Here is a 71,816-nt window from a genome sequence, read left to right as displayed (position 1 = left end):
GTTTGGATGTATGAACAATTCATGAGTTGGTTCAGATACGTAGCTACATGCTGATGCTGGTGATAACTACACTTGAGTAAATGCGGAGCTTACCTAGTGAGAGCTGAAAGACATTTTTGGCAAGGCCAAATTGAAGAGAGATGGGGGGAGTTAAATGTACAAGTGGAAAACTTCCCTGTGTGAAATGTTAGCCACAGAGTCTAAGATACATCAACACACACACACATACACACGGCTGTAGATTTATAGCAAGTACTATGGAGTCTTGGGGCACATACAAAAAGCCTACACTCCAGACTTGCTGCAACTCCAATTCTGGGCAATGGGAGAAGTCTTGTAAGCACGCCTACTGTTCCAGCCGAGAGAGAACCTTCTAAGCAATTAAGAATTCAGTCCAACCTGTACAATGATGAAGACCATGGGTTTGACCTTCCAGATAGGTGACTGAATCTTGTGCCTCATTTTTATGACCTGGAAAAACAGAAATTACAACTCCCTTTTATAACTTGTTTCAAGAAATAATTTCTGACATGTGCACGAAGCATAAGACGCTTGGAAAAATGCAACAAGCAACTGTGGTGAAACAATGAGATAAACTTTTACAGTCTACCTTATATATTTCTATGCTGTATCTTCATAAATATATATAGTATGACAATAATTAGGGAAAAGTGATTGACAAATTACAAATACGTTTGTAACTCCATGAAGTTGCTTTATTTTTAAAGAACAAACGTAGGCAGCAACATAGAATGACCCAAATCCAACTTGCTCATACCACTCAACAAGACAGTCAGGACCTAGGTGGTCACAAAGTCAGCACCACTGATTCAAATGGAGTCCCATGTCTGCTAGAAAATAGATAGCACCCTGATATATATACCAGCACCCTCTGCACACAGAGCTGGTCAAGGCTAGATACTAAGAAGTGACTCCCAGGCCTGCCCCAGAGGGGCAGATGTGGATCCTCTGGAAAGCCAAACTGAAGAGCACATTTTACATTTTTGTAGTTTAGCAAGGACTGTCCCTCTTGCAGCAGGTGCATTACTAGGCCTTAGGGCAATGTCTGGCACATAAGAAGTAAAAGGGCTGTGGGAACCAGCTGCTCGAGCCAACTGGAACAGTGTACTTCCTGCAGCAGTCCACTCTGGTGGCACATTCAAGTTCTCCCAAATGCCATGTCTGGAGGTGAAAAGAGGAGAGCTTGGGGTCCCACAGGTGTGCCTCAAGTCCTCTTTCTACCGCTGGCTCATGTGAGGTCATCTGCTTGGGAGCATGCTTGCCTCCCTTGCCGCTATATAATCAACTTTACCAGTGATGATACTGAACTGGCCATGGTGGCACAGGATGGTAATCCTAGTACTGGGAAGGCTAAGGGAGGAGGATCACTGCAACTTTGAGGCTAGCCTACTCTACATAGTATTCCAAGGATAGCCTGGGCTACGTAGAAATATCTTGAATCATCAATCAACAAATAAACAAATAAATAAATTAGTAATGCCTTACAAATGTCTTATAAAAATGATTACGAATAAATAATAAAATTTCCTAACCTGAAGATGGAGAGGTGGCTCAGTCATGAAGAACAGATTCTGTACTTGACCATATTCTGTTGCTAACATTTATACAGAAGCTCACAACCATGTTTGACTCCAGTTCCAGGGGTTCTAAAATTCTCTTCTGACCATCATGGGAACCAGGCACATGACACATATGCATATGTACAGGCAAATATATGTACATATTAAATAAAAATTAATAAATGTTTTACTATCCTAATATAACTGCATTTACACAGTAACTTGTTTCTAAATGTTGCCCTTTGTAGCTGTGTACTTGAGAAGCTAAGTGTACTGAGTAAGTAAGCCTGGTCTTTCCTTAAGCTTCACTATGTGAACTGAATCAAAAGAGGAAAATATGAACATAATATCGGATGTGGACTTTTAGTTGGCTCTGAACAATAACAACTGACTATTTCTCAAGTGGTCATTTCTATATGGTCCTTATGTTTAGTTCTCTTCTCACAAATGAAAGTGATTAAATAAATAATTTAGCTCTCAAGTGTTTTCCAAACAGGGACCAATTTATTGTAAGTGATGAAATTTAAATGCCTTGACTGCTACCACTTCTCATTACCAGAAAATCCTCTTCTGAACAGAGTCCACTGTATATATAAAACTGATTCCCGTGAGTATAAATTAAAGAGCGGATAGGAGCCTATGCACAGGGAAGGAGTGCTCTCTTCACTGTGTATTGCTTAGGATCATAAGAATTACAAGGGTAAAATTGACAGAATCATGCTTTTTGAATGACTTAGGAATGGAGACATACATGTACACAATAAGTTGAAACAAAAGCCAGATGTTGAAAGTGTGTGTCCATAGCACACTTCACATTTTCACACATGTTAGCAGTGTGTGCCTTAGAAAGGATTCCTGACAGAAGCACACTCACCCAGCCCTCCACAGTTTCCTATTCTATATCTAAGCTTTCTGGTATTGTGAGATCTGCTATGCCCATTTTTTAGTCTTATTTACTATTCAAATAGTACCTATAAGTTGAAGCATACTCTCTGCGTTTTCTTCTAATGGTTTCTGGGTCTAGGACTGTTGTAGGCTTATAGTTTTCAAAACCTACTTTTAATAAGTGTTCTTAAATACTTTAACTTTCTAGCCCATCACCCATCAGAGGGAGTGGAAAGGAAAGGTTAATCAAGTAAAGGAGAATGTGGATCTGTTTGGAAAAAAATTATTTGGAGCAAAGCCGGTCTTTGTTGTCAAGATATCAAAAGTTCAGTTCACAGCAATCAGCAGCAGCAGCTTGATCCACTCACAAACACCATTCATGAATCCGCAACAGCTGTTCTATGCAGAAGAAACTATGAGGCTCTACCAAACAGCCCAAGCCCACGGAAGCAGCAAAAAGCCACCAGAACACCATCAGAAGTTTTTTGGTGGCATTTCTTTCTATGAAGTCATGACAAACAATGACCAGCAAAGAGTGGCAAGGTGAACCAGTACCATACAGAGCACCCACTGTCTATTGGTTTATATTTATATCCTCTCCAAATACCACATGCCCTCTCAAGCATCCAATCTGGCAAAACATTACCTGATCCTTTTCTAGAAAACACACGTGTCTGTTCTCAGCAAAATATCCTTCCAGGTATCTGTTTCAGCAACTCTTATAAGACAGTTTCCAGAAAAACATCACATGACACAACTAAGTCTTCAAAGAAACCAAAAATGTCCACTTCAGGTCTAATGTTGAGGTCTTTGATCCATTTGTAACTGAGTTTTGTACAGGGTCAAAGATAAAGATCTAGCTTCATTTTTCTGCATGTTAAAAGTCGTGTTTCTCAGCACCTTTTGTTGAAGATATGTCTTTATTCCAACATTTATTGTTGACATCTTTGTCAAAACTGTTCTTGTAGAACACTGAGGTTCCTAGTCTGAGTTCCCAGTACATAGCTGGTGTGGTGGTTTGAATGTGCTTGGCTCAGGGAGTGGCACTATTAGGAGGTGTGGCCTTATAGCGACATGGACATCTATCTGGATCTTCCATTCTGTTCTACTGGTCTATGTGTCTGTTTTTGTGCCAACACCATGCCATTTTTATTACTGTGGAGCTATGATATAACTTGAAGACAGGTGTGGTGCTATCTCCAACAGTGTCATTTTGTTCTGAGTTGCCTTAGCTATCCTAGCTCTTTCACATGGGTGTTTTTTGGTTTGGTTTGGTTTGGTTTGGTTTGGTTTGGTTTGGTTTGGTTTGGTTTGGTTTGGTTTTGAGTTTTTGTTTTTAGTTTATTGTTTTTGTTTTTGTTTTTCTGGTAGATTCTTCATTCTGGAGGGAGCACTTCACCACAGTTAAAGCCAATTGGCCAGACAATTATGCTGTGGCTATTTCAGGCAGTCTAGTCTCCTCTATGCCTATGCCCACAATGGCATAACTTCCTCTGACAAGGCCACACCCACTCCAACAAGGCCACACCTCCTAATAGTGCCACTCCCTGAGCCAAGCATATTCAAACCACCATCTGTGTACTGGGAACTCAGACTAGGAACCTCAGTGTTCTACAAAAACAGTCAGCAGTGCTCTTAACCACTGAGCTCTGAGTCTCTCTCTCTCTCTCTCTCTCTCTCTCTCTCTCTCTCTCTCTGAAATTTTTTCATGAACATCTCTTGACAGAAAATTACTTCTGCTTTGATTTATTTGAAAACATCTTCCAACACAATACACCTGACTTAATATAAGTTGCTATTCTAAACTGGTGGAAATAAGAAAATGTGTCTATATTTAGTTATATAATTAATTTAAGACTTGAGTGTTGTATAGAAAGATGATAAAGCCTTGTGAGGAAGTAAGGGGAACAATGACAAATTGTATTTTATAACGATAATGACAAAAGCTCTTTGAACTAGAGTAATGGAGCAGCAGTGAAGAAGCTAGCTCTGTAGTAGCCTAAAAGACAGTACAGTCATCACAGAGGCCAGGAGGGAGTAGGATTGGTGTTAGACACACCAACATGACTACAGGGAATCATACAAAAGTAGACTGTTAGGAGACATGTGAAAGGCTGCATGGAACTACCACAAAGGAACTACCACAAAAGTCCTATAGGAGAGTCTCAAGGAAAAAGGCTATGAATTAAATTGTATCCAACCATGAGTATGGTATCCACCAAACTTATATGCTAAAGTGCTAAATATTACTATTTGGAGATAGTACTTGAATGATATAATTACGAATAAGTGATATCAGAAAAAATGGGACCCTAGAGCTGGAGAGATGGCCCAGCCATTAAAGGCTAGCCTCACAACCAAAATTATAAGAATGGAACCCTAATCTTGTGTGACTACTGTACTCTGAAGAGAAAATGCATGAAATTTTCATGAACAAAGGAACATGCAAAGACAGAGTGGGAGCTAAGTACCAGCTATGGAGGGATGTCTCAGAAAATACCAGCAACACCAGTACCTTCCTTCTCCTTGGTCTTCTGATCTCCAAATATCCATTCAGCCACCCAGTCTGGGACATTTCATTTTAGCCCTAGAAAACAAAGCCAAGGAATCACATGATCAGACATCCATTGCTCCCTCCACTGCCATTTCCTCCCAGAGTCCCCTTTAACTCAGGTTATCTTATTACAGTTCTGCCAGTCTAAACCCTTGCAAAGATCTTGGAATCCTTGGGATGGTCAGACAGGAATTGGATCTTTGCTATCTCTTCTAGGACTAGGATTTAAAATCTTGCATTTCCCTGTCTCTGTCATAAGGAGACAAACTCCCTAGTCCTGGGTTCCTGCCTTTTGACCTTTTTATACCCAGCAAATGCAAAAGCAGCATCAGTGCAAAGATGTTGGCTTCCTTCAGCTCTCCTGGAAATCTCATGACCCTCCTCATTCAGTAAGTTTTGCCTATAGTCATAAATTTCTTAAAGGTTCTTAGTGCAGAAGGTTACAGATTTACCAGCCTTTCTAGTTTGTGAAAATCTTCTAAGCTACCTGGTAATGAAGCAGCAGACAAACAACATCTGGGCAGATATTTATCTTGTTACGTTAAACATGCACCTGGCCCCTTAATTATCAACTATAATTGACAACTTCATCATCACAGAGTATTTTTCTGTCCATGCCACAGTGGTGCAAGTAATTAGGTAATAATTAATGATTCTTAAAGTACACTATTTCCTGTGAGTTCAATTTTCACTGTACATATACTTAAAGAGCAGCATTTCTGTTTGCTTTACCCTACAGAGGAAGGTTCGATCGAGTGGAAATCTCTGTGCCTATTTAGGAATCTCAGAGGATGGTCTGCACTCATTTCTGACCATTCCTCAACTCTTCACAGTGTTTTGAACCTTACCAAATAATCACTGCATATTAGAGATAATTATATGAAGCAAATGTAGGAACATCCACAACAGTGTTTACAACTACATCAGACATTAAAACAGTGGTTCTCAACCTGTGAGTCATGACCCCTTTGGAAGATTGAACACCCTTTCTCAAGGGTTCACTTAAGACCATCGGAAAACACAGATACTTACATTATGATTCATAACAGTAGTAAAATGATAGTTATGTAGTAGCAATAATGTTATGGTTGGGGGTCAACCACAGCATGAGAAACTGTATTAAAAATTTGCAACATTAGGAAGGTTGAGAACCAGTGCAATAAAATAAAATAGCCAGCCAATGACTGCCCCAACTTGAGACCCATCCTATGTGAGAGAGCCAACCTCTGACACTATTAATGACACTCCACTATGCTCACAGACAAGAACCTAGCATAACTGTCTCCTGAGGGACTTCTTCCAGCAGTGGATGGAGGCAGATGCAGAGGCCCACAGCCAAACATCAGGGATAGAACTGAGAAATCTGGAGGGGCCAAGGACAACCATAAGAAGACTCAGAAAGCCAACTCACCTGGGACCATGGATCACCAACCAGGGAGCATATAGAAACTGGACCTAAACTCCCTACACATTTATAGCAAATGTACAGCTTGGTGTTCATGTGGGCTCCCTAATAAGTGTAACATGGAATAGTCTCAGTCTCTTTTCCCTGCCATTGGCCCCTCTTCCCCATACCTGGACTGCCTGATTGGGCCTCACTGGGAGAGGATATGCCTAGACCTGCTAGGACTAGAAGTCTCAAGGTGGGATGGTAACCAAGGAGGGGGGCTCCCTTCTCCTCAGAGAAGGGGAGGCAGCAATGGAGGGAGGTATTTGTAGGAGTGGGACTGGGAAGAGAAGAGGGAGGGGCTGTGATCAGGATGTAAAGTGAATAAAAATTAAAATAATAAATAATTAAATCTTTAAAATATAAGCAACTAACTCTGAAGGCAGAGTTAAGCGAATTATAGCACCTAGACAAAACAAAATGCCAACCAAAATGTTTAAGCAACAATTTCAAAGACCTTATGAAGATATGCGCAATGTTTGATGCCACCATGCTTTGGATCTTGAACGTTATACAAAGCTCCATGTACCTGGTCCTCAGAGTGAGTTGGGCTTCAATGTGATGATACTGGGAACTGTGGAGACAACCAGAAGTGGAGCTTGGCAGGGTTTCCGGGTCAGTAGGCAGGAACTCTTTCAGTGCAGTGCGGAAACCTATGGACTTTCTCCTCCCTTTTCATTTGCCCTTTGGCTCTGAGTGAGAGGTTCTGCTCCACCATATTATGTTCCCACCATGATTGCTACCTCAGCACAGGTCCAAAGCCATCAAGCCAACAGCTTGAACCTCCCAAAGTGTGGGCCTGAATGAACTGTCTCTCTTTATAAGCTGATTATCTCAGGCAGTTTAGTATAGCAACAAATAATTAACACATATCATACAAAATAAAAGTTTGCACTTAAAATTATATAAAATGTATATCTAATAAAACATAGTTCTTTTAAACAAAGCAAATAAACAGTTTAGCAATGCTCCAAGGACAAGTCGCTTCTCTAGAGGATGGCAACATTCCCATTTGATTTGCTTATTGGTCAACTGATTGATTTTGAGTTGAACACAGGGTGTTGTGCACTCTACCTCGGAGCTGTGTCTTCATTCTCATAATTTCTTTTAAAGTACATGTAACTTTAATTTTTTAAAAACCTATTTTAATGATAGCTCTTAAATGTTTTAATCTCTGTTTTAGCCCACCACCCACCAAAGGCAGTGGGAAAGAAAGGATATCAGGGAAGTGGGCTTGTTTTGAAAGGTTCTTTGGAGCAATTCCCATCTGTGTTGTCTGGAAATCAGCAGTTCAGTTCACAGGTTAGTAGCAGCAGCTTTATCTACTCGTAAATACTTCACAGATAAACCAGTAGAGTCAGGATAGCAAACACGAATCCTCAGCAGCAGAGCAACCTTGCAGAGACAGCCAGGCCTCAGCCTCAGCTCGAGTCAGTAGGAGGGACCAGAAGGAGGAATACCAGGAGTAGTTTTCTCTGCCTCAGTAAAGTAAAGATCAGCAAAGACCCACAAGCATTATACAGCTAGCTCTATAAGCAAGATATACATAGCCTCTGTCTTAGTCAGGGTCTCTATTCCTGCACAAGCATCATGACCAAGAAGCAAGTTGGGGAGGAAAGGTTTTATTCAGCTTACACTTCCATGACTTCAAAGGAAGTCAGGACTGGAACTCAAGCAGATCAGGAAGCAGGAGCTGATGCAGAGGCCATGGGGGGATGTTACTTACTGGCTTGCTTCCCTTGGCTTGCACAGCTTGCTTTCTTATAGAACCCAAGACTACCAGCCCTGAGATGGTACCACCCACAAGGGGTCCTCACCACCCCCCCATCACTAATTGAGAAAATGCTCCACAGCTGGATCTCATGGAGGTACTTCCCCACTGAAGCTCCTTTCTCAAGACAAATGTAGCTCATCTACGCGATGTAAGGCAAACCAATACATGTGTATTGTTAGTAAAGAATCCTTCATCATGTGTCCTCTCACATGTTTGCTTTAGCAGAACATTCTTTCACCTGTGTCTGCTTCAGCTAAACATTTCTTTAAGTGCTTGCCCCAGCAAAACACCATCCAACCGGCTTTCCATAGAACTCTTATGTTTGCACTTCAGGTACATCTTCTTTACACTTTTAAATGAGTAGCACACATCCAAAACAGGATATCCAAAGGATTCACAAGGTGAATACTGAGAGTTGCTTGGTCTTGGTCCTCAGAGAACTTACTGCATTCCTCAAAAGGGCCTATTCTAGACATTAGGAACTTTTACATATTTGTACATATTCTAAAAACACTTTTAGTGCTCATAAAAACATGCCCACGTTCTCTTTCTTCATGCAAACAACATCAGCAGTACCGTGCTTTCTCATTTCAACACCGTGCTTTTCTCTCTAACTCTTGGAATAGTTCCAAGTTAGCACACAGAAAGCTACCTAATTATTTTTAGTTGCTATGATGTTTTATTAAAGATGTGTCATAACTTATTTAACTGCTCTGTATTCATGTACATTTAGATTCATTCCAATCTTTTGCTATTTCAAATATGTTAGTCAGTTATGTTCATGTTAGTCAGAATTATATGGCAGAATTATGTGCAAATAAGACCATACTTCTGGTATGAAGACAGTCCTACAAGGTCAAGATTCCTATATTCATGCTCTTGTGCCTCCCTTTAAGGCAGAGATCAGAATGGTCAACGTAGACACAAGAATCATAAACACTTTGTAGCAATGGGAAAAAAATCACACAAGTGTCCATCCAGTTCATATAAAACAAAGTGTAGATGAATGTACATATCAGTCCCTGGGTCAAATAAATTTATCTGGGTCAGCAAGATAGCTCAGCAGGTAACTGTGCTTGCTGCACAGGCCAGAGTTCCCAAGTTCAACCTCAGAAGCCACATAAAGATGGAAAGAAGAACCAAATCCACCAAGTTGTCCTTTGACCTGCCTACACACACTGCCACACATGCCTGCATACGTCATATGTGCACACATACATCATATATTTTTAGCATTTACTTTTTCAAATTCTCCAATTACATACAAATTCCCCCTCACACTAGTCAGATTATCTGAGATCAAAACCTCAGGTGACAGCAGTTGCTGGTGAAGATGTAGAGAAAGGGGAACATTCCTCCATTGCTGATAAGATTGCAAGCTGGTACAACCACTCTGGTAATCAGTCTGGAGGCTCCTCAGAAAATAAGAAATAGTTCTACCTGAGGACCCAGCTATACAATTCCTGGGCATATACCCAAAAGATTCTCCAACATATAACAAGGACACATCCTCCACTATGTTCATAGTAGCCTTATTTATAATATCCAGAAGCTGGAAACAGCCCAGGTATCTGTCCCTCAACAGAGGAATGGATACAGAAAATGTAGTACATTTACACAATGGAGTATTACTGAGCTATTAAAAACAATAGCTTCATGAAATTTGCAGGCAAATAGATGGCACTTGAAAATATCCTGACTGAGGTAACCCAGTCATGAAAGAACACACATGGTATGTACTCACTGGTAAGTGGATATTAACTAAAAAGGAAGCCCAGAGTACCCACGATATAATTCATAGACCATATGAAACCCAAGAAGGAAGAAGATCATACCAAAGTGTGGATGCTACAGTCCTACTAAGTAGAGAGAAAAGAATAATCTCCAGGAAGTAGAGAAAGAAAGGGATCTGGAAGGGAGAGAGGAGGGGGAGGGGAAAAGGAGGCCAGTTCAGACACAGGAGAAGATGGGAGAGAAATACAGAGGGTCAGGAATTTGAAAGGAGGTGTGTGGCAGTGGGGGACGGGGAACTGGGGGTAGCCACTAAAAAGTCCCAGGTGCCTGAGACCCAAGAGATTCCCAGGACCCAACAGGAAGGTCTTTAGCCAAAATACCCAACAAAGGGAAGAGAGAACCTGTAGAGACCATATCCAGTGGATAGGCACTGCCCCCAGTTGAGGGATGGGGCCACCCACCTACCTCAAAAATATTAGTCCAGAATTCCTCCTGTCAAAAGAAAATTCAGGGACAAAGAGTGGAGCAGAATCTGAAGAAAATGCCATCCAGAGACTGCCCCACCTCGGGATCCATCGGATCTGCTGACACCAAACCCAGGCACTATTGCTGATGCCAAGAAGTGCTTATTGACAGGAGCCCAGTATGGCTGTTTCCTGAGAGGCTCTGCCAGAGCCGGACCAATACGGATGCGGGTGTACACAGACAAACATTGGGCTGAAAATGAGGAGCCCAATCGAGGAGTTAGGGCAAGGACTGTAGGAGCTGAAGGGGTTTGCAACCTCATAGGAAGAACAATATCAACCAACCAGACCCCCCAAAGTTCCCAGGGACTAAATCACCAACCAAAGAGTACACAGGGGCTACCCATGGCTCCAGCTACATATGTAGCAGAGGATTGCCTTATCTGGCATCACTGGGAGGGGAGGCCTTTGGTCCCGTGGAAGCTTGATGACCCAGTATAGAAAAAATGCTAGGTACTGAGGCAGGAGTGGGTGGGCAGGTGAGCCAACACCCTAATAGAGGCAGGGGGAGAGAGGAGGGGATGGGGGCTTGTGCAGGGGAAACTGGGAAGGGGGATAACATTTGAAATGTAAAGAAATAAAATAACCAATAAAAAGGAAAGAAAATGAAGAAAAATCAGAAGATAGAAAACCCTCCTGTGCTCATGAATTGGTAGGATTAATATTGAGAAAATGGCCATCCTACAGAAAACAATTACAAATTCAACACCATCGCCATCAACATTTCTGCATAGTCCTTTCCCAAAGTGAAAAAATAATTTTAAATTTTATATGGAACCACAAATAAATTCAAGACAATCAAACCAATCCTGAACAATAAAAGAGCTGCTGGGGCTATCACCATTTGTGATTGTAAGTTATACTACGCATCGTGGTAATAGTTATAAAAACAACATGCCGTTGACATGATTGTCACACTGATCAACACAACAGAGCTGAGTACCCACATATGTGTCCATGTACCGAAAAATGCCTGATTTTTGACAGAGAGGCCAAAATATACGTAAAGATAGTGTCTTCAGCAAGATGTCAGTAACACTGCATAGCTACACGTAGAAGAGTGAAACTAGATGTCTATTTCTTGTTCTACACGAAACTCAGCTGCAAATGAATCAAGGACTTCAACACAAGTAACAAAAAGAATGGACACACATGCACATGAAAGCACACACACACACGCACGCATGCACACACACGCACGCACACATGTATGTGCACCTACCTACAAGCTGCTTCTAGACCTTATGAAAAATGCTTAAAGAATTGTTTCATTTTCCTTACCCTGTCAGAAAGTCTGCGGCTCTGTGGGTTTGGTGGCTACTCAATTGGTGAAGCTTTGGTTCTGTCTTTCTTTGACTTTTCAGAGATTCTATGGGTCTGGTCCCATCTTATGATATTTCAGCAACATTAAGCCACATACATAAGAAACATTATGTACCCAAGAAAGAAATCTTAATTAAAAAATTAGAACTTCCATGGCAAACGTGTTGAATAAGACATAAACAATTAGTTTAAATGTGTTTCAAGTATCGAAAGGGGACGTGCACAGTTTCTTCAAAGAAGCCGTGAGAAACAGTTATTTCTGTTGAAAGTGGTGGAATCGTGAGTGCCACACATTAGCAAGAACATTCTAGAGTTGTGTCCTGACAAATGTTCTTGAAAGTTTTAAAAAGACACTTCAGACATTGAAAACTGGGGGAATTCCACAGAGGGGATTCACCACAAGTGAATTAACAAAGACAGCGGGAAATAAATCCAGAGTAGTCAGAAAAATACAGACGACTGTGTAAGAGTCAAAGAAACTTACAAGGAATTAATATGAGTACAGTTTGAAAACAGAATCATTAAGTTCTGGGACTGGCAGACCATGAGAACAATTCTAGAGACTCTGTATTGTTTTAACTATAATTTTCCATTTTGATAAATGATTATTTGCAGATGGCATGATTGTGTCAAGAAAAACATCTAAAAGTATAAGTAATTTTGTACATTTATGATGGCCATTTTCTGAAATTTTTTATTTTATTTCTTTAGAGCAGCATCAATTGGAATAGAAAATTATGAAATATAATAACATTTCAAAAACTACTAAAGATATAATATCAGTATTGAATCTCATAGAAGATGGTCACTTCTTAGAAGACTATAAGACATGGTAAAGAACTATTAAATGTGAAATCAGTGGATGAATTCTGCCAGGCTAATGAAAACTCTACTGTTAAAAAATTTCAGTAGCTGTTAAGTCAACGATAACCAAGCTACAATCCATGGAGCCACAGAAGTTAGTTACAGAGTTAGGAGTACCGATAGATTTCCCTAGGAAAGGGAATAGAATAGATAATTCGTGGATTTGGAGAGAACTAGAAAGGGGAGATCAAGTGGGGACTGGAACTCTGCTCACCACTTGGTAGCCAGGAAACCAGAGAACAAGAGCAACCCCGCCCTGCCAATCCAGGGAATCAAAGTTCTTCCACTGAATCCCAGTTCCTAGGGATTCTACCCCTGTCCAGCATGGCAGGCTGAGAAACAGCTCTTAATATATGGATGCCTTTGAGGGACACTACACAAACCACAGTACTGACCATGAAGAAAAGAACGATAACATTTCAGAATAGTCTTAAGATGTATATCCAACATATTTGTTTCATAAAATAAATAAATATGGTTAATCCCAGTTTATTTTGGAAGTATCATCACAGACCAGTATAGTCTCCATAGCGGTCCAGTCAATAACTGATTCAAGCCAGAGACTGATTGGAGTCATCCACTTATTATAAGGCTCCAACTCCCACTGATGGCATTCAGTGACCCCTAGAATAATGTCTGTTGTTCTAAGAGAGTGGCCCTTCAGCTTTCTGTATTGCATGTTGGCATAGAAAGTCTTGAGTAGACTCCATATGCCAGATTCTCCTGTCATTCTCCCTGCAGTGATGACTACCAGCCCCCCAGAAAGCCTCCGCACCCTCGGTATTTGAGGGCTGGACAATCTGTTGTTGCAGGATGTGCATCCTAAGATATGCAGCAGGAGCCTTTTCCTCTCTTCAGTAGGTACCAGGAGAAAAGTCCCTTCCTAACAACCCAAATGTCTATAGACATTGCTAAATGCCCCATGGGAAAAAAAATCACCATTTGAACACCATAGTTTCCATTTGTCTCACTAACTTTGAGCCATCTGTAAGGATTCAGCCGGAGTTGTCACCACTGGATCCCTGGTGTCAATATCAAGGGCTGTATAATCACACCATGGTCAAAGGCAGTGCCATTCAGCCATTGTGGAGAGGAGAGGAAGGCTGAGGGGAAAAGTTGAGGGAGATGTTGTCAATGGCAACAGGTATGTTGGGGGCTGAGAACTGGAAAAAAAGGAAGAAAGAAAGAAAGAGAGAGAGAGAGAGAAAGAAAGAAAGAAAGGAAGGAAGGAAGGAAGGAAGGAAGAAAGGAAGAAAGAAAGAAAGAAAGAAAGAAAGAAAGAAAGAAAGAAAGAAAGAAAGAAAGAAAGAAAGAAAGAAAGAAAGAAAGAAAGAAAGAAAGAAAGAAAGGAGGGAGGGAGGGAGGGAGCTTGAGAGAGTTTGGAGTGTGAAAGCGATGTGGGTAACAGATGTTATAGATGAGGATGTCACTACCCCATGTTTAAGAAGAAAAGAATAAAGAAAACACATAATTTGGGGTTGGAGAGGAGAAAGTGTTCAGCGTTTGACATAAAGAGAGATATAAGGAGAGCAGCCTACTATGAGCATTCAGGAGAGACTTCCTCTAGGGTTATAAGAGTGAAGGATTGCCCTTAAAGAGGCTCCCCCAAATCCTTGTGACCCCACAAACTCCTTCTCTTCTATCCCTACTGTGATAGCCTAAGAACAAACCTCTCTCTCTCTCTCTCTCTCTCTCTCTCTTCTCTCATCTCTCTCTACCTCTCTCTCTCTCTCTCTCTCTCTCTCTCTCTCTCCCTCCCTCCCTCCCTCCCTCCCTCCCCCCCCCTCTCTCTCTCTCTCTCTCTCTCTCTCTCTCTCCTCTCTCTCTGACACACCACACACACACACACACACACACACACACACACACATTTCCTCTAACTCCAAAATCATGCGAAAGTGCTTCTGGAAGGAATCTAATTTTTAATGGGTTGAGAAGAGGAAGAGAGCTGGTGGAAATTCCAGGAGAGGCCATCTTCTGCTCTTCTCCAAAAGATCTGTGCACGTCCGAGAGCGCTTTAGTGCAGAGTTGGTGCCATCTGGTGGCCAACTGTTACAAGTGCAGCATTAGCCCGCTGTGAGGACCTGTGAGCCAAGAGCAGTCCAAAAAAGAATGAAGGATTTGGAAGCTAGAAGGCAAATGGGCAACTTTATGAGCTCCTTTTTCCAGAACCCGGACCTTGAGTCCAGGGGCTGAACAGGACTCACACTCCTTCACCGACACTCTGCTCACCTCGGCCGCAGTGGACTTCTCAGGAGGGCTGGCTGTCTTGCCTGATCCCTTGTGTCTAGTTGTTGTTGTCCCATGGTGACATTTTCCTCCTAGTTATTAGCAGGCTTTATTACCAGTGCTTGGGTATATGATTTCTTCTTCGAAAATCCAACAAGCTTTTAATTAGATACACAACAGGAAGAGATATTAAGCTTATAATTATGCATCTGAAAGCCCAGCACAGCTAAAAGGAAGATCATCTCATAGATAAAGCACTGTTGAAAATTACGGGAGCGGCTTCCAGCAAGTACCCAAATGGAGAACTCCAGGGAGGGTCAATCGTTACTTAACACTTGTGGCAAAGCAAAGCCTATGAAAATATCGCGCCTGCTCCAATTTAGTGTGAATAACAGAAATTGGAAGTTACGCATCAAATCCTAAATCAGCCTCATTTTAAAGACCCTATATCATCTAAGGAGGAATTTAATAAAAGTTAGAGTCTCCAGTAATTACATCACTACAACTTGAAAGGAAGGGTCCTCTGGGATACTTCTCTTTCCAACCAATGTCACAAAATTGCCCGTGCCACAGATACATTTGTTGCCAAACAGACCAGGATGATCCCTCCCTCCACTTTGCTGCCTTTTGGACATATTTTTATTAATTTTGACAAAATTTTTGTTGATTTCTAATTGAGGCCTGGGCCTCCCTCAGGTTTGGCTGAAGATTTCTGACCTCCTAGATTCCCCCCAGCTTCTGAGGAAATGGTCTGGCTACCCTGGTAAAGCAGAGATGTGATACGCTCAGCCAAAATCGTCAAGCTACTCAAGAGGACCTGGCAAAATCCAGAGGAGGTCCCTGCTGATCCGAGTCCCAGAAGCCAATCTTGAGATTCACGAGCTAAGAAGTAAATAAACTATAATGGTTTTATCACCCTGGGCTTTGAAGTGGTTTGTGATAAAGTAACTGCTAATTGCATACATTTTTGAATAGTTCCCATCTCAACTAATATTTCAGGATTTAGAGTTCTTACATAAGCCTAATAACATAACAAGAATTGGGTCATAAGACCCAATTCTAACTTCAGAAGCAATGTGTCATTTCTTTATACACCCTTATACATAAAACCTGAAGGCAAATCTTCACTCCTTTTCTTGATTCTTTATTTTTATTTATTTATTTAATTTATATTTATTTATTTATTTATTTATTTATTTATTTATTTATTTGATGTCGGGAATGCTGGCATGAGAAAGACAGCTTGCTGGAACTGGTTCTCTCCTTCCACCATATGGATCCTGGGAATTGAACTCTGATCCTCGGGCTTGACAGCAGGAACCTTCCCACTGATCTCTCTCTCTAACACCCTTTAAACTTGTTTGGGGGTAGATAATTTTATGCAATTTAATAATTTGACATGAGTTTGGCATTTAGATTTTTTTTCAGATATGGGTGGGAACCATTTCTGATTTGGAATTTCTGCCCTAAGGATATTGATCTAGTATAATCATTACTGGAGGAATACATTGTAGAAAAATGTATTTCCTGACTCAGAAACTATAATTCACAAAAAAAGAAGTCCATTTGAAAGGGAGCTACATGGAATTGAGCAAACTGGATTGCCCTTGAGTCAGAGGTTTCTACAACTCCATTTGGAGTCTTCTTGCCTTGGACATAAAGAGCTCTACCATGGCATTCCACAACTAAGCAAAGAGGTGACATTTTAATGCATAAGGCCAATGCTTTCGAGACCTCCCTAAACCCTCATCTCACATCCAATTCATTTTAACAGCTGACTTTTCTAACTCAACCTTTCTTTCTACTCCAATTCTTTTATTATCTACAATTGAACCAATTTTAATTTTCTTCAATATGTTTCTGAATATTTTTCAAATCTTCCTATTTCCTACTGTATAAAAATACCTTCTGAAAAACAAAAATAGAAAAAAATCCTGGAAAAAACAATACACTCAATCTTTGTAAAAATGTAAAACTTGATTCTAAACAGACTGTTAGAGAATGAAGACAGACTGGGAGGAATATGTGTAAATCACATCTGATGAAGAAAGACTTTATGAATGAACACATGAATGCCACACCCTTCAACCCCTCTTCCCACCTTTCTCCCCAGTATCCTCTCCCCCTTCACACTACCTAGTGTTCTACTGTTTTCCATACCCTTAAGATCCCCTTTGCTGCCCACCAATGTCCTCTTTATAGTTTTGTGACTTCTACAGGTGCTCCAGGTTAAATACACAAATCTAAAGATTCAAGTGTTTTATTCACATATGAGTTAGACTTTGCATCTATGTTTTCTACTTCCACCTATTTACCTATAAAATTTCTTAATTTCATTTGTCTTTATAGCTGAGTAAAACTCCTTTGAGCATAGTCCACCACGCAGCTGTTACCATGAGTTGTTGGACATCTATGTTCTTCCCATGGGTTTATTACCAGTGCAACCCCAGGAATTTATAGTCTCATCCCAGGAATTTTATAGTCTCATCCCAGGAATTTGTAGTCCTCATCCCAGGAATTTATAGGCAGCAAAGATTGGGTTACAAAAAGAAAAAATAGGAAACCAAGTTTGGAGAAAATTTGGAGTCAGATGTGGTTCTGGGAAGAGCATTGTGGAATGAACAACTACTAGATTCTAGGACTTTCCATTGGTAGATAGCCATTCTTGGACTAGCTGAGCCACAGCCTATAAGCAACTCTAATATAAACCCTCTTTATTCATGCATACACACTCACCCACACACACACTTGAAGCACACCCTTAATGGCACAATGCCAGCAATGCCACCCTTCATAATTATTCTCAAATGATTCTACCAACTAAGGACAAAGTATTTGAATATATGAACCTATTGGTGTTACCTGCCCACAGGGACAAAGATTAGGCTGACTAGTGAAGGGGGCCGATGCTCTCCTGGCCTTGGAGACCATTTTACCTGAGACTTCTTTGCATGACCCAAGGTATAAAATCATACATACACCGTGGCAATCAGCATGGCAGTACATCAAAACGACAGGAATCAGTTGTCCTCAAGATTCAGTTACATCACTCTTGAACATATGCTCAGGTGAGGTGTCCTGCTAGCACAGGAGACCCTTGCTCAACCACGTTCATTGCTGCTCTGTTTCATAATAACTAGAAATTTATGACAACCTAGATCTAAATGTGGTACATTTACCCAATGAAATATTACTCGGTTTAAAAAATGAAACCACGAAGCTCACAAGTACATTGATATAACTAGAAAAAATCTCAGTGAGTGAGGTAAGTCATTCACAGAAAGACAAATACGAATTGTGGATGCTGGCTGTTAAGTCAATGATCATTGAAAAGCAAACTACAATCCGTAGAACCACAAACATTAGGTACAGAGTAAGGACTGGTGTGAGAGGTTGAATCTCACTACGAAAGGGAATAGAATAGACAGTTTTGTAGATGAATATGGTGGGGAACTGAAATAGAAGTATCAAACAAAGAGGACAAGGGAAGAGGGGACAAGGGAGGGGTGTGGAAAAGGGTGCTAAAACCTAGGTGCCGTTGAGGAGTCTTATGGGAACCTAATACAGCAGATGCTTCCTCTAATATATACATATATGAAGATGATCTAAACAAAATCAGCAAATAACAGGAGAGACAAAAGCTACAACTGGACATCTCTCCTTACCAAATAAAGCTTCCAATATCAGAATGGATTATGCTTAATCCAATTATTGGCTAAAGGAGTCCCATGGAAACCCCCAAACAACCCCAGACTATTGCCATGGCTAATTGTGATTCCTCAGCAAACAGATGGCAAGGCCCTATTGCTGAAGAAAATATGCACACAACTCATTGGGCAATAAAGAAGTCAAGCTGGCACCAACCTAAAGCCTTCACTCCCTACAGACTGGTATATATTCATGGTACTTGCAGATGCTTTCCATGTTACCAAAGGAGAAAGGTAAACCATATGTCCAGCTACAAAACCTTCAATCTACAAATGTGGACCCACCTGCAAGATGTGCCTGGTACAGGTACAATAGTGACCAACGCTCGTGGGCATAACTAATATCTAATTTGAGTTAAGACCCACTCCATGAGATAGAGCCCATATACAAAACTCCTTAGGATGCCCAGATCCTGAGACAAGATAGCACAATGACCTAGGGGAAAGCCAAACACTGTTTACTGAAAGAACTACAATAAAATGACTCCTTGTGACAGTCCTCAACACTCCTAGATCAGTGTCTTACTCAGCCCTCATTAGAGAAGCTTCTTTCTGCAGCAGATGGGAACGAATTCAGAGAAGCACAGTCAGACAATATGCAGAGAATGAGAGACCTTGGGACACTCAGCCCTAAAAGGGATCAAATTAATCCTTTCCTTTGGGCTCAGGGAACTCTGCAGAAGAAGCAGAGAGCGTGTGAGCCAGAGGAAATGGAAGGCACCCAAAGAAAAGAATCAAGACCTTCCTGACACCGCAGGACCAATGTAGACATGAACTCGCTGAGACCAAGGCAGCCTGCAGAGGGCCTGTCGGTCTGCACCAGGTGGGCACCTAGAGCTGAGAGAAGTGGGCACCTGCTCACACCCCCAACCCAGAAGCCAGCTCCAGTCAATGCAATTGACGACCACTCACAGAGAAACAAACTACTCCTAAGGGAAAGCTGCCAGCCCCGCAGTAGATGCCAACAGAAAAGGCAGCAGCCTCTCTGGAGGTTCCTTGACTCACAATCTGTGTCAAGGCTTTTATTTCTTATCTTACGTTTTTAGTTTTTATTTCTATTCTATTTTATTGTCTCTCTTTTTAATCCTACATGTCCTTGGTCTCATTACCAAGTCAGGCGGTTTTTGTTTTCTACCCTTGTCAGTCCTTTATATGTTTATTATGGCTTCTGGTTTGTTTTGTTTTTTTTTTTTTATGGTATTGTTGAGGTGCAAACACGTGTGTCTCAGTGTCTTGGCTTTTGCTCTTTCTTGTTGTTTAGCCATACTTTAATTTGTTTGTTTCTTATTTATCTTATTTTATTTCCTTATTTCTCCTTGGTTGTCTATTTGTTTTTCTAATGAGAGACAGAAAAGTTGAGAATCCAGCATTCCCAGCAGCATCTGCTGTGTGCTTCCCTGCATCCCTGAGTCTCTCCGGCTGCTGACCCCTTCCCGGTGTTTCTCATGTCCACAGGGAGCTAGCCCCTGCCTTACCAAGTGTCACAGCTGCACGAGTTTGATGTACAAAATGGTGTACATGGTCTACATGTCTCCTCCACATGACTCAAATCATGTCTAGACCATTACAACACGCAGCCCAGCGTGGGTGTTATACAAATGACTGCTGGGCACCACTTTTCCCAGAATGTTTTCCATTCGAGGTTTTCTGCATTCACAGATAAGGGTCCCACAGGGACAGAGGAACAGCCGAACTCATTAACCTCCCCACAGACAGTAAGCTCCTGGGAAAGGAACCCTCCTTTCTCTCACGTGTCTCTTCTCCAAAGCCTCAATATGAAGACAAAATCGAAACCCTCCGTGAAAATCTGAGGCATGACCAGATAGATGCGGATGCTCACATTTACAATTAAGTGTGAAAGTTCTTAGACACAAAATCACGTCCTAAAGGGCACCAAAGACACTTTTGTATGCTCCTTATGTGTAATGTCCAGAAATAACTTTTCTGTGTGATCATACAGAAATACAAATGTGTGTGTGAGCAGAAGTCCAGAGAGAAAAACCCTGCGAGGAAAGCCTTGCACGGTGCACTGTGGGTCACATTCTTCTTACAAGAGATTTCGGATGTAAGCGTCTCCTCCCAGTGCTAATTACAGCAAATATTTAAGTTTATACTTTATCTCATTATCTCATTACCAGTCAGTGTGGAAAATGAACCACTCCCCTTGGACTGAAAGCAGAGCTACACCGGTCATCAAACAGAATGGCCACCAGAGGGTGGTGCAGACCCATGAGTTGATTCCCACCCGCCCCCAGCCCACACCCCTTTTGCCAGGAAGAATGCTAGATAAGGGAAACTGCTGGAAGGGGAAATGATTCCCAGTTCTTGCTTGTATTCTCAAGGCTTCCGCCTCTCTTGCTGGTCTCTTGGGTTAAAATCTGTGCTCGTGCATGGCCTTTTTCAGTCTCCCTCTGATGCAAAGGAATAACCAAATGACAGAGCAGGCTCTCTTTCCCCATACCCCCTGAAAAGCCCACAAAGCTGACCTCTAACCCCAGGGGTCCGTGAGCGCTGCCTTATGGCCAGGGAGCAAGCAGACTCAGGGTTCATGTCCCTGGGCCACTCTGTGAGACTCAGGTCTCAGGCGGACATCTCCCTAGATTTGAGTGTGTGGTTCCCCCCAAGGATGGGCCACATGGGGTCCTTGAGCACCCACTCGAAGTCGAAAGGGGAAGCGTTAGAAGGCCCAGGGCAGATCTACCGAGGGGGTGTTCACTTATGTGTGTCAAAGATCACAGACTGGTCTGTCCTGGCCCTCTCTCTTCCTCTGCAGACCCTGGCTTCAGTAGACGGTTTCTTTTCCAGCGATGTCCTTGGGGGCAAATCGGAGCTGTGGAATAGCAGCCCCTTTCCAAGCAGGGTCCTCCTCCATTATATAAATGTTTCCAGACCCTTATTCTGAAGCCTGGATCTGCCTACTCCTTCCCGGAAGTTTGCAGAATCCAGGTTCTTTCCAAAGAAATTTCCCACAGTTTCTACCTTCCCTGGGCTGAGCCCATCCAATCTGGAGGCAAGAGCCTCTGTCCCTCAAACCAGTTCCAGACCGCTTTAATGAGAGAAGTCCTGTGGTCCTGAGCATGTGCATGTGTGGTCTGTCTCTACCAACCTAATCCGAAGAGGAATGTAAAACCACCACTTGCCAGCCTGCATCTTATAGAGCCACCTAGAAGGGATTTCCAGGTGGTACCCTGGGGAGGCCACAGGAGTGTAAGAGTTTTCTGGGGAGGCTACTCTTATTCCCACAAACATAATGGCAGCGCATGCAGCCTGGGCAAGGGGTGGCTTATAATGAAGCCCCTCAGCTCCTAAACAGCAGGTACAATGTAGCCCGATCGTCATGAGCCTTTAAGAGCACTGACGCCAGGCAACCACCCCTCGTTCCTGGGGTCCTCCTTGGTCCTCTGTCACTGCACTCCCTCCTCTGTTGGTGTGCTTGAGTCTCATTATCTGTCTCTTGTCAGCTCCTTGGCGGTTTCCTCTATGTCCCAGAAAAGCCCCCAGCCTGCTGTCTCAGAATCCTCTCTACAGGGAGGATGGTTAAAGTGCAATGGGGGGTTGTTTCTATCAGATTGGCCTGGCAGACTCTCTGTGGGGCCTTTTCTTTATTAAAATTATTGATAGGGAACAATCCAGACCTTTGTGAGCAGTGGCACCCTTAGTCAGGAGGTCCTGGGTTGTAAAGGCACGAGGAGCAAGCCAGGAAGCAGCAGAAACAGAGAAACCATCTCAGTTTCAGTTCCTGGCTTCAGTTTCCTTCCTTGAGTACCTACTTTCGCTTTCCCACAGACTGTAAACTAAATAAACACCCCCACACCCCACCCCCGCCTTGTTTCTGGTCCACATTTTATCACAGCAACAGAGAAACAGAGATAGATACCATGTGACTAGGAGTGCAGGACTGTAAAGCGTGTTACATGTTACTGGCATGGGGGGGGGGAATGAAACTTAGAAGTCTCTGGATCCGTGAATAATGGGTCCTGGTATATATTTTAACAGAGGAAGTTTCTTCCTCTGGTGATCAATAGGTCTTAGCCATTGCTCAGTTTCCAGTGGCCAGAATCTCAGAAATGTGTTCGAAAGGTCTTGGGAGAATTTATCCCTGATTGGATGAGCCCATAGCCTTATTGCATCGCGGCTTTCTTTCATCTCACACACTGTGGAGTCCTAAACTAGCCAGGGATGTTCAGGTGATGACCGAGCCAAGGAGAAGTTGTCTGATGTTGTGGGTTACGGGTGTGTTTCACTTTATAGTTGCTATGCTCTATCCCCTACCATACACAGGGCTCGGTGCCAGCCGTTGGGTATTATGACACGAAGGTGCCAGCTGGTACTAGACAAAGACAGGGAGCCAGGCTCGATTCTGCAAAACACACCTATCACCTGTTATGTATGTGAGCTTTTAATTGGAGGAATCTGTCTTCATCAGTATAGAGGCCAATCAAAAGCAAACAAACAAAAAAACTACACTTTAATTAACTTTAGGACTAAATTATATTTCAATTAACTATAACAATGTCATTAAAACTGTTCAATAAAGAATACACGAAAATGTTATCATTGTGCTTATGATTTGTTGCTATACAAAAGGAAAAAAATCATTTTTCCTGTTTTGTGTCAAAGAGGAAGCCCTGAATATTAGGAATTATCAGTCCCCATAGAACCTCCATCTGCCATGTTCACAGCAGACAGCCTACAGGAATTCTCCAGAAAGCACAGTGTCGCGGAGCTGTCTGTGCTGCTGGACAAGAAGCTCATGGAAGTCCTGCACAGACAAGCGCCACAGTCTGTGCCAGAGGTCAAGTCATGGTTGTCTCCACCAAGTTGGCCTCTAAGTTTTTCCATGGGGCGTTTTCTTGATTGGTAGTTGTTGATATATTGGAGGATCCAGCCCACTGGAACAGTACCACTCCAGTTATGCAGTCCTACGTTGTACAAGAAGATAAACTGAACAAGCCAGGAGGAGCCAGCCAGGAGATGGTGCTCCTTCATGGTCTCTGCTTCAATCCTACCTCCAAGGTTCCTGGCTTGGGTTCTCGTCTTTATAAGTAGCCCAAGTACCAGGTCAGCCAGTGAAACTATAAACTGTTATTCATTCCTACAGGTAAGTTATGTCTCTCAAGATAATATACTGAAGTATTGACTCTGAGTGCCTATGGATGGAACCAGATTGGAAATAAGTCTCTCAAGATGAAATGAGTTAAGTCATACTGGATTGTGGTGAACCCTAAATCAAATAGGACTTGTGTCCTTACAATAAAGCACAGCAAGGAGTGAGACTCAGGTGTAGAAAAAGCCATGTTGATGGTGGAAGAAGATCAGAGTGATGTACCTACAAACCAAGAAATGCTAAAAGAAAATCACCAGTAAGATATGGGACTCTGGAAAAGAAGATAAGCATTCTCCCCAGAGCCTTCAGGCAGAGCACGGCCCCAGTAGCACTTCAGCTTGATGTCTAGACTCAAGAATCGTGAGAGAATAGATGTCAGATGTCAGATGTCTTACAGCCCCTCCCCTGGCCTGTAGCAATCTATCCTGGGATCTGTAGGAAGGCACTACACATAATGAGTGAGCCTCATCCCAAACACCAGAGCACCCCCATGTGGTGGTTCTTTACCTTGGATGCCCTTCCAATTGGCATTTTGGGAGACCCTAATAAGTTGTGAATCTCAGAATGTTATAATTCTCGAATTACTACGTCTCCAGCTTTCTGGCTACCCACTCTGAAATAGCCACCCTGCCCCAGAGTTGTTCTCTCTTTAACTGCCTCATTTCTTCATAGCACCAACTTCTACCAAAAGTCATATTCTGTTTCTTTCCTTATGGCTGACTCAGTAGAACACAACAGCGGGGGACCATTCAGAGCAGTCCAGTGAGGAATGAACGCTCAACAAGTAGCTACTGAACAAACAGATGAGAGCCACAGGCCCGGTCTCTGCCTAGTCTTCCTCTTAATGGAAACCCAGAAATAAATGCACAAGTGAAGAAAAATTACCCTTATGATGATGTCTAAAAAACAAAGTTTGCTTTTGGACAAAGTCCTCTGGTAACAACTGCTTCTCTAACCTAAAATGGGTGTAAGGAATAGTGGCTGCTATCCTAATCTTGCATCCTTAAATGAACAGGGGTTGATTTCTCATCAACACAACCTCACTATGATGTCCACTAGAGGGCAACCTAACAAAGCCAGAGGCTGAGACCATTTAGCTTGAGTCTACTTGAGGTGACAATTATGAATTCATGTCAATTATGGTGTTCGTTCTTATCATCAAAAGAACTATCTCAAGATCACCCTAATTGAAAAGCTAATTAATTAATGAGCTCATTGATTAAAAAGTTAAAATTAAAAGTTAAAATGTAATGAGTACAGAAGATCCTAAGGCACAAAACACACTTACAAATACAGACATGTGAAGGATCTCAAAGAATGAGGGAAAGCCTAAACCCTGAATCTTATGTTTACCCCTTGGTGTAAGCGAGACTACAGAAGGTCGGTGCAATCAGTCTTGAGGGACTTCAAGGTCATTCTGTGGTCCACATAGGACAATTCATGCCCCTTGTTTGTTTCAAATAAAGTGGGGAATCTACAGAAGGGCACTCTCTACCCTCCCACAGGTGTGGGAAGAGCCAGGAGACTACCATCATACTTGCCAGAGACTTGGAGGCTTGAAAGTATAACATAAACCACCATTTTATAGTCAGTGTACACTTTTCTCTTCCAGAATAATAGAAGGTATGTTAGTTTGCCTGTTGTAATGGTTTGGGAAATAAAAAGACCCCCAAAGGCTCATATATTTGAATGCATAGGCACCAGGGAATGGCACTACTTGGGAAGGACTAGGAGGTGTGGCCTTGTTGGAGGAAGCATGTTACTGGGGGGGGGGGGGAGGGAGGGAGGCTTTGAGGTTTCAAAACTCTGAGTAAGCCCAGTAACTCTCTCTTCCTGCTGGTCTGGATGTAGAACTCTCAGGTATTTTCCCAGCACCATGTCTGCCTGAATACCACCATGCTTCCTACCATGATGACAATGGACTAAAGCTCTGAAACTGTAAGCCAGCCCAAATTAAATACGTTCTCTTGTAATAACTGCTGTTGTTATGTAGTCTCTTCCCAGTAATAAAATACTAAGACAACTGCCTTGGAGTGAGACATGGTCATGTGACTAGACAATGGCCAATGGGAAGTGAGAAGATACTTGCTTTCTCTCCCTTCACTCTTGAGTAAAGTGTCATACAGAGTTCCAGGTGCCATTTTGACTTTGGGACCTGGACTCACATGCTAAGGAGTAGCCCCTGGTGGATAATGAAGAGACAGTACCAGTTCTAGATGCTTTATTTCAGACTTAATGTGAGGAAAATAAAATTCTGCTTCTTTAGGCCTTTTTTATTGGAGGGTTTCGGTTATAGCCTCTAAATTTGACCCTAATTATCTCAAAGATGGCTCAGTGGCTCAAGTTGATTCATATACTTGGATCTGGATTCTCAGATTACTTCTGGTGGTCTACAGAACTTAGCCTGAAAAGCCATGTAAAGACCAATTTCTTGTGGATCTTTGGACCTCTTAAGAAAGACAATGAGCTCTGTCTCTGTCTTTCTGTCTCTCTGTCTCTTTCTGTGTCTCTGTCTCTCTCTCTCTGTCTCTCTATCTATCTATCTCTCCATCCCCCTTCCAAATTTCTCTCTCTCCAAATTTCTGAATTTCTCCCCTCATGGGCATGCTCCCCATCCCCCCATCTCCCTATCTGCTTGGTGACTTCTCTGGCCCTAGGAGAGGTGAACCTACCCAAGAGCTGTCCCCAAATAAACCTGGCCTTTTTAACTTTCCAGGAGAGAGAGAGGGAGAAGGAGAGGGAGAAGGAGAGGAAGAGGGAGAGGGAGAGGGAGAGGGAGAGGGAGAGGGAAAGAGAGAGAGAGAGAGCTCATACTGTCAGTGTCTATTTACTATCTACCCCCTAAGAGTTGAACCCCTGCTCAAGTCCAAGGCTCACAAGCAGGCTGGTGTATCCACCCATGTCTCCTTGGGTAGGGTGGGCAGAACAGTAGTTCTCACGGTGCTAGCTGCAAGCACTGTTGAAACCAAACTCAGACATTGTGGTGGTTTCCGTGGGAATGGCTCCCATAGACTCATGTGTGTCAATGTTTGGCCATGGAGAATGGCACAATTAGGAAGTGTGGCCTTGTTGAAGGAAGTGTGTGTCGCTGTGGAGGCAGGCTTTGAGGTCTTACATGCTAAAGCTGTACCCAGGGTGTCACACAGTCTCCATCTGCTGCGGGTGGATCAACATGTAGAACTCTACACTTCTTTGACCCCATGTGTGCTTGCTGCCGTGTCTCCCACCATGACAATAACAGACTAAAGCTCTGAAACTGTAGTCTACTCCCAATTAAATGGTTGCCTTTATAAGAGTTGCTATGGTCATAGTGTCTCTTCACAGCAATAAAAACCAAACTAAGAGAATCATGCTGCATCAGAAACTGTGCAGGTGGGCCCAGCAACATAGGGTGGCTCTGGTTCAGTCAAAGATTGAGAACCCTGGATGCCTAAAAGGTATTTTACTTGTTATCAAAGAATAACCAGGAGTTACCTAGGAAAAACTGGAGTTCAGGACTTCTGCAAGGCATAGGAAGAAAAGAGGCTTAAATAGTCCTCATGTTAGGAGCAAAGATACTCAATTCCCATGAATTACCTAGTTTGATTTTTATATTTGCCAGGACCTCAATATTCCCAACCTGTGCTTGGCTATTCAGCTTGGCCTCTTGAGTGTGACCGCTAAGAATGAAATATGGAGCCTCTGTTGGTCCTGGTTCAAATGATCACAGCTCCAAGAAAAGTCATCTGAGAGACCAGCCAGCAGACTGACCCACTGAGAGATTATCTTTCAGACTGAGTCAAGGAACATGGCGTATCAATCTCCCAAAAGAAGGAAAGGGCAGATGCAGCCTCAAAAGGTAGAACAAGCTAGCCTCCGAGGCCTGGGGAAAGAAGCCTCTAGGGCCTATCTGAGTGGAAGGCTGACATCTGTTGTCTTTCAACATATCTCACGGGCGTGACTTCAGAGTGGTCCACTAGCTGGCGGAGTTAGCTCTGCAATGACTGTAGGCTTCTAGCTCATCGTAGCTGGTGCTTTCTATTCTCAGGCCTCCTTAATACTTTGGGAATGATTTTTAAAATCCCCAGATTTGCAACCATGGCCTGCTTCAGATGAAGCCACTAAAGCACCGTGCCCACAAGTGGGGCAGCCCCCTGCAAAGCGATCAGATGCAGCTTTGACAAGAAATGCACAGCCAGAGGCAGCATGCTACATGTGGGATACCTTGCTGGCAAAATGTCTGAAGTAATGGACTTCAGAGGCAGTGACAACTGCAATGCCAATACCACAGCATAACAGGCTCATCAGTTGGGATGGTGACAGGTGCTGTGCCCACAACCTGGGCATCAGTTTCCTGGCATGGCATGGAGCTTTGGATAACTCGTCTTGCTTCTTCACCCTGGCACGGGTTCGGTGACTTTTCCTGGCATTCTTTTCTTGGCAATTAAAATATTACTAACATCATGAGTTAGGAAGTTATAACAATCACTAGGCCCTCAAGGAAAGGAGAGCCACTTGGAATCCATTACCTTGTGTGACAGGGAGAGGGGTGGCTCTCACTCTCAGGAACACTGACAGCCAAGGGCACACCTGGGCTGAACGGAAACACACCCTGCAGGCAAGCTTTCAGAATCTGCGGGCTGCTCCCACCAAATGACACCAAGGCCTGAAGCATCAAAGACTTCGGGGTAAACTATTTCCACTTTCAGCAAGTGAATGGAGCTCCCCACATTGTGTGAACGGCCAAGGCTTCCTCTCTTCCCCTCCTCCGTCTTCCCAACCCCATCCTCAGGCCCCCTTCCAGAATCCAAAAGGCCATGAGGGCTTGCAGACTACATTACTGTGGGTTAATCAGATCTGGGGGGAGTCCCCTCCCCTCCTGCCTCTTTCCCCTGCCCTCTACTTTCAGCAATTTACAGGCACCAAGAAAAACGATAAGACATTTATTGAGTCATCTACAGCAGTTTGACATCCTTAAAATCCCAGACAAGGTGTGAGCACAGCGTTAATGGAGGCAGCAGTAGCAGTGAGGTCCGTGGGACTTATCTTTATTGTGGGAGATTAAACCCAGACTGGTCCAGCTCCCATGAGTGAACCTGGAACCACACCTGGAGTACTAAGGGCTGAACCACCCCAGCCCTGACAGACGCTAAGCCTCAGAAGACAGACAGCAGACAAAACACACATGGCTGAGTACAGACACAGCACAGGACCTGGAGTTCAGGGAAGGGAGAAAGAATGGGCATTTGGCTCACTTGAGGAGTGTTCCATCCACTGAAGGATTCCTAGGCAGACAGCACAGAGTTGCTCATAGCAGAGTTCTCCTCATCCTTACCTTCAAAGCAAACTGAACAGTGATGACGGTAACGCTGAGATTTGATGTCCACCAGAGCCCTGTGGCCTCCTCCTCACACTCATGCTGGTGGTTTTACAAATGGGTTAACCCAAAAGGGCTCAAAGCAGTAGCCTGGCTGCAAAGGGAGATACCTTTCAGGATCTTCACATGAGCACATGGCTGTGTTGTTTTCAGAGCTTGTGAACTCCCAGGGAGCATTTCACCTCCACCTCATCCCTAGTTAGAGGGTAGATGATGATGTATGTGACCACAGCCACCTCATTGCAGAGCAGGCGTGAAGGGTAGGGAAGTGTGGAGTCCCAGAACAGATGGAGAGGGCCAAGTTTGCTAGTAGGTATCCTTCTACCAGGCCAACTCTGATGCTTCTCTTGCACTGTACTGTGTACTCCTGGGCTTTCTGCAGGTACAGCCACTCCTGCAAAAGGTACATTGTACTCCACAGCTGCTTGGAGTGTTGCATCTGGCTCACATGCAGGGCTGTGTAATACTGGTACAATTCAATGCAATGCAATTCAAAAACAGGCTAGGCCCACCTGGTTTTGCAGCTCCCTAGGCTCAAGTGAAATTTGCAGTGTCAGGGGACTTGCTGTCTTCTTTTGGTAGGGAGCAAAGGGTACTCAAGGAATTAAAAAGAGAGTCTCTTGCAGCTTTCCCTCCAAGGAAGAGAGGGTACAGACCAAACAGCAGAGACCCTGGTACTGGGCAACAGATGCAGGGTTATTTCCACCACCCGGCCCTTACCAAGCCCCATCCCAGGGTTAGGAAAGGCATCACTGTGGGATGCTGTGCATCAGGAAGGACTTCTTCTCTGTACACTGAGAAAGTAGTCAGATCTTAAGCGTGGTGCATACTGAGGCTCAAAACTGCAGCACCTCTAAGTTCCTCTGGCTTCCTGACAGTCTAAGGATTCCTGATATGGAATACCATCTCCTGAGGACTGCATCCTCTCCTGACAAGTGCTTCTGACCCTGGAGTTGAACAGCTATGACAGGAGATAAGGGCAGGGATGTCCTTATCCCCAAAACGGGATGGTCCATTTGGCCTTTAAGGTTTCATAGAACAAGCCTCCATTTCCCAGGAGTGATCTTCCACCAGCTGGGTGCCCCTTAAATCTGCTATGTTCCTGCCTCCAGGCTTCCAAATCCATGACGCCCTTTTTACCTACCACACAGGATTTCCTTATCAATTGCCCTTTTGTGGGTCCAGGCTATATATTACTGCAAGCCTTGCCTGGGGCACATTCCAAGGGAAGATAGTTGGTGTTAGACAGAACCCCAGAGGTACACTTGAATGCACACAAATCAACAAGTCTTATTGCTTGCACTGTGTAAGAAGGTCAAAGAGGAAGAAGGGTTTCACTCAGCCTTGTGCTGTCCCTTCACTGCCTGCAACCTGGGAGCCAGACCTTAATGCAACATGCAAAACCCTTCCTGTATATCTGATCACAAGACTAACAAAAAGATTCCTTCAGACAGAAAAACAAAGCCACAGGAACCCGGAAGTTCTTGGCGGACAAAGGCCCAGGGCTCAGGAAGCGGTGGGGCTCAGGTGATCTGGTTTTTGCTGTTTTGCAGTAATGCAACCAGAAAGTCACAGTATTTCCTTCCACAGTGAAGCAGAGCCACTGGAGGGGGTAGTGACAAGTGAATGGGGCTCCTAGCCCAAGGAGGGCACCTTGCATGGAGGTGCCACAGGCAACCTGTCCCTGCCTGGCAGAAAGGGCTGGTTCTGCACATGATGCCTGAGGCCCCATTCAAATGTCCATGGCCTGAGCTTCCCTCTGCTCTACCAGCTTTGGATACCACGTGGCATCCAAATGGGAAAATAAACAGAATGTCATTCCCCTCCATACACACATGTACATGCACACACGCGCGTGCGTGGACACACAGACACACACACACAGACACACACAGAGACACACACACACACACCTTAGATGATTTTCACAAGGATACATCTCTGTTTACCTGCCTTAGTTTTTAACTAATGCAGAACCTGGAAAAGCTCTAGAAACCGCCTCATTTCATAAACAAGGATGCTGTGGCCCAGCACAGGGCACACTGCGTTCACAGTCATGAACCCAGCTGGAATCCTGAACCAAGGCTTCTTCTAAGCAGCTCAGGCTCCCTAGAAGTATCCAAAGTGCAAGGGGATCAACTGATTCTTGTTTGGCTGATAACCTGGTTCTCAGAACAGGGGAGAGGCTGGCTGGCTGGCGGGGAGAAATAAGGTGCAGGGGGAAAGAGCTGATGCACACTCAGTGGTTGGTCCAAGCCACTGAATGTTTCCGGGAAAGACAAGGAGGCCCTCTCTCTTTCCAGCTTTGCCAAAGACCCAAGAACTTACTTCACTGGTCAAGAGCACAGAACACGTCTTTAAACCATATTAGAATCTTCTCCCGTCTTTCCAATGGCTCCTCCAGAAGCACTATCTCAAGTCTCCTAGAACTCCTTCTACTTAATACAACAGCAAGCAAGGCAGCATCCCCATCCCACACTCCCCATGCAGTCCCGAGCACAGTCATGAACAAGCCCACAGAGGCAGGGACAGGAACAAGCATCTACATGGAATGAGGTGGGCCCCATGGCCCCATGGCACTACTTTTATCCCGTCTACCTTCCCAAATCTGGGTGTGGCCTTATTTTAAAGTCTTGGGTTATGGCTGTGCAACTTGCAGCTGGAGAGCCAAGATGGGCAGTCCCACCAGCAGCTTTCGCCCATGCCCATGATAGATGCTGTATCACCTCCAACACCCTAAGAGGCCCCACGAGTGATTTGAATGCCAAGGGCACGTGGATGGAGTCTTGCAGACAAATCAGAGTTTAGTAATTGAGTCCAGGCTGGGGGTGGCCTGTAGGATTCCTCGTAATCAGTAGAGGTGGGGCTGTGGGGAGCCCTGGACCCAGGACTTGGCTTATGGAAATTGAAAGTTGCCTCGGAACTCATTGATTTTACTGCAAAGTGGCTGCTCCATTCTAGACATGGCTTTGATTTATGGGGCAATGAAGAGGGGAGAGCGAGGGGCTTTCTGTGGTTGCTGTGGCTGGAGAACAGCTTCTTCGGACCATCCATTGTGGGCAAGAAGTGGAGAAATAAAGCCACCGCATAATACAGTCTTGAGTCAGGGGCACAGTCATGGATGTGGTAAGGTCTTCAGCTATCCCATCTCCTTCCCAATTGAATCTGCATTTCTCAGCTCTCAGAGCAAATGAAAAGCACCAGAACTTTCTCTGACCCTCACCCTACCTCAATGTAAGTCTTTGAAAGAGCCCTAGAGCCTTCCCGTCATCCAGGCGCACAGGAGCTGGGCACCTGGACAACTTAGACGTAAGCAAAAGGAGGCTCGGCTGACCAGCTCCAAAGGATGCTCAGGACACTGAGCTGTATCCCTGGCCAACTGTAGGACTTGGTACCGGCTGAGAAGGGTCCACATCCAAAGTCAATTTGCTGCAAGGCTGATGGGGTGGTCACTACCCCAGTCTCTCCAAAGCAGGCATGTTTCAAACTCAGTTCACAAGGCCTTGTACCTGGGATCAGGCCATCACTGAGGCTGGCTTTGACACAATAGGTCGAGCTGGGGCCTGGCAGAGGTGAGCAGGGTCATGGGTTGGGGGGGAAGAGATGGGGCAACTTTCCAAATTTGAGGTGTATTTACATGTCAAATTGGGCTCAGTGGACCACAGTAGGTGGGACCCAAACAGGAGGAGCAATATCAGCCTATATACCCTATCTCTCTCTGCCCCTTTGGGGAGGAGCCCAGCTTCCTACCCAGGGCCTGCCTAAGGAGAGGGGGGAGGCACAAACATGCGCAGGCAATGGCCCGCAGCCCCAGCCTGTGCAGAAGTAGGGAGACAGGGCTCAGGTGGCCAAGTTGTCGGCCGGAAGGCTGGACATGCGGAGCTGGGAGCTGCTCTTGCTCAGGATGGACAGCTGGGTGCCCCCATTCACTCCACTGCTGGCCAGGGATGGGTGCCGCTGCTTGAAGTCCATGGTGAAGTAACGGTTCACCTTCCAGCTCCTCCATTTCCTCTTCATCTCTGCCTGCACCTGCAATGAGCAACACGCATGTGGCTTCCCAGTATCTTCTATGACCTGGCCTGGCGCTTTACCAGCTGCCATCACAACCGCCCACCCGCCTCCCACTCCTCAGCTGTGTCCTGCAGCTTTGTCCCAGCCTGTCCCAGCAAAGTCCCTGCTGACTGGGCCTCTCAGAGACCAGTCCTTTAGAACTGTCGAGAAGTCTTTCCTAGCAACCTCTTGAGGCATACGGATCAAATAAAGATCCTCGCCCTTGGTTACCACTGTGGGACGCATCTAAGATTTACTCAGATAGGTTGAAATATCCCAGGTGCCCAAAGCCCATGGATGGTGATATCCACTTCTCTGGAGAAGACCTAGAAAGCCACAGCTCTGGATGCTTCCAAGATGAGAAGACTTCTGAGACTAGGAGTTATAAAAGAGTCCATGCCTCTTGGCAAGCCCTCCCCCTCATGTAGCTCTCCATATAGTAAATGGTGGTCATGCCAAGAAAGCCTCAGCCCCCATGTCACTTCAGCCAAAACCTGTATGCAGTATACAAGCTGCGTGATGAAAAGCTGCCCCTGTACCCGTTTTCCCTACTTCGTGCTCCCACACCCTTGGCAAACGCCTGTCCAGATGCCCACACTCCCGCAGCTTGGTGCCCCCAGGACCTTTAAGCAAGGCTCTCTCTGGGCTCTCACGATCTGACCTGTTATAGTCTGATCTTCACTATAGGCTGACCTTCCGGCCATGGAGGCTAGCTGTTGGTAGGTGGGTCTTAGATGCAAACAAGAAGACGAGCCTGCTGAGGCCAAGATTGGACCAGAGCCTCAGAGTAAATGCTCCTCTCCACTGAGCCAGTCCCCGCCACTTCCCAGGCACCTCTATCCTGGGATCTCTGTTCCAGAACATTATCCCAACAGGCTAGAGAGGGATAGCTCTGGAAATGAAACACCTTTGGAAGATTCCAGGCTCTCATGGGCTCTGTCCTAGCAGGGCTAGACAGACAGGGTGGCTTACTGCACAGCCCACCACAACCTGATGCCCTATAGGACTTATTCCTACCCACTAAGGCATGTTTTTTGGAGAAGATGTGCCCTGGAGTCGTGTTCTCAGCAGCCATAGTGCCTTTACTATATCTGAACTATCTACTCTGTCTACAGTTATAACCTTAATCGGCTGAAGTGCAGTAATTCTGGAAGCGGTGGGAGATGCCAGGAGATGTTGGTAGGATATAACACTGACAGCTAAGCCCATCCTCAATACTGGCAACCTGGGAGATCCCATCGGATGGATCTGCTCCCAGTCTCTCCCTGACGAGCTCTACCATACTGCTGAGAAAGGTGGCCAAACTGTGTCTTACCTCCCCATTCAGGAAGCAGTAGAGTACAGCCACCACAAAGCCCTGGGGAGAGAACACAGACAGCCATAAGGCAACCAGCAAGAGATGCCCCACCCCCAGACACACTGTGGGAGGAATAGCACTGGAAAAGATACCAGAAAGAAGAAAACACCACAGTCTAAACAGGTCATTCGTGCCCAAGGCTCTAAGTGAGGCTGGGATGCCATCCTCCACTAAGACAGGCACTTCCGCGGAGACAAATGGCTGATAGACCAGTTCCCACCTATAAACACCTCATCTCGGATCTCACACTCACTTAGACAAACACTTGTCATCGCCAAAGACTCCCTTCCTCCCATTTCCTACGGAAGCTACTGGCCCTTTCTAGAGGAAGCCACTAGTGTGCAGGCTCCTGGGAGCAGGACTCCAAAACAGAACAGACATAGATCACCTTAACCCATCACTACTCCCCGCTCTACCCTCCCTTGGCAAGCTGCTTCCATACACAACACAGCAAAGCAAAGTGCGTGTGGTAAGTACTTGACAGCATATGAACTTAGCTCTTCCACACCAATCAAAGCAACCTTTTCCTGAATGCTGAAGACCAGGTCTGTAGCACCTCAGTGCCTTGGGCTTTCATTTAAAAAAGCCAGAGGAACAATGGCTAGAATATGCCAGTACACATATATAAAATATTGTGCATATTTATATATAATATATAATATAAAATAAAAATTGGAGCCTTGGATTGCAATTTCTAGGTCAGAGCTTCATCTCGAAGACTCTCAGTCTCATCAGAGTAAGAATGTGAATCTGGGGAAACAGCTTTGAGTTAAAATCCAAGTCAATTGCAGAGTGTTTTCTGACCATCAAGCTCACGTGCTAATTTAAACAGGTGAGAGGACACAGCCCCTACCACCCACTACCACTGCTCATTCAGTTCCCAGCTGTGAGACCCGCACTTGCTTATAGCCACGTGCTCTTTCCTGCTTATGTGCTCCTTGTTCTGGTCCTCCTCTTGCCCCGCACCCATGTACTCATTCATTTAAGGATCTGCCCAGGCACCTCCAGACCATTCATTTTTCTGTGTCTGGCCCTATATCTGGATGCTCTGTGCCAGGGTGGATAAGACAGAACTCCAGTCCTCATGTTGCTGGGATATGTGGCTTAAGTTAGCATGTGGACACAGCACAGGATCCTAACGCCTGGGCTTTATGGAGAGATTTCCTCTCAAGTCACTCAGGAATCCTGGATCAGGAGCCCCAGGCACAGTGACAGGCAGACTTCATTACATCTTCTTACAGCAGCAGACAGGACTATAGAGGACATCTGCTCTAGAACTCATGCCGGAGACAAACCCTGAGGTTAGAAGTTGGGGCTCACGAGATTACAGGGGTGGCATCAGGTCAGAGGTCAGGGCTTAGCTTCCAACAAACGGTGCTCTCAGCATGCACCATGCCTACCTGGAAGGAGCCCAGCCCAAGCTCAAACACGAGTCTCTCCCTCTTGCTAACATTCTCTGGAGAGAAGGCGAACACTGTGTAGTGGATTCCAAAGAGTGGGATGAGCAGCAGGGTGGAGCGGGCCAGCCGTCTGTCAGGAAAGAACAAACATCTGTTCTGGGGACCGCAGGACTGGGGAGCACAGAGGGCAGAGGGCCTGTCATCGGTCCTAGCTACCCTTCAGTGCTCCTGTTCACAGACTGCTTGGCACCCTTTACTGGTGCAGAGCGGGCTGGAACCAAGAGAGCCAACTAGTACCCAGCATTCCTGAGATGCTGTACAGGGGCTTCCCCAGTCTGCAGGGCACCGAGTTGGTATCCTGCGGGACCGCTGAAAATGTTCCATTTGTAGAACTCCCTTGAGTAATGTGTAAAGTCAGAGGAAAACTCAGGATAGGATTCCAGAGTCTTGAGCCAAAGCAAACCTATCCTGTCTCAGAAGGAAGCATCATGAACTCAAAACTAACTCTCCTAAGACCCCTGAGAATAGGACTCTTCCGCATCTGGGTGTAGCTAGGGACATCTGGTGCATTGCTGATGGCCGGGAAGGAGGGTCCTAGGTAGGCCAAAGAAGAACTTGGGGGGGAGGGGGAAGAGGGCTCAAGGAAGGACTTGATGACTGAGCAGAAATTCTGCCTGCACAGGAGAGAGCTGCTGCCCCAGAAACAGAGTCAGTAGATGGGAAGGGTGTCTGCCCTGAGAATGGGACAGCAGGAGAGCCCACCAGTTCTGGGGTCCTCTCCTGCTCTTAGCTCTTGGGGTAGAACCAAGAGTAGGGTAGGGTCTCAGAACAGTACAGGGGCAGAAGTCCACAGTGAGGGAGGGTGTCAGGTACACAGGACTAGGAACGGCTGCTCCAGAGGGAGCAGATCATTACAGGGGCTTCCCCGAGTGGGGCCCCATTTCTGCCCTTCCCATCTTGCTAGCCCTCTGCAGCCTCCCCCAAAGAGCCAAGCTCTTCTCTCCAGATGTTTTTCCCTCAGCTGTACCCAGCCCCTGGGACCGTCAGCTCCACCATTCCTTGTCACAGGACGGACGTGGACAGTATATGTAAGGGTAACCATCTGACGGGGAGCAAGTCTACCCTACGCCCCTCATCTCCCACTCCAAGTCTCTCTGGGAGAAAGCATTCCATTGAATGCTGGGATCCAGATTTCAAGAAAAGCCAGACCACTGGCTTCCTTTCTTTTAACATCTATTGTACCATTCAAATGCTTTATCATCTTACATGATTTCTTCAAATTCTGTTCTCAAAGGTACATATAGAAAAGTCTTTCTTTTATAAATAGAAATAAAAGTTACTTTTTGGCTTTTATTATAAGATGACATAAAAACTTTACTTAACAGAAGAAATTTCATTATTAATCAGGAAAGGGAATAATATCACCTCAATTTTTTATTATCGTTCAATGACAATGCATTTTCATATTCTCTATTTATAAAGGATCAATGCTGCTGTAAATACTGGTATTTTTTAATGTTTTAATTTCATTCCACCATCATCAGACGCAGTTCTCTGTTTTGCTTAGTGAAGGGACACAAGCTTTCTCATGGTGTCTTCAGAGATTTATAAATGTAAATACTGATTTAGCTGGTCTTTACGATGTGTTTAACTGTAAGGCTATTTAAATGGTGTGGATGTGACTTGTCATCCAGTGTTAAGTTCTCAGTTACTGGTTTTTTGTGTTAAAAATAAGAAAGAGAGAAGCTGCAGTTTTCACTGTAGGCTCCCTGGCTGGTAAGCTCTCCTCATGAGTTCACTGAACTCTCATTTGCCTCTGGATGGTGAGTTCTGAGCATTCCTCCTGGGCTTGAATCTGCTAAATCACTAGCTTCTGTACAAGGCCCTTGTCCTACCTTCTATTAGAGGGAAGACAAGAAGGAGGAGGAAGAGGAACGGAGCAGGGGTTGGGGAGAAGAAGAGGAGGAAAAATAAGCTGGAGGAGACCTTTACATGGTTCAGCCCGGAAAGGGAAAAGCCTGCAGTTGTGGGTCTCACAGTCCCCTCCTTACTCAAATGCAGCAATTCTATAGTCACTGGGGGTCCCTAGACCAGGACAGGGCCAACAGGATCTGAGTGAGTCCCTGCAATGGGCCCACATGGGCTCCTAGCAGTCTGTCCTCATTGCAGTTCATACCTAGTAGAAGGCCCCTTTTATCTGTTAGGTCTCACAGCAAATATCTTCGGGCACATAGTCAACACTGGAGATGCCTGTTCCGTGGAAGAGCAGCAGGACTCCCCAGGCACATCAGCTAGAATCCTTAAAACTCAACATTTCCCTGGCATCAGGCCGTGCTTGCCTCTCAGTGCCCAGGATGTGGCACCAGAAAACAGCAGGGTGTGTCTGGAGATAGAATGGAAGTTGGAAGAGCTAGAAAAGTATATGAATGGGGGTCCTGGTGGGTCCTGGAGCAGGTGAGGGCCCTGCTTTCCTCCCCCTGCTTTCCCCTCTACAGTGGACCCATTCCAAGTTCTTGCTCCAACAGATAAAAACAGAACCTGGGTACCAAATGCCAAGGCTCCCCAGTGTTCACAGTGGTATTACATTTCATGGATTCAGGGACAGTGCCAGACCCTTTCTAGACACAGGACAGATGTGGATCTGAATAGAGGTTTCCCAGGGTACGGCCCATGAGCAGCATCCGCCCTCTCACAGCTCTGATGCTCCTGTGGCCTAGGCAGAGATGACAGCCAGGGATACCTTAGGGGCCATTGGCAGACAGCAACGAGTGGTGACCGATAAGGAGGCTTTGTGAACCCAGCGTGTGGGACCTGTGGACCTCTGAGGTGATAAGCCTTGAACTGTGACTAACCCAGAGAGACCATGACACCGCCTCTACCTCTGCCCTCCTATCCCAAAGAGACATCAGGAGGAAGGAGATCCTACAGACCCAAAAAGATCAGAGCCACCCAGTTTCAGTAGGTTTCCAGGAAGGCTGCACTTCCTACTTTGTGGGTGTCATAGGGGACCTAAGGTGTGATTGTTAGGATGCTCCAGGTCCCTGTCCTTGCCTTCCAGTTTTGTGGCTTACTCTACCTCATCAAGCTCCAGTTTCTCGTCTATAGAACGAAGGCAGTGTAAGGAGCCACCTTATAGGATCCCTGCGGACACTGAGATTTAGCCAAGTTGCACACAATGTGCTCAGCCCATGGGGAGCTCACCCCAGCTCTGAGCTTAAAGCCCAGAAAAGTAGGGACCTGAGGAAGGACACACTTCAGTCAGCAGCCACTAACTGCTGACTGAGGGGTGAGGTAGGCATCAGTAGTCACCAAGTCAAGATGTCCCTGCGATGCCACAGCTCCAGTACCCGCATGCCCTCCTGCCCCACCCACAAGACTGCAGAGAACTCGCAAGACATATATCAACATGCAACAGCCAGGAAGAGGGCAGGCTGGGAGGCTCGGGGCGGCTCTCCACACTCCTCCAGCCCAGCGGAACACAAGCACAAGGCAGTGGCAGCAAATAGCAACATGCAAATCCCCACCCCTCCAGGACGCCCGGCCACAGCCACGGCCACACACACTTACAGAGTAATGGTGGATAGTTCTGACATCTTGCAAGAGTGCTGCTGAGCCCGCTGTGGCTTGCAGTAGCATTTCTGCACGCAGCTGCTGGGTGTGACAAGATTAGCACTTCTGTCAGGTGGGGACACTGGGCAATGAAGAAACTGCAGTAGGACTTGGGAAGCCTTAATTCACAGGGCACAGGGAGGGCAGAGAAGTGAGGGATGGAGACAAGCTAAGGAGGAGGATGGGGAAGCTAAGGAATCAAACAGTAAGCTTTGGACAAGGAAATGTATTTCGTAAGTATACATGTGTGTGCCCACACACACACACACACATACACTGGGACCACTAAGAGGCAAGTAGTATTAAAAGGCAGATATGTTCAGGAGATGAGGCCTGAGATAGGAGTCAGACAGGAAGCCAGAGGCCATCTCTGGTATCATCTCCAGTCTTAGAGCATGGCTTTGCCAAAGTCTTCCAGTGAGATGAATAACTGGACACTCACTCTGTAGACCTCGCGCATGGCTGGCATGAGGGGATAGAGTTCTGGGCTTGGTAGCAAAGATCACCATGACTGTTCTGATTGGCTCCCCTTGCCTCATTCCCACCTCGGCTCGGTGTAAGCACACACAGAAGGCAGGGGCAAGCCAGGCTTAATGGACTGATTGTTAGTCTAGAGTTCTATTTACCTATTAAGGTAGCCACTCTCCTAGGTGGCTATTCAAGTGAAAATTAATCAAAATCCAATGGAAAGAAACCTCTACTTCCTCGATCATTCTAGTCACAGTATCAGGGCTCACTAGTCAGATATGGCTAGGGGTGATGCTGGACACAGAAACAGGTCATTTGCAGAGCTCCACAGGACAGCGCCAAGCTAGACTGCTCCATCCAGGCATATACACAGGGCTGAAGGGCAAATTCCTGAGGACACACATTGCCTTGAGGAGGCAGCACAGGGGCCAGGCTGTGCGTCCTTCTGCCTTGAGTTACAGGCATCTAGACACACTTCTCCTGCTTCTGCTGATTCTTTGGGGCCCTGCTCATGCTCCAGCTGGCATAAGCCAGGGACGCTAGTTTCCCTACCAGAGATCAAGAGTCATGTCACCTTAGATAACAAGTGATGTCTGCATGGAGATAACTGAGGCACCTCATGCTGCCTAGTGAATGCATAATCAGGTGTGGATGGATTAGATGCCAATGAAGACAAGTACGCAGGTGCAGTTAGGTCCTCAATAGCCAAAGACCTGCTGTCTCACTCCAGCTGAGAGTAGAATTAAAGGCAACTAGAGACAGGGGACAAGTCATTCTGCTGAGGCAAGAACATGTATTGCTAATTTCCAGAGGAGGCAAGCAAACTCCAGCCTGCCCAGCGGGCTGTTCCCCTCCATGGCATCTTTCATGTCCTATCACCTCAAAGCTGGTGGGTGCTGGAGCCCCATTTTGCAGGTGTTATTCTATGCCTTGCTATTCAAGTGGCCCCTAGACAAGCAGCAAAAACAAGATATGGTACTTGACCACATCTTAGAAACAGAGCCTCCCTGGCCTACTGACCTGCCAGCTCAAGAGCTGCATTTCAACCACAGCCTGGGAATGTACTGGGGAAGCCCTATTGCAAGATAGGATCTCAGAAGTTTCTTGTAGGTCCTTGGTGAATGACAAGAGATCAGTGAGTGAGTGTGTGTGTGTGTGTGTGTGTGTGTGTGTGTGTGTGTGTGTGTGTGTAGAGGGGGGAATCTCTTGGCACAGCAGAACACCAGCTCTCCTTTCCCTATCATCTCCCTTGCCCAGACCAAATGGCTAACAACCTTTCAGCCCAGGTTGAGGCAGGCACCAGAGCCAGGGCCTGTCCAAGTCAACGTATCTGTTGCTCAACTGGCACCATCTTGAATTCCAAGCTTTAGCCTTTCTCCCCTAAGACCTTTCCTTTCCCCAACACTTCCCATGTTCCTCCCTTTTGGGGAAGCCGTGACATCTTATAGTATGAATGTGCTCCTCTGATTTTCCTTTAAATTGTCTTGAAAATAGCAAGAGGACAGTTTAATGACAAGTTCACTGGGATGGGACAGAAAGGTCACATAAAGGAGCAACAAAAGGAAGGGTGACATCCAGAGGGATCTCAGGGGACACTATCTCCAGAGAAAGAGGGGAAGAGGCCCTCTCCCAAGCCCCTGCCCCTGGCCTGCAGTGACTTACAAACAGATTCGATGAAAAGCAACAGGATGTGCTATGGCAGAAGAGCTGGCCTGGAGCGTGGGAAAGGCGGGCGTGGGGGCCCTAGGACAGCTAAGCCGGAAGGGAGCCAGGTCTCATCTAGAGATGCACCTAGCTCTACTGGAGGGCCACCCTGAGTCCAAGGAAGCACAGGAGACTCAGAGAAGTGTGTTAGGTGGGCTCCTCTGAAAAGGAAGGCAGAGACCTCTGGTGGTCAATGGGAGTTGTTGGCCTGCAGGAATTTGCCTAGTGGCTGGTGCAGAGCCCCATCTGCAGGTCAGGGGGCCTTGGTTTCCAGGCCCAGCTCTGACATGGCTTCTCTTCATCTATAGAAAGGTCAAGGCTATTTATCCCAGAGTCTCAGCTCTCTCATCTATCCCTGAATTGGCACACGGTTTCTACAGAGCCTTTGATGTGAAGGGCTGGCTGGACTACAGCCTAGGAAACATCTAGTAGGAGAATAGACAATCCTGACCATGCCCTGTGCAAAGAGCATTCCTATCTTCTTTGCCTTGGACCCTAGGAATTCATGTAATACTGCTTCCTTGGCAGTCTCTAGAACATGGTGGTTTCCTGATGCTAACTACCTTCACCTGCACCTTCAGAACTCTGCCCGATCTGCAGGAAGCATTTCTCAGAAACAGCATCCCTGCTGGAGGATGGCTCGATGCCACTTCCTCCTCCAACAGGGAGGCAGAAGGAGCCTGGGCTCCCAGAGGGGATCCACACCAGGCTAACTTTGTGGCCACTGACTTAGTGGGAAGTTTTCTTTTCCAGGGTTATTTTTTGGGAGGGAATAAGAAATTCCCTAAATCACCCCTGACAGAACCCTGGGGGCAGATATTCCTGAACAGGGTGGACATTATGGGGTACAGGGACTAGAAGGCAAAGACTAGGCCTATAGGCAAAGCCCCTTGCTGGACATCCTGACTGAAAGTCTGCCTTGCAGCACAGAGCCTTCCAAGGAGGTGATGAAGAATCCCTAAGGAGGGTACACGTAGGATTCTCCGCCCCACCTCAGACCTAGGAGGCAGATTCCAATGCCCGCCTCCGAGAGTGGGGCAGGCCATTGGCAATAAGAACGAAGCCAAGCTTCTCTGTGACTGGCCAGAGCCACTCCTTGCTTTCTCTGAGTCTTCCAGAAAACCTTGTTCTCCTCCACTCTCCAGAGACAGGGAGCTTCAGGCTAAAACAAGCTAACCCTGCCCAGCCCAGAACGGAATGCTAGCACAGTCCTAATCTGAGCCCCTGCTGATCCTAACACAGGCCCAGGCTCCCCCACCCTCCACAGGCCCCATGTCCAGCAGGTCCTTCAAGGCTGAGCCAGGAGCACATTGGTTGACAGTGAACAAACCCTTAGCATCTGAATGGCTGGAACCAACCTACAGGAAAGGGGGTGAATGTTGGTCTGAGGGCACAGGCAGGGGGTCCTCTTGGGCTTTCTTGGGGACTCTCAGTCTTAAATTTGTTCTGGAAACAGAGGAAAAAACCAGAGAGCTATTGTGGGCAGACTAGGAGGGGCTTTACAGCAGAATACACACATCTGGGGCCCCAGGTACAGCCCTGGAATCTCCCACCAAGCCCTACCCACCCCAAGTTCTCCATCCTCCCCAGTGCAAAAGACCCCTTAGAGCCAGCTCCCCTAAAGCTCTTCTTTATGTGGGGTACTTCTTTATGGGGGACATCTAGAGCCTATGAGGGAGAGAAAACACAAGCCAGCTCTGGTGCCAACGGCCTGTACCCTGGCCACAGCCTAGCTCCTTCTTGCAGGATTCACCAAGCTTCGTGGGGCTCTAGTGTCCTCTGCTATAAAAGAGGCTTCTACTTGGGGATAGCTTGTATTGTCTGTGAGCATCAACTGTGTGCAAATGTTTTTACATGCTCTGCAGCTCTCAGAGGCTTTGTCACCAAGAACGACATGGTCTCCTTGTCCCTGGTGATACCAGACATACAGCTGAATCCAACAGGAGCAAGCTGGTCCGGCCTTACCCTTTCCCTAGCTTACAGACATCATCCACCTGAGTTTTTAGTGTTTGGGGCTGGAGACTATCATAGGTTTGGTTTTCTCTACCAAATAGCCCTGGCTAAGCCTATACAGTTTTTACATTAAAGAAGTAAACCAACTAGCTGCTTCTTCAGAGTTCTGGAAAATATCAAATATAAACATAAATATAAACCATGCGCTAATCACAAGTGGCTCTTATCTAGGCAGTAGGAAGGCCCGCCGCTCTTCCCCATCAGGCCGGGAGTAACTGCTGCTGTCTGGCATTTGAGATGGCAAGTGTGTGATCAGACTTCCCAGAGCATCCTTATTTACTAAGGCTGAGCTCCCATGCATGTCTCTACACAGGCAAAGTAGGAGAAGCAGGAGGAATCTTCCCATTCAGCCCAAAGGAGATGATGGCTCAGAGGCCTTAGAAAACCCAAAGCCTACCAGAAAGACTGAGGAAGGTTGGCAGTGCTGGGGAGAGGATGAGGCTAACTTAGCTTCTCGCCAGTCCCAATTGCAAGAGGTGACAGTCAGTAGGGGAGCCAGTTTATAGGCAAGCAAGAGAAACTGAGGCTGGACATAAAGGCGTGACGACAGCTTCCTACAGTGGGCACGGAGGTGGGAGAGGGGAACAAGGGGGCTGTTTTGTGACTCTCTGGGACAAGGTTAGCTTTCTAGTGCAGGGCAAGGAACAACATAACCATTGCCCTACCAAGAAATCATGGCTTATATCAAAGGATAACTTCCTATTACATCACAGGTACAGACAAGTAAGGGTTGGTTAAAATAATAAATAAATAAATAAATAAATAAATAAATAAATAAATAAATAAATGGCAAAACATGAAAAAATGGACAAATAAAGGGTTGGCAAATAAATAAATAAATAAATGGCAAAAACATGTAACAAGGATGGGGTGGGCAGCAAAATAGCCGCAATGTTGTCCTTTTTTCAATGTTGTGCCATTATTGCAGAGGTAGAGAACATACGCTATACAATAAAAGTCGCACCAGCATGTGCGAAGAGGTGGTTCCCTCAGTCTTGACCAACTAATGGACCAAAGGCAGTTCCATTCCCCCTCAAAGGAGCCTTGAGGGGGACCTGGCACTCAATCTCTTTGCAGAGCCTGTTCTCACCTGAGAGAACGGCTAGTAGAACCCTCTGCTTCACTCTCTCTATGCGCCTCCTCGTTTTTCTCAGGGAAGCCATGAAGGCTGTGAGCCTCAGGCTGGGTCTCTAAGGAAGACCCCAGTGATGCTGTGAGGGTCTCAGAGCTCCTCTCAGCTACTTCAGATCCACCCCCCCCCACAGAGCCCATGACCTTTCTCTTTGGCATCAGTGTAGAGACACTTCCTGAGCCCCAAAGGTGAGGCAGCAGGAGCTCTGTCTGATTTCAAAACTGGACAGGGCTGGGATTGAGGTAGTCATGTGTTTTTAGGGTAGCCACTGAAAAGCTAGTTCTTGGAACACAAATGTCTGTAAGCGCAGCGGAAGCCTTGCACTCAGTAGCAGTCACAGAGCTGATGCTTCTCTGATAGGGACAAAGGGTCTTGAGGCAGAAAATCAGCAGATACAGAGGTAGACAAAGCTGTCCTGAGGCAAGGTACAAGGCAGAGAATCCCCATGCAGTGTATGACCCAGGAGAAGGTCCCCCTGCTGACTGCCAGGCACTTAGAAGCTCCTGCCCAGTGGGTGCAGGGTGTGGCCTGTCACAGCCACACCTCCCATCTGCTCATCTTCCCACAGAATCAGCGTCCCCAAAGGAAAGCCAGCTTCCAAAGAACCAAGGCCTTAGCTACCCCAGGGAATCTGGGGCTCTCCACTGATTTCCCTGCTATCCTAGCCGTTCTGTTAACCTTTTTTTTTCCCTCCATGCAATGCCCAGGTAGCTGAGGCGCTCTGGGTTGGCTCAGGCCTGGGAGAGCAGTTGTAGTTCACAGGCACTTTAATCAGGAAGAAATCTCGCAATTGCCCCATGCCAGGTCAACCTGCCAGCGAAGTTAAAGCTTTGTCCTGTCTGTGACCTGAGCGCAGGCCATGTGGTCGGAAACGGCTGTGGCATCCCCAGATCCGCATGACATACTTACAAGTAGATGCTGGACTCGTTGCCTCCCATGTCTGGGGACTGCAGCTTCTGTACAAGGATGATGATGATGCCAATGAAAAGCACAAAGTTAACCTGAGGGGCGAAAGAAAGGCAGACTCAGAGCTCCGCCCAGCCCGGAACTCCCTAGCCAGGAGGGCGGATCCTCTCCAGCCAGGCAAGTTCCCTTGCGGACTTCTCTGCCTCTCACTGAGTCATTCAAATGAAGGAAAACATCCAAGAAAAGAATTCTACACAAAAACCTGGAAATACAGAGCACTGAAAGTGAGCCAGGGGGCAAGCGCTCTCTGAAGCAGAAAGAAAAAAGGTGATAAAAAAGAGGTGACTGACGCACAGGTGACCCCAAGCTCGGCCTGGTGGTGATGATACAGGTCTGCAATCCCACTGCTTGCAAGGTTAACGCAGGAGGATCATCAGGCATTCCAGGGAAGCCCTGGATACATAGCAAGACCCTGTCTCAGAGATACAGAGGTGGGGTGGGGGTGGGGAGAGAAAGTTCATGTTCAGAGTCGTGGAATCCAGGGAAGCAGCCACAGCGTTCCTAATCAGAGGGCTGCCTGGGAACAGCAACAGCACCGTGCGCCATCAGGGACAGATGCTTTCCCAAACAAAGTGGGAAGCTATATGTGCACTGAGAAAGGAGGGAGGGAGGAGGGAGAAGGGAGGAGGGAGGGAGGAGGAAGGGAGGGAGGAGGGAGGGAGAAGGGAGGGAGGAGGAAGGGAGGAGGAAGGGAGGGAGGAGGGAGGGAGGAGGGAGGGAGGAGGGAGGGAAGAGAGGGGCTGCAAATAAATGCACAGGAAGCATAACAAGACGCCTGCACTGCACAGCCACATCTCTGGGCCAGAGCCAAAGTCGCCCTCAAGAAAAGAACAACACGATTCTTTAAAAACAATAACAGCTACTGAGAATAACTACACACCCTGAAGCTGAGGAATGATCGGAGTGATCGTCTTCAAGTTGAGTTTAAGAGGGAAACTGGTGCAAGTAAAAAGCTGTGAGAAAGACACTGGAAGCCACAGCAGGCGTGATCAGAGAAGCCACAGCAGGCGTGATCAGAGAAGCCTGTTTGCTCTGTTTCCCAGATCAGTTAGAAACATACCCTGCCCTGCCATGCTCCTTTCTGCATCTGTTGCTGTCTAATTAATGCTGGAATTAAGTCAGCAAATATTGCCAAGGAGAAAGTACAATTAAGTATCTAGGGGTGAGGAAGAGGACAAGACAAGAGCCCGTCAGCAGAAGTCTGTGCGGCACAAAGCACCTGGCCCATGGAATCTTAGGGACTTGGAAAGAAAGGGCAGCTTCCCCGACATGGAGTTGTTTCAGAGCACACAAACACAATGTCTCAAAGACCCTACTTGAAAAACCAAACAAGGAGGGGACACAGGGATAGCTCAGCAGTAAAGCCTCACAACATGAGGACCTGAGGACCGAGTGAGTCCTGGTGACTCAGGTTAAGAAATGGAAAAAGATCACAGCATGTACTTGTAATCCCAGGGCTGAGAGCAGAGGCAGAGGCAGAGGCAGAGGCAGGATTTCCAGGCAGATCCTGGTCTGGATTCCAAGCCCATGAGAAACCCTTCCAAAAAAATCCAAACGGGCAGAATTCTGAAGAATAAAACACTAGTGATTGGTCTCTGACCTAGACACACATACACACACACATACACACGCGCACACACAGGGAAAAAACAAAGAAGGGGGTGGGAAAAGGAAGATCAGTAGTCTGAGGCTAGCCTTGGCTATATAGTGTGACCCTGCTTCAAATGGCAAAACAAAACAAAAGCCATTCAGGAATGCAAAATAAGCCCACAGAGACATTTAATATCCATGGTAAACAGTGAGAAACCTTTACGCAAAATGTTAACAGACAGAAGTCTGTGGTACATGAAAAGAGCAGGCAGACCATGCCCAGAAAGATCTCACCCTAAGAATAGAGAGAGATGCTCTGCTATTCCTAATTATGGTATGAAAACCACAGGCTCCACCATCCCTGGGAGACTGGCAAGTAATTAGTAATGAAAACATCAGCGCAGACACGGGAGCAGAGGAAGTGAGCCTCTTGCTCCTTGCCCACAGCCATGGGAATGGTAAGCGCACACAGTCTGTGTCCCAGAAGCTTATTCCTAGAGATTTATCCCAAACACACAACCACACATGCTCAAAGCCAGGTGAATATATCCACAGCACTAGAGAAAAACTGAAATAGTACATTGACGCTATTCTGTCACAAGAGTGTGATCTCTTCAGCGGGTCTGATAAAATGAAATACCCGTGCTCGGTTTTATAACCGCACGCATAAAAGTCAACCAGGAAGAAAAACTTGCCCAATTGCATGCAAGACAACTGCCAAAAACTAGAGCAAACATTGTCCTCCATAAAAACAAGGAATAAAAGGAAGAAACATTGGGAAAGATGGGCAAAAGGCTGTTTTCATTTACAGGTTGCATAATTTTCTATGTAGAAACCCCATGTGACTCAAATTTTAAAAAAGGGATTAAACTCTTAAGAGAATTCAAAAATGTAACTAAGCCAAGAAGTCACAAACACTGACCGCTTCCCTGTCTGGCCCCAATAGCCCTCCAGATAATACAGGGAAGGAAAGAACTCTAGACTCAGCCAGTGCCCAGGCTGGAGAACATCTCAGAGGAAGCAAAAAGCAGCAAGAAAAACTGGACAGACAGGGTATTTTGCTGTATTCTTGGAGAAAATCAATTTTCCTCCAAATTGGTATATAATTCAATGCAGAGCTCCACCAGACCTTTTCTTACAAGTTAAAAGTTAAGTCATTTCCTGTTCAAAAGTCTACCTGACTAAGTAGATGTGCAAAAAAAATTTCAGCAGAACAAATGAAAAATTTGTATATAACATGGTAAAACAAACAGGGGCACAGTAGCCATCACAAGCCCCTGGGCAGACATATTTGTAGCAAGAAAGTAAGGGTCTCCAACCCACAGTGTGGACATGTTTGTGATAAATAACTTTCCAGCCTATAAGATTCTATAAAGAGACTGAGAATGGGAATTTGCAGCCATTAAAAATAGAAATGTAAAAAAAAAAAAATTAGCATTTTAGTAAAGACAAAGATTCAATAGAACCTTTCTTAAAGATACATCTTAATAACCTAAACCACAACAGTGCTGTGAAGCGATTAAGAAGAGATTTGCATAGATCACGCTGATGGACATCCTTCCATAAATAAGACATAAGGCTGACAGTCAGACAGGGGAAGCCCAAGGATCCTGGTGCAGGGAAGTCATGCTGGCCTGGGGACATGACAAAGTGTGGAAGAGAAGTCACTGCTCCTCAGCTGACCAAAAAGATAATCTGCTAGGGGACAGAACAAAAGTTCACAGGAATGTCATAAGCATAAGCCACCAAAACACTGTTTAGCTGTAAGTGCTCAGACCCACAACCAACACAAAGAGACAGACACGCCCTTCAGGAGCCACCCTCCCTGTCCACAGGATTGTACACCGGGAGTGAAGGGAGTGACTGGAATGCAGCCACCTTTCCAAAGGAGATGTGAATTGTGAAAGCACTTACAAAATGCTAAAAGATCTGAAATGTTAAATCTATACCCATTTGACTATCAATTCCGCCTCTAGAGATTTGTTTTAAATTAAAAAAAAAACGTAGAAATGCTCAGAAGTATGCATGAAATTATTCCTAGTAGCAGCAACTTCCATAAGGATTTAAAATGGAATAACAGGCTTCTCCAACACTAGGGAAATGAGTGAATAATTTGTACGCCAGTGCTTCAGAATATAATACAGCTGTGACAAAGACCCTTTCTTTCCCTTCTCTCTATGCTCTCTGCATGCTCTGCCTCCCCTCTTTGCCCCAAAGACACTCACCATTATAGAGCCAACCACAGGGCCTTTGATCACCCACCACAAAGCTGTGCTGTCATTCATATCCCAGCATCTGAAAGATGGGCAAAGGAGAAATCATAACAGACCCTGCAGAGCAGCACATGACTAGCTGGCCACCTGTCTGTCTTACCCTCTGTGTACCCCCCAACCAGGGAAATCTAGAGTAGAGGTAGGCTGGCTAGAAGACCCCTCACCCAAGGCTTGCGTTTTCTCTGTGTTCCTGTCATGACAGAGATTGGAACCCAAGAATCAGGGTCATAGTGGTATCCTGGGAAAGGACATGATCCATTCAGATCTGGGGTGCTTGGGGTTGGGAATGACCTCACCATCAACATTCTTCCTCCTGTCCTCCAAAGGATACCAGATGTTCAGAGCTTCCCCAACACTGCCCCAAAGTAAATGGGCTCAGAAATTGGCCCATTCTCTTGCTGGATTATCGAATAAGACAAGGCTAACCACAAGGGGTAATGGCTGACGAAGGGCCTGGCTGGGACCAGGCTTCAGTCTTTGACTGAGACAGGACTGATCACATGGGGTGGGGACTCAGGTGGTACCCAAGGCTGTGCTTTGGCCGGAACAACACCTTGGGGAGTTCACGTGAAGCCAGGCAAACACTGAAGCCCATGGATGAAATAGATTCTGCACTGCAGGCGGATTCTCTGGTTGTACTTACCCTGCATCATCAAAGTAGAGCCTCAGGACAGCCCACACAGTTACACACACAGTAGGTGTCCCTGGAGAGCAAGAAAAGGAAGTCAAATTTGCCCAGGATACTCTTAGCCTTGGGGTTCCTGGGGACCCTATTAGCCCTCATACTCCAGCTTCTTCTCATCCTTCCCATCTCCCCCACCTTCAGATCATCTGGTCCCCTAACATGATTCCTGAGTACAATGGGGGTCCCACAAAAAGAAAGTTAAAAAGTAAGGGCTCTAGGAATCAACATGAAGCCCACGGCCTAGTGAGGGCTCCATTATCTGATGCTTCCTAACACTGGGACCAAGAACACAGCTGACCAAGGGGCCCGAGCCCATCCAGACCCAGCCAGTGACCTACCCCAGCCAATGATGGTATACCAGTAGAAATATCTCCTCTCAGGGAAAAAGGTCTCCACGAGCAGTGTAAAGAGGTACAGGCCTTCAATGAACAGCCAGAAGTAGTTGGACACCACGCAGTAGTGGAAGAAAACCATGACGGCTTTGCATTCTACCTACAGAGACAGCCAGAGGGGAAAGCTGACTTCCCTGCCCTGTCCCCAGGCAAATCCTCAAGTCAAGCTGCACTGGATAAAGGGAATTCCATCGGCACTGGCATACCCAGTCTCACGTATCTCAAAGCCTAAAACTGTAGGCATTCCCCACAGAAGACTGCTTACAAAATGAGGACCTGGGCTCATCGAAGGTGGAGACTCATACCTTGTCCCTGGAAAATCTCTTCTCAAACAGATCCTCCAAACATGTCCTCCTAGGGAAGCCCTCAAGTCTCCCCAAGTCTTTTCTTAGCCCAGCATATTAAAAGTCAGTTTTCTGCATATACCTCCTTCACACATCTGTGCTTGGAAAGGCACTGACAAAGACCCTGGCCAGCTAGCACACAGAATGCCACATGACTGATTGCATGCCAAGGGACTGGCTAATCCCTGACTGAGCCTCATTCTCACCTAACCCTCCTGGCCCAAGAACGAGGCTGAGAGTCTGGCTATGTTTTGTACTGGAGTGAGGTTATACACTGGCTACAGTAACCACTCCATAACTCCTGCATCTTCACATGACATGGGATAAGACCTACACCTGCAGGGACACAGGCGTGTCCTGTAGGGTGTTAGCAGGGCAGAGTCCTCGGGTACTTACGGTGGAAACAAAGCAGTGACTGCTGTCCTGCTCGGCATACAAGATCCAGTCTTTGATGAAGACGGAGATAGCCCTCAGCATGAAGGATACAAACAGGTTCATGTGGATGAAGTTGCGGGTGCAGTGCAGCTTCCTATGTGGACCAGGATGGGAGGCCATGAGTTCCCAGTACTTCACACCCTCAGGATGGGGCTGCTCTGGGCCTGCTCATGGCTTGTTCTAATGGGGTCCCTCTCCCAGATCACCCTCTTCTCCCACCTCCATAATCCTCTGTCTTCACCACCCTGGTCATCCGCTGACCAGATTTCTCCTGTAGCCTCTCTGCCTAGATCAGGAAGATTAAAGCAAGCAAAGAAAATTTCTGAAAGGGATTGTGCCTGACTGGTCCTGGACATACGAGCTGCCCTCTCAGGCCACCTTCCCATCTGCTGTACTAGGGACAGGGCCTGCCTTCGAAGGGACTTTCCAGGGATGATGGGATAAACAATTCTGGCTCTAACGCTACTGGGCTCTCACCGGAAGCGGCACAAGATGACCATGGCAGTGGTGAGGGTGACGAGGGAGGTGCTGTAGCCGACTGTGTAGAGGGCCTTCACCGACAGGTAGTAATAATCCTGCAGCAGGGCACAGGACATGCAGGGATCTGCTTGGGACCAGTCACTGCCCCCCTAGGACCCACACCCACTGTCCCAGACCAGGCCCTTGAGCCCAACATCTCCCGCCTTTCTGCCATCACTCCACTCCTGGCAGGATGCCTGCTCCTCTCTGTGCAGGGTCAGTACTCTAAACCTGTTCAGAATGTACTGAAGGCAAGGGCACTGAGCAATCAGACCAGCCTGAAGTCCTAGCAATCAACACAGTCCTAACCTGAAGAAGGGTTGAAGAAGCTCCCTGCTAGAGCCAGAATTAAGTCATCAGTTTCTGAGCTACCTAAAGGACAGTGTCCTGAAAAAGTAGCCAGGGTTAAGGGGACTTGTGCGACCTGTAGGGTCAGAACCCAACAGGATGAATAAACATCCTACCCTCCAAGGTCCAGGCTCAGTATACAGCAGGCAGGTGCTTGTGAGTGCTGCCCAGAGCCTTGAGCTCCTCAGAGTTAACCCACCACCCCACTTACCTGATCCCCAGACTCAGGCTCATAGTCATCAAACCCACAAGCATCGAAGTAGTGGGGGAAGGGCTCTGACCAGCCGTCCTCTGTGCAGTTCCGGCCCACGACCCCCATGTCTGCAGAGAACAGAAAACTAGGCAAGGCATAGGAATGGCTTGAAGTGGACCTGAAAATGATCTCATAGTGGGACTTCCCGAAAGCCCATGTGCTCAACCGGTGGCTCAAGCTAGAAGACAGGGATTGCTGAAGACCTGGCACGGCACGCGGCCTTCACTAATGACAAGGGAGACGGGGAGCAGCGTGGATGAGCAACCTGAACCCCCATCAAGAATCCAGCATGCCTGTGTCTCTCTCTCTCCTGTAATATTCTCCAGCGCTCACCAGAAGAGGATCTGGAGCCCACCGCAGGGCCCTAGATCATCACCACTCAAAATGTCAGTGCACAGAACCACCTAGAAACTTGTCACAAATGCTCTCAAGCCCAGTCCCAGGAACCTGAACAAGGCATTCAGGATGTTCAAGGCCTCCTCGGGTGACTGCAGGGTGAGGATTTGGCACATTTGAACTCAGAGCTCTAGGTCTACCAGCAGCTGTAACATTTCACAATGGGGCGCCTGGCTTTATTGTTTTTTAATAAACCCAGGCATATTTGATCTTACTGCCAACCTTACAAAGATACAAACTCAGGGGGGTTTTGTTTGTTATTTTATTTTTGCCTTTCAGTTTTGTTGTCTGCCTCCCATCACCAACGTGCATTCCTTCTCTTTGGATTGACTTAAAGTTCATTGTGTGGGAGGCCAGAGGGATGGAGCTGTCACAGCTACTGAAAGAGGTACCTGTCACTCGCAAAGAAGAGGGCAGGCTATTTTTCACGTAAGTGGGTTGCTTCAGCCTTCAATGACATCATGCCATTCTCCTGAGCTGGGGAGAGCCACTACGGTCCAGGAGGAGCACAAGGCAAGTGGGTCCTTTCTTCTAGCTAGCACCTGAGTGTGGCCCCAGAGCTACCAATCTCTTAGGGCATATGGAAAGAAACAGAACTCAGGGTAATCGTAACTCTCCAGAAATATAACACAAGATTTTTCAAATTTCAGTTGTATACCTCTAGCCACCTTGTGGGCTTGATAGAGCGCATATTCTGGGGCCTAGAGTCTGTGATAGAGTCAGTCTATGGGTTTCAGGGTGAGTGACTAGTGTGTGGTGAGAGACCTCTGTGGACAGGGAGTTTAGAGCACACACTGCTAGGCAGGATTCTGTCCTCTGATCAACGTGGTCTCTGGGAAGCTCAACAAGGAGGCAATGGGTCAATGCACAACAGAAGAGAGATGGAAAGGCCCCTTATTTTTCAAGACAGTTTCTCTGTGTGGTCCTTGCTTTCCTGGAACTCACTCTGTAAACCAGGCTGGCCTTGAACTCAGAGATCTGCCTGCCTCTGCCTCCTGAGTGCAGGGATTAAAGGTGTGCCCCTGGCTACCTCCTCTCTTTTCTCAGCAGCATCTGCTCCTGCTGGTGGACTTGGCAGGTGTCAGCGAGCTGGACATACCCTCCCTGGGAGGAATGACGGAGCTGGGAGCCTGCCCACGGAACAGTCTGCTCAGAATGGGAGACTCTGACACCTGTGACACAAGCCAAAAAAGGACTGCAACAGCCTGGGTCACCATCAGCAGTGTCACCAGACTGTCTCTCCTTCAGAAAAGTGCGTCTCTGGCTGCTGCTAGCAACCTCACTGCAAGGTCCCGGAACAGGTCAGAACATCTGAATGCCTCCCGCATCTCAACAGGGAGCCACAGTGGCTGTGCCTCTGCCTTCCCTGGGCTGAGTTAACTCAGCCTTGCCCACCTCACAGGGGTAAGAGGAAGAAAGAGACAAAAGGTACAGAAATTTGAAAATCATTTAAAAAAAAAAAAAAGCTTCCTAGAGGGAAGAGCCATTTCCTTTCTTTTATTTTCCTTCTTTATTTTAATAACACGAAGTAGGCTTGGAAAAACATAAACATTTTTGTTCCCAAAATTGCTCTATGAAGATTGTTCTGATAGAAATCTCCAGAAGACGGAGTGCTCTCCGGATTGCCGAACCCTGTATGACAGCATCTCTTTCACTAGACTGGTTTACTCCAGCATCAGCACAGCAGCACAGCACACTCCCTGATAGTCTCTTCACCACATCACCTAGATATGGTGGCCAAGCATCTGCCCTGGATCCAGCTGGCTAAGTCAGAGACTCAGGTGAGACCCCAGGATCTGTACTTTACCAAGTCTGCAGAGAGCGGGATTGGGATAGGGAGGCCATGCATCCTCCTGGCACGCTGCCTCTTGCAGCCCCAGTCTCAGCAGGGCTGCAGCTGATTGGCTGTGATGCTCAGAGTGGTGCATGGCTTGGCCCCATCCAGCTGACTGGAGTGCAATGCTGAACCCTGAGAACCTCTATGGGAAGTTCAAAACCACCAAACACCTTGTAGTACAAAGGCTCCCCATTTACAGCCCATGACAGACCCTAAGACACCCATGACTCCCCCACAACACATGGTTACAGGCATGATGGATGTACCGTCTTCTCTCTGGGTACTTGGTGCTGTCTTCCAAGAAAACAACACACAGCTCTATCAGAGAAGGCACACACTCTAGAGAACAGGGAGGAGAAAGTCTCGCTACAAAGCAGCTGCCCTCCACCCCTCCAGCCCAAGGTGACTCCAGCGCACCCCTCACCTGTGATTTCCAAGGAATTACTATCAGCAAAACCAGAATCCCCTGTGAAACACAAACATGTGTCAGTCAGAATGCTGTGCTTGTCACCTGCCCCGTCAGCTATGGCTGGGGATGCCCAGTCTGTGGAGAGTGGGCAGGGGAGTCACACATCCCCCTGGCGCACTGCCTCTGGCATCTCCAGTCTCACCAGAGCAGCAGCTGCATGGCTGTGATGCTCAGAGTGGTGTGTGGCATGGTCCCCACCAGAGAGCCTGGTCCCCACCAGAGGTCCCATCATGGAGGGAAAAAGGGCATGAATAAGCCTGGGGCTTGGGAATTTTCTTTGAGGTTCAACCCCCACCTCTACTCCAAGTCTGTTTTTCATCAAGGGGACCCCTAAACCCACAAAGTTTATCTGTAGACAGATTTCTCCTCACACCATAACCTTTATTCTCATATCTCTCTAAAAATGGCCTACAAGTCAACCCCATTTCCTCTCAACTTTTGAAATTCCCATTTCTAAGCTGAAATGCCATCTCCTTCAAGATGTCTTCCCTGACCTCCTTCCTGTCCTGACTGCATAATCTACCTTTAGTTCTCTTCTGGTCTTTGGTAGTTACATTCCCACCTCATAGCTGCTGGGATGAGAGTCTGTGTGAACTCAAGAACAGGGCCATCCTGCACGTAGGAATATACATGCACTATGCACACAGACTTGTTTTCCAATCTCTCCACTGGTGATTCACCTGACCCAGCTTAAAAGGGCCTTGAAGCCCAACACTGTGTCTTCTGTCCCTCTTAGCCTTCAGGATGGCCAAATTCTGGGGAGGAGGGGAGGAGCTGATCCCCATGATTGCTACCACACCATCATTCCAGCATCCAGGGGCATTGGATCGCCTCAGGCTGCTCTCTGCTGGGCTAATGAAGTGTTCTCTGGGGTCCTCTTACCTATGGTTTCTGTCATCCAGACTGTATGTCAAGGGGAGAGAAAGAGAGAGAATGTGAGTAGAGATGCAGAGGTGACCAGGGCTGAAGTCAGATCTGTTCTCACAGGCCATTTGCTCCCCCCATCCCCATCCCCGCCAACCCCCACTCTGAGAAAGCCCTGGTAAGGTCCTGAAGGCCTAAAAAACCCATCCTCGAACCTAGCAAGTTCACAGGGTCAGGGGCAGATCTAACTCCACCTCCAGGTCAGCACATGAGGAGGAAGGTGAGGCACTGACCAGGGCTCCCCAAAAGCCAGCACCTCAGGGAGGTCTGTCCAACTGCACAGTGAGTGAGCTTCCTGGGAATGTGAAAGCGAATGAGACAGCAGTTCAGTGGCTTCTGTGGGGAGGGCACGTCTCACTGCCAAGCTTGTGAACAGAGGCACTAAAGGCCCTGCTTTAATGAACCATTAAGAGCCAGGTGTAAATAACATCTCTGCTCCCTGAGGCGGGTGCAGCCGAGGGAAATCATTTTACCCTCCTTCCTGTCACCTCGTGTGACTGCAGCTGTAGGAAAGAAAGGGTTCTTGGCTGAGAGGATGTGCCACAAGCTTCACATAACTGAGGTAAAGCAATGGGCGCGTGGAGGAAGTGATTAAGCTACCTTCCAGAGCAGTCAAGCTTGGGAGCTAGCTGAATCACAGGCCCGCCTCTGACAGCCTCTATCTTCCCCTATTCACTCTCTCTGCTCACAGCCTCCTCCAGAACTTACCCCCTGGCCTGCTCTCAGGCACAGAGCCCTCAGGATGGGAACATTCAGAAACTAGACTAGCAGGAGGTGGGTAAGATGTGGGATAAGGAGAAGTGGGGTATCAGGATAAACCCCGCCTTGTGTGGGCTCTGGATAGAAAGTCAAGGCTGGGCTTGGGATTCCAATGCACACTATTCTTTCTCTTTTTTTCCTGCAAGCCAGGTGGCAACAAGCCACTGGTGGTGGCCTCACAGACCACCCCGTCCATGAAGTCAGGCCCACTGGGGTCCTGTCTTCTGGGCCTGTCTCAGGGGACCTGTCTTCCAACCGATTCCCATTTCTGTATCCAGTGTCACAGCTCTGTCACTGCACCCACTCACGGGATCCCAATTTGGCCCCAGGAACGCTACACACATTTCAGTGGCACCAAAGCCCATGAGCAGACATGACAAGTGAGAACCACAGAAGCCTCCAGTCAGCCTTGGTTTCCTGGCACAGGCAGGACGCATATGTCCCTGAAGCCTATGTCCACATGGCATAAGCTACTTTCCTTGGTGTCCAAGGCCCTCTCCTGGACAGCCTGGGTTAGGGGAGCGGGCCCCTCTCTCCTCCTCCTCTAAGTCCTCATGGCCATCCGAGGGCAGCAAGGACCAAGGACAAGTTTCACTTAGCATGTGCATGAGCTGGGGACTGGCAGACTGTCCACAGGGTGGAGGGTCGGTGCCCATGTCAAGTGGTGAAAGAATGTGGTCATGGTGTCTTTTTGCAGAGATAGAAACCCTAAACAAACAGGGTATTTGGTTGTACAATCCCACCCATCCATATCTTCCTCCGCGCTGTTGAGATATCTGTCTATGTCATCATCATGGTAACTATGATGATGTCAGCTAACTTTACTATTAAATATGCAAAACGTACCAGGTGCTGTGCTACGTATATCTCTATAGGTGACCTGGCTTTATCCTCACAGACCACCTGGGGAAACAGCCACTATGTCACATTACCATCTGGCAGGCCAAAACCTTGAGTGATAATCTGCCTTTGCTGAAGGTCCCTAATGGGGTAGGGTTGCCATGGACTCTGTGCCTAAGCCCAGACTGCTCTCACCTGTCATGACAGCCACCTGGCAATGCGTACCTGGCACCAGGTGCAGTGCTGGAGAAGAAGTGTTTCCATGCCCTATCCCAGCATGAAGGGCACCATCCCATCCTGCCTGCTAGCTATCATCTGCCATCTGGGGCAGCTGAGGTTTTAAAGCTTAGCTCCAGGTGGGAGAATGGCGCTATAGACTACAGGATAAACCAGCACAGTTGGGAGAGATTCTGAGTTCCACTTACCTTGGTCCGGGTTGAAGATCCGGAAGACCTCAGGGCAGCTCACAAGGACCATCTCACCTATTTGAGCAGGCTTCCAACATGTGATATTGTCCCACATGCCAGGGCAACCTGGAGGACAGAGTCGTGTTGAGAGAGGGCCTGGCCATATACACACAAGCGCACACGAGCCACAACCAGACACAGATACACATCCCACATATGCAGGCACACACAGGCACAGCACACAATATACATACTATAGATGTGAACACACACATGTCCCTCTGTAATGGTTAATTTTAAATACCAACTTGACTTGCTTTAGCATCACCTAGGAGGAGGTGGTGAGGCCCTCCTCTGGTGATGGGGGAGCGTCATCAGAGAGGAGCAGCAAAGGAGGAAAGAGCCGCCGTGAACCTGGACTACCGGTACCATCTGTGGGTGGGCAGGAGGAAAGGAGAAAGCTAATGGGGTGCTGACACCCCCCATTTCTGTGCTTCTGGGGCACCATAATGTGAGCTGAGCTGCTCTACTGTGCCTCCCTGACCAGAAGCAGAGCCCCTGAAACTGAGAGCTAAAATAAATCTTCTTCCCTTAAGTTATTTCCATTAGGTATTGAGAGCAGGTGATAATAATGAGAACTTGCAGCCACACACCATACACAGCTCTCTCTCTCACACACACACACACCATACACAGCTCTCTCCCTCTCTCTCTCTCTCTCTCTCTCTCTCTCTCTCTCTCTCTCTCTCACACACACACACACACACATACACACACACACACCATATACAGCTCTCTCTCTCACACACACACACACCATACACAGCTCTCTCTCTCTCACACACACACCATACACAGCGCTCTCTCTCTCTCTCTCTCTCTCTCTCTCTCTCTCTCACACACACACACACACATGCACACACACACCATATACAGCTCTCTCTCTCACTCACACACACATGCACACACACACACCATATACAGCTCTCTCTCTCTCTCACTCACACACACACACACACACACCATATACAGCTCTCTCTCTCACACACACACCATACACAGCTCTCTCTCACACACACACACACACACACACACCATACACAGCTCTGTCTCTCTCTCTCACACACACACACCATACACAGCTCTCTCTCTCTCACACCCACACCCACACACCATGCACAGCTCTCTCTCTCTCTCTCTCTCTCTCTCTCTCTCTCTCTCTCTCTCTCTCTCTCACTCTCTCTCACACACACACACACACACACACACACACACACACACACACACTTAGCATGGACTGCTGAGAAGCTGGCCCTTGCCGGAAGCAGAGTTTACAAGGAAAGAAGGTGAGTCTTCCTGTATGAGGAAGGCTTACTCCTGTACCTGGAAAAACACCCCAAGAGTAGTCCACAAAGCCACTGCGAGAACTTCAGGGCAGGGGGCTCTGTGGACGGCCTCCTCTTCTTGCCATATATGCCTACATTCTCCCAGCCTCGCCACCATTCTGGGGATCTGGCCTCACAGCCACCTCAGTGAGGCTCACTTCTCTGTGAAGGGGTACTGAGGTCAGACCAGCTTTGAGGCTGTACACCACTGTCCACCTCCCTCCCAGCATGGGCCTAGAGCAAGGAGCTGCCACCCACAAAGCTGGCACCTGAAGTGAGGTCACAGCTTGGCCAGCTGAGAGATGCTCGGAAGTGACTGTGCTAGGACTTGGAACAGAGAGATGATGGAGGCAGAGTCCTTGAGGAGGCCAAGGTCAACGCCTTGTGGTGGGGATCCGCTGACAGAGGGAAGGGACAGGTTCACAGTGAGGTACTCAGGAATCACCAAGCCTTCCTGGGGTGAGTAGCGAGGGAGAAGAAAGTATGAGGCTTGACTAGTTCTGATTAGGTCTGGTGGCTCCTGGGAGCCCTCTGTCTGTTTTCTGTATATTTGTTGTCCTCTGGCCGCCATCTCTCTGCCCTTCCTCTACACTGCAGCAACACTCATCAAGGTCAATGACAACCTCTTTGCTGCCAAATCTGAAGAACAATTTCAACTCCAGCCAAGCTGGACTCTGCCCACCTGACTGGCTCCAGATTCTGGAAGTCATCCTGTCTTGGACTACCTGCCCACTCACCTTAGATGAGCTCACCCTGCTCAGGGACTTAACAGGATTACATGTAGACATCTCTAGTCTTTGACCTCCAGCCATTCGCTGGGTTAACCCTAGGGTCAGTTCTTTGCCACTTGTTCCCACTTTGAGGGACCAAAGCCAAGTCAAACACGAGAGTCCTAGAATCCTCCTGGACCCTCCCACTAAACCCACACTGTTTCAGCCCAGCTAGATTTCCCAGAGTCACTTACTCCATTTACCCCATGTGTGTCATCAAGTCCTGCTTGGTTCCCCTCAGACATCAATGGGACCTAGAAGCCTTCGTTGGCATCACAACTACAGCCTCTTCCTAGATCTCTCTCAGTTAGGAGCAAATCCTTTCCAAATACACATCTAGCTTAATGACTCCATATCATCAGCCTTGGAAATCTGTGTGCCTCACACCCCAGCTCCTAAGTATGGCACCCGTTGTCCCCATCCCTGCCTGGCCTTGCCAGGCTTACTTCCCCTTGAGCATTTGAGTGGTGAGACAGCATGTCTTTTGGTTGTGAGCCTAGCCTTTAGTGGATGAGCCATCTCTCCAGTCCCTGAGTCATGGCTCCCAAGGAAAGGATGTGTAGAAGAAGAAGAGCAGGGAGGAGGGAGCCTCAGGACACCACACTTGGAGGTTAACAACGGGAGGACATGACAGTGGATCGAGTATAACAAAGGTACAGGGGGTTGGAGACAGATGTGGAAACACGGGAGGTCAGAGAGGGGCAGAGAGCTTCAGAAAAGTAGCCTGATGCATATATAGGGAGTCTATAGGCAGGAGAACCTGTGTCACATAGGGAAGTGAGTAAGTGACTTACTGCCTCCCAGCACTGTTAGGGGGACTAAGAGTTCCTACATAGACAGTTCTATGGACAGTACACTCCATACATGTTGGATTGTCACTGACCTTAACTCCATGATTTCAGCTAGATGCTTCTGGGAATCACACCTTAGGAAAGGGGTGACCCCACTGGGGAGAATAGGAGCTCAATGACCAGCTACTAAGAATCTTAGAGAAAACCTGAGCATGCAGAGGAGTGGTCTGGGACTGGCTTCATGTCAACACGGTTCCTCTGTCCAAGTCATAACTTTGGGCAGCAGAAGACATCCCCAGCTTCTAGGTCTCTCCACTTTGGCATTCACACTAGCGACTCTGGCCTGTGGCATCCTGCTCATACAATGACACCCCTCTAAGAGTTTGGAAAATGCTAAAGCTCTGTATGCTGAGGCCCAGGGGACAGGGACTCAGAGGACCAGAGGAGGAAAGCCACCGGTCTCAACAAGCAGCTATCAATGATTCCTGTCTACCCAAGATGTCTCGCCAGCACAGCACAGTTGGCTGTGACATCATGTCCTTGAAAGAGACCCAACAGTACATCCTTGGCTGCCATAGCCTGTGTTGACTGTGAACTGCCCATGGAGTGTGATCATGGCTGGCCACACCGCAGAAGCCCTGGCCAGCAGATGTTCCCGTAATGTGGAACATTAGGCCCTGGCACAACCAGCTGCTATTCCAGCTGACAATGCCGGGGTGAGAGGGCATGAATGTGAGGGCTGGGAGTTGGGGGAAGGAGGGCAGGAAGTGGCAGCAGCCAGGATCCAGAGCTGCGGATCAGGGGTAGAGGCAGGGTAAATAATGCACGTCCTTAATAAGAGGTTGAGGGCCTTTCCTGTGTTAGATACACACGAAGCTACAAGAGGACAAAGGTGGAGGAAAGGCAGGGCCTCCCTTCTGAATCTGCCTAGGAGACAACAGATTTATGTTGTGGTCTTCTCTGCTGTGAGTCACAGGTTAGTGTCAGAGCAAGGGCTGAGTGTCTGTGGATACCCCAACTTGGATTTGCCAGGGCTGAAATCTGGAACAGCGAGCTAACAGGACTTGCTGGTGCCTTAGGAATGGCAAGTGATGCTGGGACTACCTTCTGTCACATCTGCCAAGTTCCTTGCCTGGGATTCCCAATGATCTACCTGTCACAAGCCTGGAAAGTCTCCCAATCCTTCACTCTGCCCCCAGTGTTGTCTTCTCACAGGCCAGGATAAGAAGAAAGCCCAGAAGAAGAACCCTAGGACCCCAGAACCTATAAAGACCCCACTCACAGTGACTGACCACCGTTGGACTTAGGACAGAAGGACAGGCCTTGAGATCTTCTAGCTGAGGACAGAAACGTATGTTCCTACCACGCACACAGAACACATGTGTTTCCCACAGCTCAGCGCAGTTCGTTTTAGTGGCAACAGAAGCCTTCACAATGCCTTTGTTCCTGAGCTTCCCTCTCCTCTCCCCTTTATTCTCTCTCCTTTCTACTTTGCTTTCTCATTTTCTCATTAATTCAAGAGATTCGGTGAAGACATATGAGTCCTGCAGGGCAGAGTGAAGTAAAAGCAGCCAGTCTGGGCCTCACGGAGCTTACATGGTTAGGAATGCTATGCTGAGTGAGGTGTAGGCTCATCTCCTACTGGGGATGAGGGGGAGGGGGCGATTATAAAATAACTCAGTGTCTTTGGTTAGCACAAGTTACTGTCATAACATGCTGGAGGTCAGGGGCCTAAAATAAGTCTGAATTAGTTAAAACTGGAGATGAGCAAGACTGTCAGAGGCTTGGGGTTTGGTGCTCTTTGGCTTATGACCCCTTCCTCCAGCTTCCAAGTTAGCAGCCTGGCCTCCTCAGCCTCCTCAGCCTCCTCAGCTCTCCTACCTTCTCTCCCTTCTAACGACTCTAATGACTTCAGACCACATTCATCCAAGCAACCCAAGACACTCTTCCTATCACCAGAACTCACACTAAGACCCTGTCAGATTAGGTGACAGACATATTTTCAGGTTTAGGGAGCTGAGAGTTAACATCTCCCTCTAGATAGCAGCAGAGGACCATTCTCTCCCTGCCATAGAGGACAGAGATCCAGACAGACAGACCGACATGGTATCCAGGTGATCCAGGTTGGTGGTTCAGAGAGATAAGCAAGAGTAAGGCAGAAGGCCATGCCAGGAGATGGTCGCATCCCAGGGAGCATGAAAGGGCTTGATTCAGAGTCATGGCAGCAAAGACAGAACTGTGGAGGGCAGTTTAGAGACAGGAACAGCGGGCGGGGCACGGTACAGGACATGGCTGGAGTGTGTCAGAGATGGCTGGTACTCACCCATGTCATTCATGTGACTACTACCCTGAACTCTCACCCCTTGGAAAGGAGATCAAAGAGGTGGAGTAGTCTCTGACGCTACCCTCAGGGCCTCCTTTCTATCTCTTCCTTCTCCATAGCATCCTTGGGACCACATACAAAGGGAATCAGTGTTCCAGTAGGGAACCTGGGTCTCTTAATGTCCAGGCAAGGCAAAATTCCAGCTCCTCACTACAGCTAAATATACCAACCTATGACTTTTATAAGCTAATAAGTAAATAAATAAGTAAATAAATAAATAAATAAATAAAGTAACTCTGGATTTGAAAGTTGGCTTATAAGTGTAGCATACCCTGTGCTTCACTGAATCACATACAAAGGCGGGAAGAAAGTACCACTGATGGATGTCATTCTGGCTTCTGACTTGGGTACCTGTATGGACTGGTAAAGATACAAACAGGTGGGAAGATGGATGGATGGATGGATGGAAGGATGGATGGATGGATGGATGGATGGATGGATGGATGGATGGATGGATGGAAAGAAGGATGGATGGATGGATGGATGGATGGATGGATGGATGGATGGATGGATGGATGGAAGGATGGATGGATGGATGGAAGGAAGGAAGGATGGAAGGAAGGAAGGAAGGAAGGAAGGAAGGAAGGAAGGAAGGAAGGAAGGAAGGATGGATGGATGGATGGAAGGATGGTTGGATGGATGGATGGATGGAAGGAAGGATGGTTGGATGGATGGAAGGATGGATGGTTGGATGGATGGATGGATGGAAGGATGGATGTTAGAATGTATAGATAGATAGATGAATATGTATGGGTGGATGGTAAGTAGAAGAGTAGGTGGATAGATAGACCACAATAAAAGGACTAGTTAGCAGTCAAATGGTGAGAATCTAGACCGGTTGAAATCATGTTTAGTCTCACATATGCTAGATTTAAGAGGGTAGTAAGAGCCAAAATTAAACCAGACGAGAATGGGTGAGGGGGCTAGGGTGGGCAGATGATTATCCCGTGAGAGAGTGAGTTCACACAAGAACACACCAGAAGGCCGAGGTTTAGATGTTGGGGCTGAAGAAGAAGGAAGGCTCAGTGCAGCAGTGTAGGGGAATACCAGGACAGGGAAGTGGGAAGGGGTGGATGGGGGAACAGGGGGAGGGAAGAGGGCTTATGGGACTTTCGGGGAGGGGGGATCCAGGAAAGGGGAAATCACTTGAAATGTAAATAAAGAATATTTAAAAAGAAGAAGTTGAGGCTGGCAAAAAAAAAAAAAAAAGGCTGCAGAGGGGAAGCAGGACATGAAGGTGACACAGGTGACACAGCAGCCAGGATGCAGCTCCTAGAGACAGAAGCTCAAGGTCCCACCTCCCCACCCTCCTCTAAGGCAGGCCTGTTTCCTTAGAGCTAGCTTCACTTGATGCCTTCCCCATCCAAACCCCTCATTCCTACACCCCAGTTCTGCCCCAGCCCCAGCCCTGACTCTCCCAGTTCAATCTACACAAACCCCGCTGAGAAATGAGGGCACCGTGGGCCACAGAGAGCTACTGCACACACCGAGGTATGTGCCCACAGTCCCGGCTGACAGTCCACACCAAGCAGCAGTGACTCCTGTGACAGCAGGGGGTGGGGAAGAGGGGGCTGGAGGGGGGGAGCATCTACTCAGGCGTAGAGCTGAGAGAGAATGCAGGAGCCATTAGTCTTTGAAGGGGACAGAATGAAGAGCTAATCAGAGGTTGTCATGGTGATGATTCTGTCCAGTTCCACACAGAGTTCAAAACTCAGGAGCCCAGAGACACCAGAGTGACAGACAAAGCCACAATCCTCCCTTCCTTTCAGGACCCATCCAGAGATATTCAGGCTTTCTTAAAGAAAGGCCTTCATTTGAGCACGCAGTTTGAAAGTGAAAAACAACTCAATTTCCTGAAATTCACTTGACAGTCAAGGTTTCTTGTTTCATGGAATGAGCAACCCTCCCTCTCCCCCTCCACCTCTGATGATGCGAGAGAAGAAGTAGAGCCAGAAACTAGAAGCCAGAAACACAACTGGTAGCCTCCCCGGATTGCAGATGCTCAGGCCCCACTCAGACCTAGGTACGAGATACATGGGGACCACGCAGAAGTCTGTGCTTAACAAACCTCCGGAGAGTCTGATACATGCTTGAGTTCTGACAGGACCAGCTCTGGAAAGTATGAGTCTGAAAATATCCCTCAGTCAGGTTCCTATGAACCCTATGAACTCAGGGTAAGTTTCTCAGAGCAAGGGTCTCTCGTGGTTGGGCCTGGCCAGTGTTGGAGCAGCTAGAAGGCCAATGGGGGTGGGGAGCTGGTCAAGGCATCTCAACTCTATCTAGGACAAGTCTAGAACAGCAACAGAAGGCCTCTCTCCTGACCTGCCACAGTACTTCAGACCTTGCTCATGGATTTCAGCATGTGGCATGGACTGAAGACTAGCCCAGCAGCTCTTCCTGGACACAGGAAGGTTCCCATGCTCACGGCCCAAGGCCCTGCCAAAGAGGAGGTGCTGCTGGCTACAATCGAGACACAAGCCCTAATCCAGATGGAGGGATCAAAGAATGGGCTTGCATGGCCTGCTGTGCATCGACCAACTGCAACTCCTTCTCCTACTGGCAGTGCGGCAGAAAGGGAACTCCCCAGTCAGGAGTTCTGGGCACCCACCCAGAGCTGGCTGAGACTCTCCATGTGACTTGCCAGGGACAGCACCTCTGGCTCTAGACGCTTCACATGTCATGTGGCAGAGCCAGGCTCAGAGATGGCTCGGGTCCAGAGATTTAGAATGAGAAATGAAAATAGTGAAATATACCTCCATTCCTCCTCCCAAGAAACCCATCCAACACATGCCCAACATGGTGGGTGGGGTGGCGTTTCCAACCCTGAAGACAGGAAGATGAGAGAGTATGGGTACCACCACACAGTACCATGCATGGCCCCTCTTCCAACAAACCAAACTTTCACTTCAACAGACCCAACTTGCTAGATATGCCATAGCTGTCTCCTAATCTATTCTAGAGCTGAGAAATCCCTGCCACCAGCCAGCCATCACCATGTTGAAGTCAGGCATGTGTTTGTGGGGATGCGGGTGGGAATACCACCTCATTGCCAGTCATGTGAAAAAGCACATTTCCATATGGTACAAAATAACTGACTCCACTCTTGGTACACAAGTCTATTGAACTGTACTTTTATCATTATCTCACAGTGTCAAGCATTGCCCCATGTTACACATACTCATGTCTCCTGTTTGCAGTCTCTTGACTGCACCAGACCACCAAGGTCTGTATCCCTGCCCTGTGTGGTGATTTCAGAGCCTGTCCAGGCACAGCATCCTCAGCTGGCCCTGACACTGAGAAGCCAGTGAGTGGGTGTGTGAACATATGTGTGAAAGCTATGCTGAGTTCACAGCCCCGGGCCCTGAAGCAAACCGGCAGGCTTTCTTCTTCATTTTCAAATGTGTCTCAGAGTTATCGCTACTTTCTGGTGGTGTCTGTGCTCAAGGACAACACAGTTGGAGAGGCAGGAGGAGAGGACAGTTGATTGATTCCCTACTCTCCCCAACCAAGGCTAACAACACAGCACAGTTCTTAATCCTGTGCCACTTCCAAATGTAATGAGATCTTAGCCCAATTCACCTGCTCCATGGCCTTTCCTCTCCCACCTGACATCACATGGGCCCAGGATTAGGGGTGCTTCTCTAGGGCGATTCAACTTGTCTACACTTTACAATCAGCCAAAGGCAGGCTCTGAGGACATACCTCCTTGGAGTCTGAATCCAGATGCTGCTGACCTTGGCTGCATGTGGTGATTGACACCTTAAAGTGTTCCTAGGGACTTCAATGGCATGGCACAGTAGAGTGAGACGGTCCCTGCTTTAGGGACACAGATTGTTTAATCAAAGACTCAGGTGAGGACACCCCTAGAGGCAGGCATGAGGCTCCTATGAGGCTCAGAAGACACAAAGGCCCTCCCTCAGGGGCTGACAACAGGGTTTAGCTGTCCTAAACCCTGAACCCAGGAGGGTGGCCAGCATCTGCCTGTCCAGATGCCAGTTTTTGCAGATCATACCACGGGACTTCCAGACACGGACTTGATAGGTGCTACACTCAGCGCGGCCTTCCCCCAGGGGCTCCATTCCTCTGCCCTTGCCCTTCCTCAGTAGGACCTCCCCCGACTGAAGCACTTATGCAAAGCACCCCTTGCCTTGAAGGGGCTCTGCTCTGACCAGTGCAGGCCCCTCTTGGACACAGACCTAAGACCTTCTCCTCCTCCGCAAACCTCTCCCCTGCTTCTGTGTCCGGCAAGGAAGAAATCTGTTAGCAGAAAGACGTCACTCTCCAGTTGCAGCACTGGAGCAGACTGGGGGGAGCTCATACCTCTGGACCTATCCCAAAGTACACACAGGCTCTACCACCCTGCCGTGGGCTTCGAGATGATGGGCAAGGAATCAAGAAAGGGACTCTTGAGCTCAGGTGGAAGGAAACTCCACTGCTCACTTAGGCCGACAAGCTGTGTACACGCATGAACACTGAGGACACAGGTCTGCTCGGTTAGGGCCTGCTCTGTAAGTGCTAGCTCACAGTTCCCGCCTGTACTCGATAGGCTATTCCCACCTAGGCTCCATCTCTCACCTCCCCTCCTCTCCTCAGCTCTCTGAAGCCAGAGCTGGTTCTCAACTCTCCCTTCTCCTTCAGAAAGCCTTTCCAGGCAGTTCCAAATGGCATCTACCTCTGACCTAGCAAGAAGGTGGGAAGCCTGGAGCTTTCCGCACGATGAGGGAGCCTCACAGAGGTAGGGACCCTGAAGTTCTCAAGCCCCTGCATCTTCCTGTAGACTACAGCTGCTAGGTATCACTCCCCTCCCTCCATTATACCCAAGAAAATTAAGGCATCACATGTCTACAAAGGTGACGTGGAAGTCATGCCTGGGCTCAGAGTGTGCTGTCCTAGGGCGGTGCGTTCCAGTGACTGAGGCTATCAACTGCCTGAATTCAGGCTCCCCTCGCAATGAACTGCATGCATCCTTAAGCAAGGTGCAGGCTCTCTTTGCACCCATTCCTTCCTCTATGAAGCAGGAGTGATTACAAATGCCCCGAGCCCTCCATGTTCTCCCTTGCTCCCTGCTCACCTGAAGGCCGATGCCCACCCCTCCCTTGGATTGGTTTCCATAGCTCTAGCTTCTCACCAGAACCTCCTGGGAGCTGTTGAGTGTCAGGTAACTATGTCAAGCCAAGATTCTGGTTTAATCTGAGCTGTGGTTTGTGGATGGTCTCCTAAAAGGTCCTCTGGGTGTTCCAGGCTACTCCAACCCTACCTGCTCCTCCTGGTCCTCACCTCTTCGTCTCTGAAGCCACCAGGGGAGCCCCTCCCACCCCACCTGCCTATCCTTCTATTAGGGCTATGCTCATATCTGTCCTCTTTAGCTTTAGCCTTCAGACAAGAGCACCCTACGAGCAAGCCTGTCTTGTCAGCTCCTTTGGACCAGTGTTCAACTGAGGAGTGTAATTAAACTGTACACAGCCTCACACAGCAAGCCCTCCTCTCTCTCCCCTCCCCCTCTGTCAGCCACTATTTGGGACCAGTGACTCCAGGTCAGGAGGCAGGCTGCATGGCGTCTCCCCACAAGGTAGACAGACACTGGAGAGCTATTGCCTTCAGGACCTACTTTCCCACCCACACAAACAAAAAACACTTAGATCATAGAGTCTTCGCACAGTTTTTGGGTTTCCTCCCACTGCGTACCCATCTGCCCCCGTTCCTCAGTCTCCCTGGTTGATATGGGCTAAAGTTCTGGTCTGGTAGCAAAGCAGGAGTGCTATGTTGGGAGCGCCTTCTCCTGGTCAGTCTTTGCGAAGAAGCTGCTGGCCTGAATCCGGTCCAGCAGGAGTTCTATTTAACTGGGCTACAGATGAATGAAGTCTTCAAGCAGATGGTTATCAGAACGTGAGTCCAGAGGGAAAGGTGTACCACTAAGGCTGTAGTGGAGCCCCGCCACAAGGTAGATTCAGCCTGTTCTGCAGGCCAGAGCAGGAGAAAAGCATGGCCTCTCCAAGATGCCCACCCAACCTCCCCTCTCACCCCCACTCCCTACCCTCCATCCCGATCCTCAGGGGATGTTGGAAGAAGACCCCTGGATCTTACCGGGAGCTGTGCCTATCTCTCAGGGGCATGAACTTGTTAGAAGGCACTTTGTGAATCCTTGGAATCATTTGAGGGAACAGACTAAAGGTGTATATGACCACACATCCAACATCTGGTACAGTAGCTCCCCATACGAGCCTCACATTAGGGAAAACCCTGGGGTTGACTGCTGCTTTCCCTGGCTTCTGTTAGACCCAGCAAGTAGGAAATAACCCCACAGCCTTTCCTCCAGCTGGCCAGATAGTCTAGAGCCCAGCTACCACAACAGCTGTATTCCTGCTGCCGCTGGTCCCAGGTGGCCCATGGGCAAGCTCGCAGACAGCTGCTATCCAGACCAGACCCAGGAGAAATCAGTCACCCCTTTAAGTCCACCCCTTTAAGGCCACTTTAAGTCACCCAGAACATCCCAGCTCAGACTGGCACAAGGAGAGCCACCTAATGTCACTGAGAATTGCAGATATGGGACACTGTGGTCTCAGCGCGCTTTCTACAGAGTTTCACACCCTTCCACCATCCTTGCAAGGCTGGCCCGCGTAGGCTGAGGACACCGAGACTGCCTGCTTCCTCACTCACCCGGCGAAGACTCGTTTAGGCCCATCAGGTCGTTGGCCCTCTGGATCCTCTCCAGGCACATGGCTTGTTCCTTCTTGAAGATGCAGTCAGAGTGCATAGCAATAGCCTGTAGGATACGGGGAACAGAAGATGAGAGGGCACAGAGCCCTGTAAGCCCCTCTGCTTCAACTCAAAGGGTGTGAGGGATAAACGTGGCAGGAGGGTGAAAAATTAATCTGCTGTGTTGCAGATGCCTTAAGGTCTATCCCCAGACCCCAAATCAATGTGTGAATCCCACAGGCCTCAGTCTCCATGCTGTAGTGACATTAACAATTGCATGTGCTGCCCTCTATCTGTTGGGCATGTATGCACATCCATGCTAGAAGCTCAAACACTGGGAAGGAGGAGCTATTTTTGTTTACTTCATTTACTGTTGCAAACATGTAACCAAGTCTAGATGTTATTTAACTTGTGTCAAGTCACGTGACTTGGTAGGCGGTGTAACAGGATTTGAATCTGATGTTCTGGCTCCTGCTGCACTTTATGGGGAGGTTAGGGGTGGTAATCTGTGAACTATGGGAAGCAGACAAAGGGGTAAGGGTAGGATTCAGTGGTCTCCTCTCCACTCTATTTCAGAGGAGGAAAGCCAGGTACTAAGCTCAGCCCAGGTCCCATAGCAGGTCCAGGGACTTCACAGCCTCACGCTGCTCTCATGATAGATGCCCAAGTTCATGTCCATCAAACCCTAGGCCGGAAGTGATTGTCTTAACAAGGAATCCGAGCTGTCAAGGGCCATGTTCCAAGACAGATCCAATCCCACCTGCTCACGGAGAGCGAGATGTGCGTGTCCTGACACTCAAGGAGTTACAGATCAGGAGGAGGAGGGATACCTCCAGACGACAGGATCCTGAGTTTAGGAGTCAGAAGGGGGTCTTGTGGTACGATGACCAGAATACCATCGTGTGGCCCTAACCAGGGACCCTGAGCACGGTTGAGCTAGCCAGATGCCATGCAACTCTAGGTGTCAATGCACATATCACCGTCTTAATAGATTTGAAAATTCTGTAACAACTCTGTGGTGTGTGTGGAGAGGGTCCAGGGGTGGGGGAGGGCTGTTGGTAAAAATGCCAGCCTTGGGCTGGCTTGGCTGAGAGTACCCAGAAGTCACTGGTTCTCCAGGTAGAGGCGCAGTACAGTTGCAGAAGACTCTGGGCCCTTACCGCAGGCAGCAGAAGGAGAGCAGTCAGGGAGAGCTGCAGGACTCTGGCCATGGTGCTCCCAGCCTCAGAGAGTCAGTCGCCGCCACCCGCCACTGGCCACACAGCGCTGAAGGGAAGGAAAAATAACACACCATGTCACCTGCAGCAGGTGCCCAGTCCAGGCTTCCAGTCCTGGTTACCCTTGGGGCCAGGACCCCTTCACTCTTCCATCCCCCGAGACAAGTTGAGCACCATCTACACTGCGCCCACAGTAGGGCACCGCATGTGGGTACATGCCAGCTCAGCCACCAGGCTACTTGGAGCACTCCAGAGCAGTTTATTCCTCTGCAGAGACCAGCTGTCTCCACATCTCCACATTCTCTGCTTTCGCACAGAAA

The 71,816-nt window shown here is 47.4% G+C and overlaps 1 protein-coding gene across 3 annotated transcripts; it reads right to left on the bottom strand.

The window, feature by feature from the left end:
• Nucleotides 1-28,676: 28,676 nt before the first annotated feature.
• On the bottom strand, nt 28,677-71,515 carry Adcyap1r1 (ADCYAP receptor type I). 3 transcript variants are annotated; one of them, XM_052173781.1, is made up of 16 exons: nt 71,440-71,515; nt 70,241-70,346; nt 58,273-58,380; nt 56,207-56,227; nt 55,280-55,321; nt 52,581-52,690; nt 51,980-52,077; nt 51,464-51,596; nt 50,670-50,823; nt 50,290-50,350; nt 49,599-49,668; nt 45,727-45,818; nt 39,459-39,542; nt 35,892-36,021; nt 34,450-34,491; nt 28,677-33,113 (listed from the first exon to the last, which is right to left on the bottom strand). In XM_052173781.1, the coding sequence occupies exons 1-16, from the start codon at nt 71,488-71,490 to the stop codon at nt 32,925-32,927; spliced, it is 1,491 nt and encodes a 496-aa protein (XP_052029741.1). In that variant the 5' UTR covers nt 71,491-71,515; the 3' UTR covers nt 28,677-32,924. The 3 variants fall into 3 exon arrangements, with proteins under 3 accessions (XP_052029741.1, XP_052029742.1, XP_052029743.1); XM_052173782.1 differs by having other exon boundaries at nt 39,459-39,539; XM_052173783.1 differs by lacking the exon at nt 39,459-39,542.
• Nucleotides 71,516-71,816: the final 301 nt, after the last annotated feature.

Source organism: Apodemus sylvaticus, chromosome 2, assembly GCF_947179515.1.
Source record: "Apodemus sylvaticus chromosome 2, mApoSyl1.1, whole genome shotgun sequence".
In the NCBI taxonomy this organism is placed as follows: domain Eukaryota; kingdom Metazoa; phylum Chordata; class Mammalia; order Rodentia; family Muridae; genus Apodemus; species Apodemus sylvaticus.
This window is presented reverse-complemented; position numbering and strand designations above follow the sequence as displayed.

What these genes read in the sequence shown, in the direction of transcription:
- Adcyap1r1 (XM_052173781.1), bottom strand. Translation starts at nt 71,490, where the DNA reads ATGGCCAGAGTCCTGCAGCTCTCCCTGACTGCTCTCCTTCTGCTGCCT. An exon ending in GTCACTGCTTTGTTTCCACC is followed by an intron (nt 50,824 to 51,463) that starts GTAAGTACCCGA and finishes CTGTCTCTGTAG; the next exon opens with GTAGAATGCAAAGCCGTCAT. An exon ending in CTCTACTTTGATGATGCAGG is followed by an intron (nt 49,669 to 50,289) that starts GTAAGTACAACC and finishes CCCATCTTTCAG; the next exon opens with ATGCTGGGATATGAATGACA.